Source organism: Pollicipes pollicipes, unplaced genomic scaffold, assembly GCF_011947565.3.
Source record: "Pollicipes pollicipes isolate AB1234 unplaced genomic scaffold, Ppol_2.1 Scaffold_6052;HRSCAF=7182_pilon_pilon_pilon, whole genome shotgun sequence".
Classification (NCBI taxonomy): domain Eukaryota; kingdom Metazoa; phylum Arthropoda; class Thecostraca; order Pollicipedomorpha; family Pollicipedidae; genus Pollicipes; species Pollicipes pollicipes.
Genome location: NW_023596805.1, coordinates 2857922 through 2930010, shown reverse-complemented (window position 1 = coordinate 2930010; position 72089 = coordinate 2857922). Strand labels below are relative to the sequence as shown.

At 48.2% G+C, this 72089-nt stretch overlaps 1 protein-coding gene and 1 pseudogene across 1 annotated transcript; one reads left to right on the top strand and one right to left on the bottom strand.

Moving 5' to 3' along the window:
* The first annotated feature begins 20635 nt into the window (after window positions 1-20635).
* Window positions 20636-27293, top strand: LOC119104692 (histone H3.3-like). The gene is made up of 2 exons (XM_037228410.1): window positions 20636-20674; window positions 26979-27293. The coding sequence occupies exons 1-2, from the start codon at window positions 20636-20638 to the stop codon at window positions 27291-27293; spliced, it is 354 nt and encodes a 117-aa protein (XP_037084305.1).
* A 323-nt stretch (window positions 27294-27616) lies between these two features.
* LOC119104691 (histone H1-like) lies at window positions 27617-46993 on the bottom strand (annotated as a pseudogene).
* Window positions 46994-72089: the final 25096 nt, after the last annotated feature.

Below are 72089 nucleotides of genomic sequence, written 5' to 3'. Positions count from 1 at the left end.
TCGGTCGTAGGACCGGTGCTGGTGGGTGGAAGTGTGACTCATCTGCCGCAGGCTATCTCTCCGGGAGCGGTGAGCACAGCACCGCCCACTAGCATATGAGTACCGGATGTGGTTGGTAAGGGCAGGAGACTTCTTGATTTTATTTGTTGGCTTACATCAAGATGATTTGGACTTCAAGGATTAGGTATTTGACGTCTACGTTAAATCGTTAGATGCAGCACAGTCCGGTACCTCTTCACTGTTGAAAACATGACGAATTGCTAGGGGCTCTCCTGTGGAAGAACTTGTAATGTTGATGTATGGGCTTTCATCATCATCACCATCATTATGCTTATTAAACAAGGCATGCAATAGGCAGCGAACACCAATCAGAAAAGCCTGGAAGCAGGAGCTCAAATCGAAGCACTGCCTGAAACAAACAAAAATAGATGCTAAACCGTGACCTCCTTCACGATACAGCCCGCTCAGCTATTCAATTCAGCTAGATGGTCGGCCACCCACGCCTCATCGGGGATACGATTGTCATTTTGTAAGGCGAGGGGATTACTGACAACAGTACAGGCCCATCAATCGTCTAGATTTGAACAGAAAATTTTGGAAATGGTAAGTCAATACCAAACAGTCGACGTCGCTGAGATCTGCGCCATGTAAAAGTTTATAGCTGGTATGAAGGTAACTAGTGTCTAAAACCGATATGTGACGTTGAGATATGCTGTCAAACATATGGCTTCTTTGCTCTACGTGCTTTTGGCGCGAGAGGACAAAATAACGAATGGTATCAATTTGGTGTCCACACTGGCACGCCGGCGAGTATTTTTTAACAGGAAATGAGTGAGAATTCAAGTGGGGCATGTCCACTCTAAGTCTCGCATGCAAAATGTCTTCTCACTTCGACCACACTGTGTAGTTATGGAGAGGATTGGGCAATCCCAATCGCTCGCAAATCTGTTTTGTAAAGACGAAGTGGGTGAGGTGTCGCGTGGTGTCGTGCGGTTCATTGCGTTGCTTACTAGCTCTTGGGAGAAATGATTTGTGGTATAATGGTGTGCGATTAGTGGTTGTAGAGTGCGTGCTTGCATTTCTGAGATCTCTTAGTGTTTTGAGCGCGGGTATTAGGCGTGATCGCTATGATATAGTTTCAGCTGAACAGGGGAACGGGTGTGCGTGGTGCGAGGCCGTTTAGTTTGTGATAGGGTGTCAGTCGGTGTATATGTCATCTCGTTGTCAGTCTGTTCCATCTTAACTGAGCTCGCAGTTTGTCGGATGGCGTTCTGAAGCAGTGTCCTAGAATTGTTGACTTTGGGTGTAAAGTAACACCCTATGAGGAGGAATTTTTCACTCATTTTCCCCATATTTTATGTGAATTTTTCACTCCCGCCTGACAGTGTCTCATTGCACATGCCAAACCCCTATTTTCCTTTCTGAGGTTTTCAGATGTCATCCAAAACCGAGCTCACTTGAAACCACCAAGCATAAATGAGGCTCCACAGAACCTGGACACCTATGGCTATGTCCTGCCTCACCTACATCTGAATCATGTCTATGTATGCACAGAGCGAGGGCACCAGGTACCTCCAAGCCCAAGAACCCCAGCGACTCCAGCCGCTTTCACACATTAAGTTTGGTTTGCTTACAAAATGCATTACAATCGGCAGCTGTGCGCCAAACGCAGGGTTTTCACGCATCCCCTATTTTTTCGTCTCTCACAACCACACCACGAAAGCAGAGCCTGGTACAAACACCAGCAAGGCCTGGTAGATAGTTTTATTCCACATTTTGATTTTTCCCCGAGGAAACTTGACTACTAAATCGCATCACTCCCGAAATGCAGGAGTGAAAGATTCAAAAATGTCTTCCAAATTAAATTTACAAGATGAATATCACCATTTGAGCACTTATTTTAACGGCTCTCAAGTTGAATCAGCTGATTAAAAATGTTGCCAGAAAGTATCAGTCTTTATATTCATTGAACTATATTTACTTTCCTTGGTATCATGCGAGTGTGATGCCACTTTATTCTTCCTTTCTTTTGGATTGCCATTGGAAGTACCATCTGTTGCTTAAAATGTTGACCAATTTCTCTGCAAGATTTTCCAACTGCAAACTTGTACACATTTCATTGATAAATTGGATTAATTCGCCAGCCGCCCAAACATGCTTGATATGCACCCAAGAGTGAACAATGGACAGGGAGTGAAAGTGACAAGTTGAAGCACGGAACTTATTTTTACCGTCATTTTTGCCCCGTTAAACCCTCGTTTAACCGTTTTCTTGGTTCATGGCTTTGCTCAATAATGATAAGTCTAAGACTTTCGAGTGTCTAACTCACCAGGTTACCTGACAAGGCCATCCTAATGCTGCCATACTGAGCTTTGGGGCAGACCTGACGCAGCTAATACAGAAGTGTTTGATGGCGAAATTCCACCCTGTGGAGATGTTTACCATGCACACCTCTTGCTTGTTTCGCATTTTAATCTGGTAGGTTGGTGGACATGATTGATATTTATATTTGGGGGGGTGAGTAGGATGACTCTGTCTGCCAGCACACCATGCAAAAGGTACTGACTTTTTGTCTTGGGGGAGCAGGAAGTAGCCAGTAAGCCTCCAGTAATACAAATGCAAGTTGAAACCAGCCAAAAATTAGCTATATCATGTTTTTATCACAAATACCGCTGTCAACAGATCGGCGAGTTGAGATGATGTACAACATATGGGCTACTCTAAGTTAGGTTAAGTTGGTTAAGTGCATGGCAAGTGGCAATAGGAATTGTACAAGAATCAGTCACTCACAACTGCTGCTGTGATACAAAAGGTTAGACAGGATGAGATGGAGTAAGGCCTGTTTACATTAGGCATAGTTAGGCTACTTCCATAGAATAAGCACTGGTATTTTGTATTAAACAGCGACAAAATGTTTGTTTTCACTGACCCCACCTTAACAAAAGCCAGAGGTATGTATATTGTGTTTGACGTGGTGATGGGCTGATGTGTAGGAGCCCAAGGTTTTGTTTTTGTTTAAGTGTTTTATGCTTGTTCAATTTTCTGTTGTTTTGTTATTTAATTCCTTTGCTTTGTTTTGTGTTAAAGTGCTGTGGGAGGTAAGTGCAAAGGACAGCATCAAATTATTGGTGTTAATAATTGTTTATGCTCATTACACTCATGAAATTACTATGCTTTAATGTACTTTGTTTCCCTTTAACGGCTTAAGATGTTGAAAACCAAAAAGTTTTGTCAGGTTTATGATATTACGTCCTTGCCAACTTGAAATAGATGTCTTTGCTGAAGCATCAGTCACGAGTTCATAAGTTCCATCTTTTGTGAATTGATTTTTTCACTCCTGGACGGCCTTTTTTGCGATTAAATTTTTCACTCCCCCCTAGTTCAAAAGCAATTCTAGCTCCCTGTTCTGAAGAGTGCCCCGGTCACCAGTCTCGCGGCTCTGTTTTGTAGTGTTGCAAGTCTGATCTGGTCCTGCACTGCGATGTGTCCGTCATAGATGGCGTCGCGGTACTCAAAAAAGGTCTAGCGTGCACTTTGTAGATTTGGTCGAGAATGGCCGTGGTATGTGCTGTGCTATCAGATCAGATGCAGTTGAGTATTTTGCTTCTTTTTGTGGCATGTTCTGTTAATGTGATTGTGAAAACGGCAATCTTTGGAAACTGTCATGCCAGGGTGTGTGTGTGTGTGTGGTGTTTGTGTGTGTGTGTGTGGTGTGTGTGTGTGTGTGTGTGTGTGTGTGTTGTGTGTGTGTGTGTGTGTGTGTGTGTGTGTGTTGTGTGTGTGTGTGTGTGGTGTGTGTGTGGTGTGGTGTGTGGTGTGTTGTGTGTGTGTGTGTGTGTGGGTGTGGGTGTGTGTGGTTGTGTGTGTGGGTGTGTGTGTGTGTGTTGTGTGTGGTGTGGGTGTGTGGGTGTGTGGTGTGTGTGGTGGGTGTGTGTGTGTGGTGGGTGTGTGTGTGTGTGTGTGGTGTGTGTGTGTGTGTGTGTGTGTGTGGGTGTGTGTGTGTGTGTGTGTGTGTGTGTGTGTGGTTGTGTGTGTGTGGTGTGTGTGTGTGTGTGTGTGTGTGGTGTGTGTGTGTGTGTGTGGTGTGTGTGTGTGTGTGTGTGTGTGTGTGGTGTGTGTGTGTGTGTGTGGTGGTGTGTGTGTGTGTGTGTGGTGTGTGTGTGTGTGGGTGGTGGGTGTGTGTGTGGTGTGGGTGTGTGTGTGTGTGTGTGTGTGTGTGTGGTGTGTGTGTGTGTGTGTGTGTGTGTGTGTGTGTGTGTGTGTGTGGGTGTGTGTGTGTGTGTGTGTGTTGTGGTGTGGTGGGTGTGGTGGGTGTGTGTGGGTGTGTGTGGGTGGTGTGTGTGTGTGGGTGTGTGTGTGTGGTGTGTGTGTGTGTGTGTGTGTGTGTGTGTGTGTGTGTGGTGTGTGTGGTGTGTGTGTGTGTGTGTGTGTGTGTGTGTGGGTGTGTGTGTGCTGGACTGGTGTTGGGTCACCTCCGAATGTAAGCACCTGGAATTGTACGATCGGATGGTAGATGTCAGTGCCCAAACAACTTCCTGGTGTGAGCCCCGATCCCAGAAATTCATTATTCAAAAGGTTGGGATGAAGTTTTAAAAATAAAGCTGATGACCAGTGTTTGCATTTTTATAAAATTTCCGTGGATTGCTTTGTGGTAATAAAGGTGATAGCCCATTCCCGACCAAATTTGTACACTTCGTGGACGTTGTGTCGGAGTGAACGTTCCGTCGCGCGCCAGTCAATCGTTGTGTGTGAGGCGTAGACAGAGGTGTGGTCAGCAAAGAAAACAACAATTTGAGTGCCGGACGATTGTGTCCGATTTGAGAGTCCGTCGAGACAGATGAGCGCTGGTAGAGACCCCAATAGGAAGGCCTGCAGGTAGCCTGCGTTTATGGTTTGAGTCTTGGAAAAGTGCAACGTATTCGTTCTCTTTCTGTCGTCCGTCTTGCAAGTATGATACAAGCCAGTCTAGAAGTCGTGTGATTCCAATAATTTGGTATTTGTACAATGGACTTTTATGCCATATCTTGTTAAAGTATTTAAAAATGTCAAGAAAGGTTGCCGTAAAGTTGCAACCTTCGTAAGCGATTTGTATTGGTTGTGCATCAATTATAACAGCTACCGTTGAGTACTGTGACTCCGCCGGGTACCCATTTGTTTGAGTGAAGGGAACGCTCGGTGAAATAATCGTGTAATCTTAAAGACTATTTTTTCTAAAAATTTGGGAGCTTCAAAAAAGTTTGCTGGTTGCTAGTAAGAATAGTCCGACGATGAGTCTTTGCTTTTAGATACTGGTTTGATGTCTGTTTCACCAAACTTACTAAAGAATATTTGGACACTCGTGATTTATCAAACACATTTGTACTAATGATTTGGAGGTGAGATGTGCAATTAGCTTGAGTAATTTTTTTAATGCATTCCACGGGACCCGTGGATTTGTGTGCAACCAGGGAGTAATCATTTTTAGGGCTTCTTGTCCAGAAATGGTGATGTTTTCTACGGTGGGTACCAGTGGTGCATTGATGGTGTTCCTTGGTTGTAGCAGGTGGAAATTTTCAATGTTTAGCGTGGATTGTGCGGCGAAGTGCTTGTTAAGTAATACCGTCGAAACTGAAAGACTGTCGAAGCCAGCAAGCAAACGATTCCACGATGGTGAATGCATGGCCTTTAGTATCAGCAGCACCACATGCTCCACGCTGCGTTGCACGACCGGTTCTGCTCACCTTTCATCGGATCCGTCACCTTACCAACAGCGGTCAGACCACCAGCTCTAGTGAGCCGGTTCATGAACTGGTCATCGGTCACTCGATGTCCTTCACTGGTGCCTAAGATCGATTCACGCGGTGCCTTGTACTCCTCGTGAGCAAAAGCTTGACATTATGTGTGTCACTGAGATTCGGCTATCAAGTCCTGTCACAGATAGAAAACTGGTGTTTCCTGGTTACAGACTGGTGCGCCGAGACCGCTCCGGTACAACCCGAGGCGGTAGTGGCCTATGCCAGGAAAAACCGCCATAAACGTCCTTCCAATTACAAGCAGGAGATGTCGACGAGTCGCTCTGGGTGTCGGTCTCGGGCGGCGTGCAGCGCTCTGTTATGTGGGCGTTATCTACCGTACACCGTCTCAGCCGGTGTCGGACGGTCTGGATAGCTTACACAGCCCACTGCGTGCTGCTTGAGCCCGGGAAAACCGATCTTCTGCCTTGGTGACACGAATAATTACCTGTGGCGTGTGGATGGCACTGATGCGAATCGTTATCGCATTTGTTTTGAGAGACCTAAGTCTGCTCCAACTCAAGGGCCCTCTGCACCTGGACCGACCAAGACCCTCTCAATTCAAGCATCACCAACATTCCTGACCTGGAGTCATCTATCCAGGGGATCCAGGTGTGGCGCGCAGGACTTTTTCGTATCACACGGCCTCACCCTGGAGCTGCCTGATGCCGACCATCACCGTCTCTCGCACCAGCAAGGAACTTCGCACCAGACTTGGCGATGTGGATGGCGCGTTGTGTCCTCTCACGACTAGATGCCTGATAACGTGCGAATGTGGTAGCATTGCTGTTATAATTCATTATTGCACTCATACTACTACTATAATCGTACCAAATCAAGCGATGAGTCACTTATTGGAATGATTCATCTATAAAGGAGCATAAACTGTCGACAATGTTATAACGCATGGAAGTAAGCGGCACTCGATGCATCAGAAAAGCCTGCCAACAGAACATCGAAAGCTCCACAATACCCAGAATTCGATGCTAGAAAAGTCGCACTTGTGTTCGGAAACGCATCATGCAGAGCCGTCCCCAAGTTACATGCAACCATCCCTGGTCGGATGCAAGAATGCTAATAAGGACAGCCTGACCTGAACTGGACATCGCAATTGCTACAAAAAATGAGGGTGGGTGGCGTACTCCTCCCCATGGGTGACAGGGATATTGTTCAGATGCGACAACATGGCATTGCCTGTTGCTTGCATCATGCTCATAATCAGACAATAGATGTTGGCCACTGTAGTTGTATTTTTCCAATATTCTACAGCATTTTAAAGCGCCGGAAAGGCCACAAAAACTACAACATCTTCAACGACTATCCCTAAAATGCCTAAGGGACACACTCACGTCATGCGCTACGTAAAACAATATAAAACACCAGGCAATAAACGTTTAAAATAATATAGCGAAGAACAGTCTGTCAAGCATACACAATATTATCCTCTAAATGGCCTCTTTCCAAATTATAGCGCCTTTCTTGTTACCTCAGTTTTTCTCAGGCTTCCAGCCATTTATACCACTCCGAGTCGATTTCCCCCAACAGAACGCGCATTAGGCATGTAATACTCATGTAGCCTTGAAGGCGAAAGGACACGTCCATACAACAAACCATCACATATAACATCTGCACCAAAGTGTGGCCCGCTGAGCTGCATTCATACGCCCTGCTGACTTCAGGTCACGTCAGGTCAGATCAGGTCAGGTCCGATCTTCAGCCCTCAACACCAGCCCATCAACCTCTACTTGTGTGTTTCTGGCATCCTCGGCCACTGGGTTGAAGGACATGCCGTAGCCGTGGCCACCGTTCCGGCCCTCCTGACGCCGCCGGTGACGTCTGGATGACCCTGACCCCTGTTCTCCGCGGGCCGTCTCTGTCCCCTCTGCCGCCGGCCCTGTCCGGACAGGTCAGACGACATTGAGTGTCCGTTGAAGTCGTCGCTGATGACGGCAGACAGGAGGTCCGTTTCATCTTCAGCGTCAGCGAAATCAGGCCAGTAGGTGCCGTCCTGACTCAGTCCCAGGAGACGTTTACCACCCTGGGCCTTCTCAGGCCAGTAGGTACCGTCTTGGCTCAGTCCCACGGGTCTTCTGACGGCCGCTGTGGCTGATGCCACGAGGAGAGTGAGACAGATTTGCAACACAAATGCGCAGGTCACTATCGGTGTGCGTGCCTGTTAAGTGTATTTGTATACCTTTTATAGTACGGCTCGTGTAATCTGGCACTCGTTGGTTATTGCTGTAATTCGGTTGCTCAAGGGAGATATCCAGACATGATATCAAAATTGGGATGTCTTTCCAGTGCCTAAACATCTAGACTGCCCTTGCGACAACGAATCCTGGCGAGCTATGTGAAGTTGTGTAAGTCGGTGATTATATTTCAGGCTACAGAGTCGGCAAAGCTCATTTTTACTGTTCAGTTACAACACCAGCCAAGTTAGCGGTGTTGTGACGTGGCGTGGCGATATCCCCCTTACTGACTTTGCGCGTTCAGATGCAAACACGGCACTCACAAGATTAGAAAAGCTCCGAAAGTTGCACCGCTTAAGCGTTTGCCACGCAGTCACGGTACAAAGCATCAGTCCAACGGCTTTTCGTCGCCCTCGTTTATGCCAGCCAGATAACTGACCTGGATCTTCATGATGACTTTCTCTCTGTAGACCAGTACACAAGGTCCGATGCTGCCGCTTCACTCACTCATCTGCCGGCCGGTGTCATGCGCTTTATACCGGCTGTCCTATGGTGAACTATGATCATCATCAGAATATCAGCGTTTGCCTCAGCTGATATCAGCCGCCACGTTTCACCGCTCGGCAGAGCATAGTCAGGCAGGTGTTTGGGGGGGAGTAACGCGAGTAATGTTTATATCCGGGCATATCCAGTTGTAGCTCCATCGAAGAATCTGAAGATCTATCTGAAGGTAATCTGTTTGACACCTGACATGTAAAGGCCCCAATCAAGTGGTGCCTTTCCAAGCGGCATGCAATTTGTTATGACCCCCCCCCCCCCCAGTGGCCGCTATTGACTGCGCCCGTGTTCACCGGTTACGCACGCGGTTCGGAAGTCAGACCGAAGTGGCTCATTGGCCTTGACCCAGACGTACTTTCCGTCATTGACCGGAAGCCGCAGATAACGTAAACCGCCGATCGGTCGAGGGACCGGTGTGATGGGGTGGAAGTGTGTTTGATCTGCCGCATGTTTTCTGTCCGGGAACGGTGGGCACAGCACCGCCCACTGGTAAATAAACACCGGATGTGGTTGGTAAGGGCCGGGTTGGTCCTTGAATGTTATGTGTTGGCTTACATCGAGAAGGTTTCGACTTCAGGGATTAAGCATCTTGCGTCTACGCTCAATCAGTGAATGCAATGCAGTCCAACACCTCCTCATTTTTGAACCGTGACGAAGTTACTAGGGGTCCCTCTGTGCAAGAAAAGTTCATGATAGCCCATTTGGCTCTTATCATCATCCTCACCGTCATTATCATCTTGTGTTTTAGGCGAATCAGGCAATAGACGGCGAACGTAAATCAGAAAGACGCAAAAGTAAGAGCTTATAGCGAAGAAGCTTGTCTGAAGGATACAAAAAGAAACGCTAACTGCGACCGCCGCCGTGTTACAGCTCGTTTAATTCGGCTGTATGGCCAGCCGCCACACACCTCACCGGGGATACCACGACCATATTGGAAGGTGAGGGGTGGGGGGATTACTAATAGCACTAAAAATCGATAGATCGTCTAGATTTCAGCAGAAAACGTTGAAAATGGTAAGTCACCACCATACCGTCGCTATCGCTGAGATCTGCGCCATGAGATAGAGTTTGTCGCTGATATAAAGGCAGCTTGTGTCTAAGAAGAATTGATGTGCAGCGTTTGAGATACGCTGTCAAACAGATCGCTTCTTTGCTCTACTATATATTTTGGCACGAGAAGACGAAATGACGATTGGTTTTGATTTGGTGCCCACGCTGCTGCGTCGGCGAGTTGCTTTCTGAACAAGAAATAAATGGGAATTGAAGCGGGATATGTCCATTCTTAGTCTGGCGCGCAAAATACGTCCTCTCTTTGGTCTTACTGTGTAGTAATGGGGAGAATCGGGCAATCCCAGTCGCTCGCAAGGCTTATTTTCAAAGGCGCAGGGGGTGAGGTGTCATGTGGTGTTGTGCGGCTCATTCCATTGCTTGCTAGTTTTTGGGGAAAATGATTTGTGACATGATGATGTGCAATTGGGGGTTGTAGTGTGCGTGTTTGCATTTCTAAGATCTCTGGTAGTGTCTTGAGCGCGGGTATTGGGCGTGATTGCCGTGATCTAGTTCGGTGTGCGATGTCCGGGCCGTTTAGTTTGTGACAGAGTGTCAGTCGGTGCATATGTCGCCTAGTTGTCGGTCTGGTTCCCTCCTGACACAGCTCGTGGTTGTCGGATGGCGTTCTGAAGAGTGCCCCGGTCACCAGTCTCGCGGCTCTGTTTGTAGTGTTTCAAGTCTGACGGCATCCTGTATCGTGATGTGTCCGTTGTGATGGCGTTGCAGTAGACAAAAAGAGGGTCTGGTGTACACTTGTACATTCGGGTCGAGAATGGGCCTTGGTGTGTGCTGTATTATCGGGTCCAGGGAGGAGTTGCGTGGTTTGTATATTTTGTGGCATGTTTTGTTAATGTGTTAGTGAACACGGAGCATTTTGGAAAACGTCATGTCAAGATGTGTGTGTGTGTGTGTGTGTGTGTGTGTGTGTGTGTGTGTGTGTGTGTGTGTGTGTGTGTGTGTGTGTGTGTGTGTGTGTGTGTGTGTGTGTATGTGTGTGTGTGTGTGTGTGTGTGTGTGTGTGTGTGTGTGTGTGTGTGTGTGTGTGTGTCGTGGGATTGATGTTGAGTTGCCTCCGAAAATAAACGCTGGCGACCGATACTCCCACTTGTATGAGAATGTCTGTCGCATTGTTTTTGTGGTATTTAATGGGATAGCCCATTCTCGACCATATTTGTGTATTTCGTCAAGGTCGTGTTGGATTGAACCTTCGGTCGTGCGTAAGCCAGTCCCCTGCGTGCGAGACGTAGAGAGAGAGGCGTTGTCAGCGAAGAAAAGAATATCATTCTGTGTCCGATTGAAGAGTCCGTCGAGACGAATGAGTGCTAGTAAAGGTCCTAGTACGGAGCCCCGCAGGCAGCCTGCGTTTATGGTTTCGGTCGTTGAAAACTGACACGTGTTCGCGCTCTCTCTCGTCTGTCTCGTTTGTATTGCCTAAGTCAGTCTAGAAGACGTCCTGTGATCCCAAAGCCATTTTTGCACTTGCGCAATAGACCTTTATTCATATGTCGTCAAGTATTTAGAAATGTCGAGATAGATTGCCGTAAAGTCACACCCTGTATCAAGAGATTTGTATTGGTTGTGCGTCAAGTACAACAGCTGCTGTTGAGTGTTTGGCTCTGCCGGTGCCCACTTTGTTTAAGGGAGGAGAATGCTCTGTGAAACGATCGTATATATGTTCATATACCATTCTCCAAAAAAATTAGATAGTACGGAAAGAATGCTTATTCGTCGACAGCAGGAGTAGTGTGACGGTGTGCCTTTTGGCTTTAAGTGCTGGTCTGATTGCGTGATTCATTTAGCTTATTGGGAAATATTTCTGACGCTAGTAATATATTAAACAGCTGTGCTGAATGTTTAAAGGTGGAACGTGAAATAAACTTTAGTAAGGTCACATGTATGCCGTCGGGTCTCGTGGATTCGTTGGCATCTAGGGGTTAGTTTTTTAGGACTTCTCGTTCAGAAACGGTAATGTTTGCTGAGGTGGGCACTGGCGGTGCATTGACGGTATTAATTGGTTTCAGTAGGTGAAAGTCTTTAATATTAGCATGGAATGTACAGCTAAGTGATTATTAAGTAATGGTGCTTTTTCATGGCCGCCATTCCTACATTTCTAACTACTTTTGTGCACTCTATCGCATAGCTAAGCAGACTAAATGAAAGCGCAACTAGACCAAACCAATTCCGGTTACCGCACGGCAACAACCGTGGCCAACGAACATCCTCGAGCCTCAAAGCATGTCTAAGCCAGCAAGCAACCGGTTCCACGACGGTGAATGCATCGCCTTCAGCACCAACAGGCAGTGCTCCACGCTGCCTTGCACGATCGGCTCGTCTCAACCCTTCATCAGACCCTTCACCTTACCAACAGCGGTCAGACTACCAGCTCTAGTGAGCCGGTACATGAACTGGTCATCAGTCACTCGAATGTCCGATCACTGGTACCTAAGATGGATTCACTCAGTGTCCCGCACTCTTCGCGAGCAAAAGCTTGGCATTATGTGTGTCACTGAGCTGTGGTCATCAAGTCTTGTCACGGATAGAAAACTGGTGTTTCCTGGTTATAGACAGGTGCGCCCAGACCGCTCCGGTACAACCCGAGGCGGTGGTGTTCTTATGTCAGGAAAACCTCGTCATGGACGTCTTTCCAATTACAAGCACAGGAGGTGCCCACGAGTTGCTCCGGGTGCCGGTCCTGGGCGACGGGCAGCGTTTTGTTAGTGTGAGCGTCATCTGCCGTCTACCGTCTCAGCCGGTGTCGGACGGTCTGGATAGCTTATGTAGCCAACTACGTGCTGCTGTGAGCCTGGGCAAACCGACCTCCTGTCTAGGTGACATCAATATTGACCTGTTACGTGCGGACGGTACTGGTGCGGGTCGTTATAACTCTGTTCTGAACAATCTCAGTCTGCTCCAACTCATCAAGAACCCTCTGCACCTGAACCCGACCGAGACTCTCTTAGATCACATAATCACCAACATTCCTGATCTGGAGTCATCTATCCACTTGGTTCAGGTGTGGCACGCAGGACTTTTTCGTATCTCGCGGCCTCACCCTGGAGCTGCCTGCTGCCGACCATCACCGTCTCTCGCACCAGCAAGGAACTTCGCACCAGACTTGGCGATGTGGATGGCGCCATTGTGTCATCTCACGACGTGATGGTTGATAACGTGCGAGTGTAGTCGTATTATTATCATAATTGATCACTGCATGCATACTACTTTTGTAATGGTATTGAATCAAACGATAAACCATTTGTTAAAATGATTCGTGAATAAAATGAGTATGAGCTATCGATATTGTTATAACGCATGAAATAAGTGACACTCGATGCATCGGAAAAGCTAGTCAACAGCAGAATATAGAAAGCCTCATAATACCCAGAATTCGATGCTAGAAAAGTTTGACTTGTCCCCGTAAACGTTTCATGCAGAGTCATATCCAACTTCTGTGCAACCATCCCATGGTCGGATGCAAGAGTGTTAAGAAGGTCAGCCTGACCTAAACCAAACATTATAATTTGCTACAGAAAGTGAGGGTGGGTACTTCACTCCATGGATTCCTGGGAAGTTATGCAGACGGGACAAAATGGCATCGCTTGTTGCTTGCATCATGCGCATAATAAGACATTCGATGTCTCTCGTTTTATTTTATTTACCCAATATTTTCCCTCATTTCATTGCGTGGGATAAGAACAAAAGCTACAAAATTATCAAGGAGTATCCCTTAAAATGCCTGAGGAACATCCTCATGTTGTGCGCTATGTAAAACAATATAAAAATGATGTAATAACTCTTCGAAACAAATACATAGAAAAACAGCCTGCCTAGCACAGATCAGGATTCGTATCTAAACAACCTAGTTCCAAAGTATAACGTATGTTGTTGTTCATCAGGTTTCTTCTCAAGCCTCTAGCCCCAGACACCACTCCGAGTCAATTTCCCCCAGGGCGCGCATCAGGCATGTAGGACTCATGAAACCTTGAAGGTGAAAGGACACGTCATATACAGCACGACAGATGATGTACACACAACATATACATCATATATAACGTCAACGCCGAGCTGTAGCCCGCTGAGTTGCAATGATATGCCCTAATGACCTCGGGTCACGTCAGGTCAGATCAGGTTGGGTCCGATCTTCAGCCCTCAACTCCAGTCTATCAGATCTTCTACTCCCGGGTCTTGGCATCTTCGGCTGCCGGGTTGAAGCACCTGCCGCAGCCGTGGCCGCCGTTCCGGCCCTCCTGACGCCGCCGGTGACGTCTGGATGACCCTGACCCCTGTCCTCCGCGGGCCGTCTCTGTCCCGCTCTGTCGCTGGCCCTGTCCGGACAGGTCAGACGACCCCGAGTGTCCGTTGAAGTTGTCGCTGATAACGGCAGACGGGGGGTCCGTTTCCTCTTCAGCGTCAACGAAATCAGTCCAGTAGGTGCCGTCCTGACTCAGTCCCAGGAGAAGTTTACTACCTTCGGCCTTCTCAGGCCAGTAGGTACCGTCTTGGCTTAGTCCCAAGGGACGTTTTACCACCCTGAGCCTTCTCAGGCCAGTAGGTGGCGTCTTGGCTCAGCCCCAAGAGACGCTTACCACCCTGAGCCTTTTCAGGCCAGTAGGTGCCGTCCTGACTCAGTCCCAAAAGACGTTTACCACCATGGGACTTCTGGGTCTTCTCAGGCCAGTAGGTGCCGTCTTGGCTCAGTCCCAGGAGACGTTTACCACCCTGGGCCTTCCCAGGCCAGTAGGTGGCGTCTTGGCTCAGCCCCAAGAGACGCTTACCACCCTGAGCCTTCTCAGGCCAGTAGGTGCCATCCTGACTCAGTCCCAAGAGACGATTACCACCCTGGGCCTTTTGGGTCTTCTCAGGCCAGTAGGTGCCGTCTTGGCTCAGTCCCAGGAGACGTTTACCACCCTGGGCCTTCTCAGGCCAGTAAGTGGCGTCTTGGCTCAGCCCCAAGAGACGCTTACCACCCTGAGCCTTCTGAGGCCAGTAGGTGCCATCCTGACTCAGTCCCAAGAGACGTTTACCACCCTGGGCCTTTTGGGTCTTCTCAGGCCAGTAGGTGCCGTCTTGGCTCAGTCCCAGGAGACGTTTACCACCCTGGGCTTTCTCAGGCCAGTAGGTGGCGTCTTGGCTCAGCCCCAAGAGACGCTTACCACCCTGAGCCTTTTCAGGCCAGTAGGTGCCGTCCTGACTCAGTCCCAAAAGACGTTTACCACCATGGGACTTCTGGGTCTTCTCAGGCCAGTAGGTGCCGTCTTGGCTCAGTCCCAGGAGACGTTTACCACCCTGGGCTTTCTCAGGCCAGTAGGTACCATCTTGGCTCAGTCCCAGGAGACGTTTACCATCCTGAGCCTTCTCAGGCCAGTAGGTGCCGTCTTGGCTCAGTCCCACGGGTCTTCTAAAGGCTGCTGTGGCTGATGCCACGAGGAAAGTGAGACAGATCTGCAACACAAATGCGGAGGTCACTATCAGTGTGCTTGTTCTTGAAGTGTATTTGTAGACCTTTGACAGTCACGGTTCGTCTATTTTGACGCTCATTGACTTCAATGACTTCGTCATTGTTGTAACTCAGCTGTTCAGAGAGATATCCAAACACAGAGCAGAAATTTTGATGACTTTCCAGTACCTGAACATCTAGACCACACTGACGATAGCGAGCCACAGCGATCTATGCAAAATATTACGGTCGATGATCATATTTCACGCTAAAACATCAGAAAACTCAGTTTTGTTGCTCGGTTAGAACACCAGCCAAGTTGGTGCATTCTGCGCGGCATAAAAAACACGACGATATTCTTCTTCCTAACTTAAGTTATTCACATGCAAAAATAGCACTCATCAGCTTACAGCAGCTCCGAAAGTTCCACCACTTAAAAGTTTGGGACGAAGTCACAGTGCAGAGCACCGGACCAATGGCTCTTTATCACCCTGGTTTATCCCAGCCAGATAACTGACCTGGATCTTCATGATGACTTTCTCTCTGTAGACCGGTACACAATGTCCAATGCTGCCGCTTCACTCATGCTCTGCCGGCCGGTGTCATGCGCTTTATACCGGCTGTCCTATCGTGAACTGTGATCATCATCAGATTATCAGCGCTTGCGTCAGCTGATATCATCCGCCCTGTTTCGCGCCGCTCGGCAGAGCATAGTCAGGCAGGTGTTTGGGTGGGAGTAACGCGATTAATGTTAATATCCGAGCATATTCAGCCGTAACTTTATCCAATATCCGATGATCTATCTGAAGGTAATCTGTTTGACACCTGATATGTAAAAGCCCCAATCAAGGGGTGCCTTTTCAAACAGCATGCAATTTGTTATGACCCCCTGTGACCGCTCCTGACTGCGCCCGTGTTCACCGTTGCGCACGAGGTCCGGAAGTCAGGCCGTAGCGGCGCGTTGGCACTTGTACTTCCGTCATTGACCGAACGCCACAGATAGAACGCCACTAATCGGTCGGAGGACCGGTGCTGATGGGTGGAAGTGTGACTCATCTGCTGCATGCTATCTGTCCGAGAACGGTGAGCACAGCACCGCCCACTGGTGCATAAGTACCGGATGCGATTAGTAAGGGCAAGAGGCTCCTTGATTTTATTTGTTGCCTTACGACATCAAGATGATTTGGTCTTCAGGGATTAGGTATTTGACGTCTGCGCTAAATTAGTAAATGCAGCGCAGTCCGGTATCTCTTCATTGTTGAAAACATGACGAAGTTGTTAGAGGTTCTCCTGTGGAAGAACATGTAATATTAATGTAGGTGGCCCTCATCATCATCACCATCATCATGCTTATTAAACAAGGCATGCAATAGGAAGCAAACATCAGTCAAAAAGGCGTGAAAGCAATGGCTCAACTCGAAGCACTGCCTGCAAAAAACAAAAGAAATGCTAAACTGTGACCTCCATGATACCGCTGGCTCAGCTGTTAAATTCGGCTGGATGGCCGGTTACCCACGCCTCACCGGGGATACGAGAGTCATATTGTAAGGCGAGGGGATTACTGACATCACTGCACGTTGATAAACCGTCCAGAGCTGCGCATAAAATTTCATGAGCGGTGAACCACCACTAAACCGTCGCCTTCGCTGAGATCTGCGCCATGTAGTGGGCTTTGTAGCTGGTAATCAGGTAACTTGTGTTTAAAATCGATGTGTGACTTTTGAGATATGCTGTCAAACAGATCGCTTCTTTTCCCTTTGTACTGTTGGCACGGCGATGTGTCCGTTGTAGATAGCGTCGTGGTAGTAAAAAAACGGTGATGCACACTTTGTAGATTTGGTCGAGAATGGGCGCGCTTAGGCGTGCGCTGTGCCATCGGATACAGAGGGCTCAGCGTGTGAATTATTTTGTGGCATGTTTTGTTGTTACGCAGCCCTGCGGGCAGCCTGCGTTTATGGTTTGAGTCGTCGAAAAGTGTCACGTATGCGTATTCACTGTCGTCTGTCTTGTAAGCGTAACTGAAGTTAGTCTAAACGTCGTCCTGTGATTCCAGTCATTTTTTCTCTTGTACAATAGACTTTCATGACCCGTCTCGTCAAAGTATTGAGAAGTGTTGAGATAGATTCCTGTAGAGTCACACCCTGTGTCAGGCCATTTGTATAGATTGTGCGTCGAGTATCACAGCTGCTGTTGAGTGCTGTCGCTCTGCAGGTACCCACTTTGACGAGAATGCTCGGTGAAATGATTGCATGTATTTTATAGACTCTTTTTTCGAAAACATTTGAGAGCGCCGAAAGAATGCTAGTTGGTCGTCGGCAGGAAAAGTCCGATGGCGAGCTTTTGTTTTTAAACACTGGTTTAATGTGTGCTCTTTTAACTTATTAGTAAATGTTCCTGACGTTAATGATTTATCAAACAGCTGTGTTTGTGGTTTGAACATGAGAAGTGCTATCAGCTTGGTGCGCACAGGCTGTGCATTGATGGTTGTATTCGGAGGGAGCTTTTAATGTTTGGCGTGGTTTGTACGGAGAAGTGGTTGTCAAGTAATGTTGCCTGTTCGTAGTCGTCCAGTCATACATTTCTAACTACTCTTGTGTACTCAGTCGAACAGCTACACAGACTAAATGAAAAGCGTAACTAGACCAAACCGATTCCGGTCATCGCACGGCAACAACCGTAGCCAACGAACATCGCCGGACGTCAGAGCATGTCTAAGCCAGCAAGCAACTGATCCCACGACGGTGAATGCATCGCCTTCAGCACCAACAGGCCATACTCCACGCTGCCTTTCACGACCGGTTTGGCTTGCCCTTTATCGGACCCGTCACCTTATCACCAGCAGTCAAACTGCCAACTCCAGTGAGTCGGTACGTAAGCTGTTCATCGGTTACTCGAATGTCCTATCACTCGTACCTAAGATAGATTCACCCAGTGCTTCGTACTCTTCGTGAGCAAAATCTTGACATTATATGTGTCACTGAGATGTAGCCGTCAAGTTCTGTCACGGATAGAAAACTGGTGCTCCCTGGCTACAAACTGGTGAGCAGAGACCACCCCGGTACAACCCCATGCGGTGGTGTCCCCATGTCAGCAAAACCTCGCCATGCACGTTCTCCCAATCACAAGCACAGGAGGTGCCCACGAGTCGCTCTGGATGTTGATGTCGGGCGGTGGACATCGCTCTGTAAGTGTGGGCGTTATCTACCGTACACGGTCTCAGCCGGTGTCGGACGGTCTGGATAGCTTATATAGCCAACTACGTGTTGCTGTGAGCCCGAGAAAACCGATCTTCTGCCTGGATGACATAAATATTGACCTGTTACGTGCGGATGGTACTGGTGCGGGTCGTTATAGCTCTGTTTTGAGCGACATCAGTCTGCTCAAACTCGCCAAGAACCCTCTGCACCTGGACCCGATCGGGACTCTCTTAGCTCACATTATCATTAACGTTCCTGACCTGGGGTCATCTATCCAGGTGATCCAGATGTGGCGCGCAGGACTTTTTCGTATCATACGGCCTCACCCTGGAGCCGCCTGCTGCCGACCATCACCGTCTCTCGGACCAGCAAGGAGCTTTGCACCAGACTTGGCGATGTGGATGGTGCGGTTGTATTATCTTACGACGAGATGTTTCGTGACGTACGAATATGTCAGCATTGTTGTATTTTACTATTGCACTCATGCTGCCATCATAATTGAACCGAATCAAAGACTAAGCCACCTGTTGGAATTTTTCGCGAAAAAGTGAGTACAAACTATCTATAATATTATAACGTACGGAAATCAGTGCCACTCGATGCATTACCACGGCGTGGGCTCACAATTCCCAGAATTCGATGCTGGGAAAGTTGGACTTGTGCTCAGAAACGTTCTATACAGAAATATTCCCAAGTTACATGCAACCATCCCTGGTCGGACGCAAGAGTGCTAAGAAGGTCGGTCTGCCCAGAACTGATCATCGTAATTTCCTATAGAAAGTGAGGGTGGATGGCGTATTTCACCCCGTGGAAGCCTAGAAAGTTGTGCAGATGGGACAAAATTCATCGCTAATTGCTGGTATCGTGTTCATTTTCAGACATTAAGAGCTGACTGTTGTATTTGTATATATCCATTATCTTTTGCCATGTCATTGAGCCGCATGCGTGTAAAACTTTCATTGTCATCAACGAACATCCCTTAAAATACCTGATGAACATGCTGATGGTGTGCGCTTTGTAAAACATTGCAAAAAAGCATGAAAATAGCACTTCAGAAATATAGAAAACAGTTTGTCAAGCACAGATTGATCTTCACATCCAAACGGCCTTTTTCCGCATGAAAAGGGTTTTCTTGGTACACCAGGTTTCTTTTCAAGCCTCCAGTCCCACATACCACTCCGAGCCAATCTCCCCCAGAGCGCGCATCAGGCATGTAGGACTCATGTAACCTTGAAGGTGAAAGGACACGTCATATACGACACGATATATAATATACACACAGCATATACATCATGTACAACATCTGCGCCGAAGTGTAGCCCATTGAGCTGCGTTGGTACGCCCTGCTGACCTCAGATCACCTCAGGTCAGATCAGGTCAGGTCAGATTAGGTCGGGCCAGATCTTCTGCGCTCAACACCAGCCCATCAGATCTTCTACTCCCGGGTCTTGGCATCTTCGGCTGCCGGGTTGAAGGACCTGCCGTAGCCGTGGCCACCGTTCCGGCCCTCCTGACGCTGTCGGTGACGTCTGGATGACCCTGACCCCTGTCCTCCGCGGGCCGTCTCTGTCCCGCTCTGGCGCCGGCCCTGTCCGGACAGGTCAGACGACCCCAAGTGTCCGTTGAAGTTGTCGCTGATAACGGCAGACAGGGGGTCCGTTTCCTCTTCAGCGTCAACGAAATCAGGCCAGTAGGTACCGTCCTGACTCAGACCCAGGAGAAGTTTACCATCGTGGACCTTCTCAGGCCAGTAGGTGCCGTCTTGACTCAGACCCGGGAGGCGTTTACCACCCTGGGCCTTCTGGGCCTTCTCAGGCCAGTAGGTACCGTCTCGACTCAGACCCAGGAGACGTTTACCACCCTGGGCCTTCTCAGGCCAGTAAGTGCCGTCTTGGCTGAGTCCCAGGAGACGTTTACCACCCTGGGCCTTCTCAGGCCAGTAAGTGCCGTCTTGGCTGAGTCCCAGGAGACGTTTACCACCCTGGGCCTTCTCAGGCCAGTAAGTGCCGTCTTGGCTGAGTCCCAGGAGACGTTTACCACCCTGGGCCTTCTCAGGCCAGTAGGTGCCGTCCTGACTCAGTCCCAGGAGACGTTTACCACCCTGGGCCTTCTCAGGCCAGTAGGTACCGTCTTGGCTCAGTCCCACGGGTCTTCTGACGGCCGCTGTGGCTGATGCCACGAGGAGAGTGAGACAGATCTGCAACACAAATGCGCAGGTCACTATCGGTGTGCGTGCCTGTTAAGTGTATTTGTATACCTTTTATAGTGCGGCTCGTGTAATCTGGCACTCGTTGGTTATTGCTGTAATTCCATTGTTCAGGGGGGAAATCCAGACAGGTATCGAAATTTGGATTTCTTTCCAGTGTCTTAACATCTAGACCACCCTTACGACAACGAGTCATTGCAAGCTATGTGAAGTTGTGTAATTCGGTGATTATGTTTCAGGCTACAGAGTCGGCAAAACTCATTTTTACTGTTCAGTTACAACACCAGCCAAGTTAGCGGTGTTGTGACGTGGCGTGGCCATATCCCCTTACTGACTTTGCGCGTTCAGATGCAAACACGGCACTGACAAGATTAGAAAAGCTCCGAAAGTTGCACCACTTAAACGTTTGCCACGCAGTCACGGTACAAAGCATCAGTCCAACGGCTTTTCGTCGCCCTCGTTTATGCCAGCCAGATAACTGACCTGGATCTTCATGATGACTTTCTCTCTGTAGACCGGTACACAATGTCCAATGCTGCCGCTTCACTCATGCTCTGCCGGCCGGTGCCACGCGCTTTATACCGACTGTCCTATCGTGAACTGTGATCATCTTCAGATTATCAGCGCTTGCGTCAGCTGATATCAGCCGCCATGTTTCGCCGCTCGGCAGAGCATAGTCAAGCAGGTGTTTGGGTGGGAGTAACGCGATTAATGTTGACATCCAAGCGTATTCAGCCGTAACTTTATCCAATATCCAAGGATCTATCAGAAGGTGATCTGTTTGACACCTGATATGTAAAGGCCTCAATCAAGTGGTGCCTTTTCAAACAGTATGCAATTTGTTATGACCGCCCCCCCCCCCCCCCCCCCCCCCCCCCAGTGGCCGCTATTGACTGCGCCCGTGTTCATCGGTTACGCACGCGGTTCAGAAGTCAGACCGAAGTGGCTCATTGGCCCTTGACCCAGACGTACTTCCGTCACTGACCGGAAGACGCAGATAACGTACACCGCTGATCGGTCGGAGGGCCGGTGTGATGGGTGGAAGTGTGACTGATCTACCGTAGGCTATCTGTCCGAGAACGGTGACCAAAGCGTCGCCCAACAAAAGCTGGATATGATAAGTAAGGGCAGGAGGCTCACTGATTTTATGCGTTGACTTACGTCAAGAAGATTTTGACTTCAGGGATTAAGTACCCTGCGTCTACGCTCAATCAGTGAATGCAATGTAGTCCGGCACCTCTTCAGATTTAATAACGTCACGGAATTATAAGGGGTCCCTCTTTGGAAGAAAATGTATTATCAATGTGTGTGGTCATTGTCATCATCATCGTCATGTTTATTAAAGAAGACATGCAGTAGAAAGCCAACGTAAATCAGAAAGACCAAAAAGCAAGAGCTTAAATCGAAGCACCTTGTCTGAAACAAACAAACAGAAATGCTTCGCCGCAACCGCCGCCACGGCACAGCTAGCTCAGCTCTTTCATTCGGCTGGATGGTCAGCCAAAAAAAGCCTCACCGGGAATGCCGCGGTCATATGGTGAAGTGAGGGGAATACTAACAATATTCAATGTCAATAAATCGTCACGATTTGAGCACACAATTTTGGAAATGGTAAGGCATCATCAAGCCGTCCCCGCCAATTTTGGAAATGTTATGGCATCACCAAGCCGTTCCCGCCAATTTTGGAAAAGGTAAGGCATCACCAAGCCGTTCCCTCCGCTGAGATCTGCGCCATGCAATAGAGCTTATAGCTGATGGTAAGGTAACGTGTGTCTAAAATGGATATGTAACGTTTGCGACATGCTGTCAAACAGATCGTTCCTTTGCTCCATGTATTTTTGGAGCAAGAGGGCGAAATCACGAATGGCTTCATAGTGGTGTCCACACTGGCACACCGGCGAGGCTTTTTGAACAAGAAGTAAATGAGAATTCAAGCGAAACATGTCCATTCTCAGCATGGCATGCAAAATATTCCCTTTATTTTTCATCACACTTTGCAGCAATGGAGTGCATCGGGCGATCCCAACTACTCGCAAAGCTGTTTTGAAAGCGGAGTGGGTGAGGTGTCATGTGGTGTCGTGCGGTTTATTCCATTGCTTGCTTGCTGTAGGGAAAATGATTTGTGGTACAATGGTGTGCGACTGGTGGTTTGCAGTGTGCGTGCTTGCATTTCTAAGATCTCTGTTAGCGTCTTTTGCGCTGGTATCGGGCATGATCGCTGTGATGCAGCCGGTGTACGTTGCAGAAAATCTACAGGACCGTTTAGTTTGTGATAGTGCGTCAGTCCGTGCATATGTCGCCTCGTTGTCAGTCCATGCCATCCTAACTCAGTTCGTGGTTTGTCGGATGGCGTTCTGAAGAGTGCCCCGGTCACCAGTCTCGCAGTCTGTTTAGTAGTGTTTCAAGTCTGATTGCATCCTGTACTGTGATGTGTCCGTCGCAGATGGCGTTGCAGTACTCAAAAAGAGGTTTGACGTACACTTGGTACATTTGTACGAGAATGGGCCTTGGTGTGTGCTGTATTATCGGATACAGGGGGCTGCGTGGTTTGAATATTTTGCGGCATGTTTTGGTGATGTGTTGGTGCAAACGGAGATCTTTGGAAAACGTCATGTCAAGGTGTGTGTGTGGGGGGGGGGGGGGGGGGGGGGTCGAATGTAAGCGCTGGTGACTGATGCTCCTGCTTATATGAGAATGTCTGTTCGATTGTTTTTGTTACATTAAATGTGATGGCCCCTTGTCGACCATATTTGTGTATTTCGTCAAGGTCGTGTCGGTCGTGCGTAAATCAGTCCTGGTGTGTGAGAGGTATAGAAAGAGGTGTCGTCAGCGAAGAAAAGAACATCATTCTGTGTCCGACTGAAGAGTCCGTCGAGGAGAATGGGTGCTAGTAGAGGCCCTAGTACGGAGCCCCGCAGGCAGCCTGCGTTTATGGTTTCGGTCTTGAAAACTGACACGTGTTCGTACTCTCCGTCGTCTGTCTTGGTAGTATGGCCTAAGCCAGTCTAAAAGTCGTCCAGTGATTGCAAAGCTATATTTGCACTTGTGCAATAGACCATTACTCCATATGTTGTCAAAGTATTTAGAAATGTCGGAATAGATTGACGTAAAGTCGCGTCCTGTGTCAAGCGACTTGTATATACTGTGCGTCAAAAAAGGGAGCCTTGTCCGATTGTTGTCTGAGAAAGGGGAATGCCGGTGAAATGATCGAATATATTTTTACAGACTATTTTTCGTAAACTTTTGAAGGTGCCAAAATGATGTCTATTGGCCAATAGCAGGAATAATCGGATGGTGAGCCATTGCTTTTAAGTATAGCTTTGATGTCTTTCTCTTTCAACTTACTGAGAAATATTTCTGACGTTAATGATTTATTAAACAACTGTGCTAATGGTTTGGAGGTGAGAAGTGCAATTAGCGTCAGCAATTTGACATGAATTCCGTCGAGGCCCGTGGATTTGTTTGGATCCAGGGAGTTAATGATTTGTAGGACTTCTTGTCCCGAAATGGTGACGTTTCCTAAGGTGGGTACCAGCGGTGCATTGATGGTGTTGGTCGGTTGCAGCGCTTGGAAGTCTGCATTGTTTGGCGTGGATTGAACGGCGAAGTGGTTGTTAAGTAATGTTTCTTTTTCGTAACTGCCATTCCTACATTTCTAACTACATTCGTGTACTCTGTCATACTGTTACGCAGACTAATCGAAAAACGTAACTAGACCAAACCGATTCCGCTTACCGCACGGCAGCGACCGTAGCCAACGAACATCCTCGAGCCTCAAAGCATGTCTAAGCCAGCAAGCAACCGATTCCACGATGGTGAATGCATCGCCTTTAGTATCAGCAGCACCACATGCTCCACGCTGCGTTGCACGACCGGTTCTGCTCGCCTTTCATCGGATCCGTCACCTTGCCAACAGCGGTCAGACTACCAGCTCTAGTGGGCCGGTTCATGAACTGGTCATCGGTCACTCGAATGTCCTTCACTGGTGCCTAAGATCGATTCACGCGGTGCCTCGTACTCCTCGTGAGCAAAAGCTTGGCATTATGTGTGTCACTGAGATTCGGCTATCAAGTCCTGTCACAGATAGAAAATTGGTGTTTCCTGGTTACAGACTGGTGCGCCGAGACCGCTCCGGTACAACCCGAGGCGGTGGTGTGCCTATGCCAGGAAAACGGCGCCATAAACGTCCTTCCAATTACAAGCACAGGAGATGTCGACGAGTCGCTCTGGGTGTCGGTCTCGGGCGGCGTGCAGCGCTCTGTTATTGTGGGCGTTATCTACCGTCCACCGTATCAGCCGGTGTCGGACGGTCTGGATAGCTTACACAGCCCACTGCGTGCTGCTGTGAGCCCGGGAAAACCGATCTTCTGCCTTGGTGAAACGAATAATTGACCTGTGGCGTGTGGATGGCACTGATGCGAATCGTTATCGCTTTGTTTTGAGCGACCTAAGTCTGCTCCAACTCATCAAGGGCCCTCTGCACCTGGACCCGACCAAGACCCTCTCAATTCACAGCATCACCAACATTCCTGACCTGGAGTCATCTATCCAGGGGATCCAGGTGTGCCACGCAGGGCTTTTTCGTATCATACGGCCTCACCCTGGAGCCGCCTGCTGCCGACCATCACCGTCTCTCGCACCAGCAAGGAACTTCGCACCAGACTTGGCGATCTAGATGGTGCCGTTGTGTTGTCTTACGACGTGATGGTTGATAACGTGCGAATGTGCCAGCATTGTTGTCGTATTTTATTAGTGCACTCGTGTTGCAATTACAATTATACCGGATCAAAGAATAAGCCATTTATCGGAATTATTCGTGAATAAAATGATTATGAACTATCAATACTGTTATAACGTACCGAAGTGAATGGCACTCGATGCATTAAGACGGCTTGTTAACAACATAATATAGAAATGGTCAAAATGAGCAGAATTCGACGCTAAGAAAGTCGGACTTGTACTCAGAAGCATTCTATACAAAAATGTCCCCAAGTTACATGCAACCATCCACGGTCGGATGCAGGAGTGCTAAGAAGGTCGGCTTGACCTGAACTGGACATGGTAATCTCCTACAGAAAGGGAGGGTGGGTGACGTACATCACTCCATGGAAGCTTGCGAAGTTGTGCAGGTGGGACGAAATGTATCCTTAGATGCTGTTATCGTGTTCATAATCAGACATTACATGCTGACCGTTGTATTTGTATATATCCATTATCTTTTGCCATTTCAGTGCGCCGGACGCGTATAAAACTTACATTGTCACCAACGAACATCCCTTAAAATACCTGATGAACATGCTGACGATGTGCGCTATGTAAAACATTGCAAAAAACATCAAAATAGCACTTCAGAAATATAGAAAACAGTTTGTCAAGCACAGATTGATCTTCACATCCAAACGGCCTTTTTCCGCATGAAAAGGGTTTTCTTGGTACACCAGGTTTCTTTTCAAGCCTCCAGTCCCACATACCACTCCGAGCCAATCTCCCCCAGAGCGCGCATTAGGCATGTAATACTCATGCAGCCTTGAGGGCGAAAGGACGCGTCCATACAACAAAGACATCACATATAGCACATGCACCAAAATGTAGCCCGCTGAGTTGCAATGACACGCCCTGCTGACCTCAGGTCACGTCAGGTCAGATCAGGTCAGGTCCAATCTTCAGCCCTCAACACCAGCCCATCAGACCTCTACTTCTGTGCTCTGGCATCCCCGGCCACCGGGTTGAAGGACCTGCCGTAGCCGTGGCCACCGTTCCGCCCCTCCTGACGCCGCCGGTGACGTCTGGATAACCCTGACCCCTGTCCTTCGCGGGCCTTCTCTGTCCCGCTCTGTCGCCGGCCCTGTCCGGACAGGTCAGACGACCCCGAGCGTCCGTTGAAGTTGTCGCTCATGACGGCAGACAGGAGGTCCGTTTCGTCTTCAGCGTCAGCAAAATCAGGCCAGTAGGTACCGTCCTGACTCAGTCCCAAGAGACGTTTACCACCCTGGGGCTTCTCAGGCCAGTAGATACCGTCTTGACTCAGTCCCAGGAGACGTTTACCATCCTGGGCATTTTCAGACCAGTAGGTACCGTCCTGACTCAGTCCTAGGGGACGTTTACCACCCTGGGCTTTCTCAGGCCAGTAGGTGCCGTCTTGACTCAGTCCCAGGAGACGTTTACCACCCCGGGCCTTCTCAGGCCAGTATGTGCCGTCTTGGTTCAGTCCCAGGAGGCCTTTACCGACCTGGACCTTCTCAGGCCAGTAGGTGCCGTCTTGACTCAGTCCCAGGAGACGTTTACCACCCCGGGCCTTCTCAGGCCAGTATGTGCCGTCTTGGTTCAGTCTCAGGAGGCCTTTACCGACCTGGGCCTTCTCAGGCCAGTAGGTGCCGTCTTGACTCAAACCCACGGGCCTTCTGACAGCTGCTGTGGCTGATGCCGCGAGGAGAGCGAGACAGATCTGGAAAAAAATGCGAAGGTCGCTTTTAGTGTGCGTGCTCGTGAAGTGTATTTGTAGATCTTTGACAGTTACAGTTTATCTATTTTTACGCTCATTCGTCATTGTTGTAACTCAGTGGTTCAAGAGAGATGTCCGGCGTCAAGAAGCTTCACCGCTACCGTCCGGGCACGGTGGCTCTTCGCGAGATCCGTCACTACCAGAAGAGCACGAAGCTGCTCATTCGCAAGCTGCCGTTCCAGCGCCTGGTGCGCAAGATTGCGCAGGACTTCAAGACGGACCTGCGCTTCCAGAGCAGCGCTGTCATGGCTCTGCAGGAGGCCAGCGAGGCGTACCTGGTCGGTCTGTTCGAGGACACGAATCTGTGCGCCATCCACGCCAAGCGGATGACCATCATGCCCAAGGACATCCAGCTGGCGCGTCGCATTCGTGGCGAGCGTGCTTAAGCGCTAAGGGCGAAATCATCAACAGGTCCTTATCAGGACCAGAGACAATGGCGTGGAGTACGAGCTTGGGTGTGACACGAACGGACGACGAGGAGCTGTTCCAAATGTGAGAGCAATTAGCGCGCTCTGCCGGACGCTGTCAAACTGAAGGCCTCTTTGCCATCCGGGCAGAAACAGGCCAAAGTCCTCACCCATGACGGCATGTCAGTCCGGTTATGCGTGACAGTCAGTCTGCGACCTGATAATGTAAGAGCGAGTTACGTGGCTCTGATAAGAGCCATTGCAGCACCCCGACGGGCGGAGGTGATGGCACGCACACCAGCCTATTTCTTGGCGGCCTTCTTGGCCGGCGACTTTTTTTGCTTGGGCGCCTTGGGCTTCTTGGCCGGCGACTTGGCTTTTTTGGCCTTGGTGGGCTTGGCCTTCTTAGCCTTGGCCGGTAACTTGGTGGCCTTCTTCTTATCAGCCGGCTTTTTGGCGGCCTTTTTTGGGCGTCTTCTTGGCCTTGGCCGGTCCGGCGGACTTCTTTTTGGGCGGCTTGGTCGGCTTCTTGGCGGCCTTGTCCTTCGTGGCGGCCGACAGCTTGAACGAGCCGCTGGCACCCTTGCCCTTGGTCTGCACAAGCGCAACGCTGGTCACGCCGGACTTAAGAACGCGCTTGATGAAAAGTGCCAGCTTCTCGGCGTCCACCTTGTGGTTGGCGGCGATGTATTGTTTGATGGCGATCAGCGACGACCCGCCGCGTTCCTTGAGGCCCTTAATGGCGCCGCGCACCATCTCGCTGGTAGGCGGATGAACGCGCTTGGCCCGAGGCACCTTGGCCTTGGCCGCCTTGGCGGCGGGGCGACGGCTGGTGCGGCGGACGTCTCAGTCATGGCGGAATACAGAATGCCGGCTGCACGCGCAGAGTGCTGGGCACACGCCAGCCACTGCACCGTACCGCGCGACCGTCTAGCCGTGACGTCACGGCGCCCCGTGAGCGCGCCAGAAATATGGCTAGCACTCATCTGCGAACGCGCGTCGGCAGCCTCTCTCTCGGGTAATCACAGCACGCACCATGGCGCTGGGTGGCGGCGGCGATTTACTCTCGGCCAGTGTCCGAACCGGCCGCTGGAAGCACTCGGCGCGCGTCCGCGCGCGACGTCCGGTCGACGCCGTCGAGCGGTCGCCGGCTGGCCTCGTGCCGCCGTGCACTTTCGCAGAGCCATGCCGCACGTGCACCGTGAAACGGTCCACACCCAGCGCCGACAGATGCCGGACACAATCATGCTACGACCGGCGAGCCGTTCACCGACGGCCTGCGCAGCACCAAGCAGTGTGTGACCCAAGCGCAAGACAACGACTCGCTTCCAGCCGTTTGGCGCCCACCACGCACAAGCCGCATAGTGCCCAGCGTTTGTTGAGTGCCAACGTAGCGTTGTGTCTGTTCACCTGCCGGCCTGTTGCGTCGCCGCTGTGATTTGACGCGTGAACTTTGCACGCAGAGCAGTCAAATCGGCGGCGTGTTCGCCGCGCATGTTGTCATATTGTCCATGGCTGAGATGACGTCTCAGCGATGAGCACGCGTTGATAAGCTATTCCGCTTGATGAGCGACAATCGGGGCGAGGCTGAACTTGTCGCGCCATTAGCCACTCGACTCTCGGCTGCTGCTGTCGCCTTCTGAATAGGCAGCGCTTTTTTGTTCTGCGCCAACGCAGTCTTGGGCGTGTTCGCAGCGCACGCCGAGTGTGCTGTGGACGTCGCGTTGAACCTCTGCCGGACGCGCAGACACTTTTAAGTGTGTTCCATCACCAAGAGGTGCCCACCAGCGATGAGACCGTGCTCCCATTCTAACGGGCACTCGTGGTACATATGGGACCTATCAGGGTCGCCCACTTCGGCCCATGTTGGCATGTCATGTGCAACCACCTGGATCCCACATGGGAAACCAGTGTCCTAGAATTGCCGACTTTGGGTGTAAAGCAACACCCTATGAGGAGAAATTTTTCACTCATTTTCCCCATATTTCATGTAAATTTTTCACTCCTGCCTGACATTGTTTAATCGTACATGCCAAACCCCTATTTCCCTTTCTGAGGTTTTCAGATGTCATCCAAAACCGAGCTCACTTGAAACCACCAAGCATAAACGAGGCTCCACAGAACGTGGACACCTATGGCTATGCCCTGCCTCACCAACATCTGAATCATGTCTATGTACGCACCGATCAAGGGCGCCAGGTACCTCCAAGCCCAAGAACCCCATGATTGATGCTTCAGCAAACAAAGACAACTCATAAGTTCTCAAAGAGCTCATAAGTTTCATCATTTGTAAATTGATCTTTTTCACTCCTGCACGGTCTTTTTGCGATGGAATTTTTCACTACCACCCTAGTTCAAAAGCGATTCTAGCTCCCTGTGGGAAACCCACCCGTGGCCCATACAGGGCCAAACTGGAGCCGGCATGGAGCCCACCTGGACTGCCCAGTTAAGACACATTTCGGTTGCATGTGAGCATGTCATGGGAAACCAGGTGGGTATCACATGGCCAGCCCACCTGGGGTCCACATGGAGCCTAACTGTATGCAACATGGGCTCACTTGGTCTACACAGTTGAGACCACGTGGGCATGTTCAGCTGGGGCCCACATGGGTATGTCCAACTAGGACACATACAGCCTGCTCAGATGGGGCCTATATAGCTAAACCAGATGAGGCCTCTTTAACCATCATAGTTGGGCCTCAGTTAGGCTTCACAGGTCTGCCATGTCAAATTCCGTCTCATTGGTGGACCGTCGTAGTTCCAGGAAGACCGCTCTATACCACCAATTACAAGCCAGGTCAAAGATCATTTAACAGTATTTGTCCGAAGTTGCCTTGAAAACGGAGCTGTTACACAACACATATACTTTTGTGTTGTTACGCCCGAAGCAATAATCACTCAGAAATTCAACGGACGTCTCTCCCACCGAAACCATTTTTATGTTACCTATTCCGTTTCGTTTCGTTTCGCGTGTGGTGTGTTGTGCAGGATGCAACCTGAAAATGGCGATATTCAGTACTTCAGATCACTGCTCCATGGCCTGAGTGTCGATGATTGATGATGGCACAGATTTTGGTACTGACAGACCTGATTTTACGTTAAAGGGAATGTTCCACATTTGGGGATATTGAGATAAGTATCAGATCTGTTGGAAAAAGCTTACTTGTAACTATTGGTAAGCTTTTAAGGTTTAAAAACGACCATAAGTAGCAAAATTTCAAAGCTTGAAAAATTGCGCCCCATTACGTCATTGTTTGGTGGTGTCATGGAATGGTTTAGTGACGACAGCAATACCTGGCAGCATCCGGCAGCCAGACTCAAAGAATACTTCGGAACGCACGAAACCTGACGCCAACCGGCCGTTCTCGTCGCGGGCGCCGTGTTGGGTGGCGGATTGGTGACTGACTTGTTAATGGATTTTTTGTCTTGGTACTGGTCGTAAAAGATGGTTTGGTTGGTTGTTTGACATAGTAGCGATCGCCATCTTTTCAGGCAGATTAGTAATATTAAAGCACGATATGCTGTGAAGACTGTCATATAACGTCATGAATGCCTTACCGAAACCTGCCAAGGACTGTTCAGGATGTCATTACCGTATTGTTGACTTATCCTTGCCTGCAGTGCTGCAGTCCTCACATTGATATCTTGTGATGTGCACAGTAGTTGCTTTCTTTATTAGTGGTGAGTGGAAATACAGTCCCATGCAAAAAATAACAATGGATCTGTAACATTGCTATCAATAGATTGTCAAAGCATTGCTAGTACTATGGTAAAGATGGTCAACTTGAGCTACCAATTTCTTGCTCTGGATTATTTATGCAATTACTTGCAAACCCTGATATAACCATTGTGGTGCAGCAGCATACTTGCTGGTGATAGACCTTTGGCGTTGTTAAATCAGTTGTTACCAGTCATTCATAAATTATAGGCTGTTATATCATGGTCTTGACATAGAGTAGTCAACCAATGTTGGTTAATTGTGTAATGGCAGGGGTCAACAGTGTCATTGTGACACTATCTCAGTGCTGCACTGTGGTATGACATACTGAATAATGACATGGTTTTTGTACTGCAACCCCTGCTGCCTTCGTGATGAATTTTATCATGAAAAAATACGTCAAGCGTGCATTCCTGTATTAACTCCGCATCTGACATATAACTGACCGAAAACACATGATGCAATATACAAATCACTTCCAGTAAAGCACACAACCAATAAGTGATATCACTTGCTCAGCATGCTTTGGGAATCCACAAAACATAGGTGACAAAGATGCGAACACGTCTTCTGCTTCCACGGCCATGCACCATGCTGCAGACATCGGGCTGCTTCACTCAGAAATATTGTTCGCACAAGCAATAACGCATGTATAGCAAGAAAACACTGCCTGTAGTGAAATGACACTGCAAACCTGCTGGCCTTGCACAATGCTAAAGACATAACAACTGAATGTGGTCATGGCTAGACGGGCGAAATGCAGGGAAGTGATAAGCCGCCAGTGCACACAAGGCCTATTATAAAAATACTATTAAGTGTTATCCAAGAAACCAACAGCCATACTTCCCTCCTTTCTCAGCACCCAGCATCTCACACATGTTGCAGTGACTATGATATTGATGACCCGCAAGTAATGCTTGCCTGCATACAAAACTTGTTAAGATAGCAGTATACTCATTCCTAAGACTACAGCACCATATTTTCAGACTTCTTTTAAGTGAAAGACAATTTTGCGAAGCTGTATCATGCGAGCTTATATCAGGTGCTTTAATGAGCCGTACTGACCTGTCCCTCTTGCCTAAATGAATGGTTAATACAATGACAGGCAATGGATTGATTATATACTGTGAAACCTCAATAGGTTCAAGATGTTGGCAAGATCATAATAAAGTAGCAAATTGTCTTTGAACACCCCTGCAGTATGGGTGCTAGCGTTTCTTTCAGTTTGCCGACGTCGCTTGCTTGTCATGTTCAAACACAAACCTAAAGATCGATACAGGTATCACTGTGTCACATTTTGTTGGAAGTCATTAGATTTAAGGAATGCCAACAATATTTATTTCTCTCAGAAATAAAAAACCTCGCAAGCACACTCTCCACCACATAAAAATCAATACAAGCCACTGGCACGCACCACCAGTGATCACACCCATTTCAAGCGCCTGATTCACACTCTAATAGAAAAGAAGAGTGATCCCACACTTGCACAATCCGCGGGACTTTGAAATTGCAGGTTTTCCCGCGATTTCCGCACAGGTTTTCGGTTATAACACCGCATTTTACCGTGAGCTCCCTTCAAAGCAAAGTTCCAACGGGAGTTCATGGTAATGCAAGTAAGTTTGTACCTGTACACACAATTTTGGTTGTTCAAAATTTAAACTTATCCTACAATATTTGTGCAATATTCAGTAAAATATACATATAAAATTACTGTAATATTTCCTTAATTATATAATACTTTGCTAGCCCATAGCCCGTGCGAAGTTCTTTGCTCCGGTACACAAGGCGCCAGCTGAGCTGTCCAAGAAATGCATTAGTAGAAGGAGAAACGCCAGCAGGAAAAAGACAGATTTGACGTAGCGTCTTCTTTTTATGACATTCGGAAGAACGCCGTTCTTTTTCGGTGTTCTTATTTTTGGCAAGGAGTGGCGTACTCTTTGGATAACATTGACCTATGGCATAAAAATAAGGAAAATGCTGCGTTGGCGATGAGTGCCGCACAACCCGCAAAATGCTGACGCTTAAGTTTGCGACACACACACACACACACACACACACACACACACACACACACACACACACACACACACACACACACGCACACACATACACGCACACACAAATATATATATATATATATATATATATATATATATATATATATATATTACCACTTTATTGCTACTAAGCTCCAGGTCGAAATCACGGCTTAGTTGTAGTAGTTTCTGATTACGCCATAACAGTATGACCTCGCAGGCAAAGCTTGCCAGTTGTACGCTGCTGTTGCGGGCAACAATAAAGTTGGAAACCTGATATCAATCATCACCAAGACAACGATTCTGGACAAAAATGTGCATGGAAAGAGAACTTGTGCGTTAAGCAAATTCATACACCGTTTATAATCAACGAATGTGCGTAGTGCGCACGATGCGAAGTGTGTATGTTAAGAGAGCGTGTACGGAAGCTATTATCAAAGACTCATATAATATATATAATATGCTATATAATTTATCATATATAGTATAATACAAAATGTGTCTCTAATAATCTGAAGCATGTTAATGCTGGCAACACTAACTTGCTTGACAAAACACGTATGCCAAGGTTCCTAAGCATCAATGATGCGGCACCGATTGTTTGTATGCAAGGCACATCTATGACGACGTTTCGGAAAAAAGGAAATCACCCGACTATCAAACTATTCACCACCTCCCGATGTCGCCCGAATGCTGTGCTTGAGGGATGGATTCATCTCTTAGTAATAGAATAAAGTTTGCCTGTTTTTAGCTATCCGGTGTTGAATTCAAACATAGTTATATAAATGTTCGTCGGCGTCAAACAAAATCCTGGTGAAAACCCTAGAGGTGAAAAATGTTAGGCACGAGAAGGAACTTGGCAACGATAAAGAACTGTGCATTTCTGGACCTAGTATCACACAACTCAAGACGAAGCTGTTCTGTTTTTACCGTCCTTCACCGTCACCCAATAACTTTCAGATTCCGGCCCATTTTATTTTTCGAAGCGTGAAGCAGGCGTTTATGTTCTTAAACACGCTATCCACGATATGCTGTAGCTTTTGTGTTCTGGTGTCCATTTTACATTGTGTGACCACGTTAGGGGTTTCATGGAAGCTCAAGTAGCGCATATCTTTCGCGTTAGCATGATACACGCCATGTGACATGCAAATATAGCATATAATGGCATTAGTGAACCCGCGCCCGGGTGGCCGGTCGGATACCCTTCGCTCGGGTGGGGGTCAATTTGATCCCCCACCCTGAGATCTTGGGAACTAAGAAAGGTAAGGACACCAAATTTACAGGGTATCTTGACCTGTATGTGAGCTCACTTAGATCAAGGTTTGAGCCTCCCAGGCTACGAATTTCGAGTGGAACATGGTGAAACAATGTAAAACTTCGGGTTGGTTTCCAAAGGTCTTCTAGAACCTAGATAACTGTTCTAAGCAAAGCGTCACCACGTCATTTTAGGTCAGTGACCTTACTTGAACTTTCAAAGGTCATGGTGGCTGCTTAGGTCGTGGTGGTCGGGGTGACTGAAAATCATGGTCATGGGGGCAAAGGTCATAGTGACTGAAAACCATACGAGACTGTTTTGAGTTTTGCATTTGAATAAGCCACAAAGATTAAGCTAAGCGGTCTATTCCTAAAAAAGCCATGTTGATCAGGGTGATTTCAGGTCAGTTGCCTATTTTGACCTTCAAGAAGTTCGTTGAAGGTGTACAATGAGGCTCCTGTTATCAATAAATTTGAAATGGGCATCAGAAACTAACCCATACAGCAATCTCTAGAGTAATAAAACAGGTTGGTTTTGATCTTGGTCTTGCCCCATACCTGATCCTACGACAAAAAGAAGTTTGTTCAAATGTGGTGTTGCCTAAGAAAGCGTCTCAAAAATATATGACTTTATGGCACTCCGTTGTTGGATCAGTTTGAACGATTCCCTAAAAATTACCTTCTTTAGAACCATGGCCTGACCTTGACCTGACATAGGCCATAAACCTTATCAGGTGCATCGAAGTGTTTAATGCCAGGCGATTCGATATGCAATTGTCTACAGCTATGCAAAATTTGGCGCGACTACGCCACGCTGTTCGGAAACCATTTTGAAAAAGCCTCGGGGGGGGGGGTCAATTTGACACCTCCACCTCAGCGTGTGTTAAAATACACTTTTCCTTTTTTCGGCGATGTCGTCAGTATTTCCGTTAGACGCACTGTAACCCTGGTAACTGTTTGACCTGAACGTGGTCATGCTTTTTTATCGAAAACAAAGACATATTTTTTGACGTCAGAGACGAGACTGACCTTCACCAACTGCAGGCCATTATGCAAAGACAATTGTCATTACGATTTGCAACTTCGTACTTCGACTACATATTCAGATAAGACAGTAATGTTGGCCTTGTTCCTCGGAAAAAAACACAAGAATAGAGACACAGTTGGGTTCATATTTCCGCAACATGCTTTTCTCCAGATAATAGCTGAAGGAATTCACTTCTGCTGTTGTTTCTAGGGAGGCATGTTGCCCGAAACATCAACCTAATTTTGTCTCTATTCTCCTCGTTTTCCCGATGAATAACGCTAATACTACTGTCTCATCTATGTGACTAAGGCCCCTCGCTAATGCACCGAACAACTTACGGAGATGTTCGGATGTACAATATGTTATCTAATGTTTCACCAGTTATTATATCTCGTAGAGCATGCCTCGTACTTTGCCATATTCGCATGTTACCCGCCCGACCATCTGACACACACACACACACACACACACACACACACACACACACACACACACACACACACACACACACACACACACACACACACACACACACACACACACACACACACACACACACACACACACACACACACACACACACACACACACACACACACACACACACACACACACACACACACACACACACACACACACACACACACACACACACACACACACACACACACACACACACACACACACACACACACACACACACACACACACACACACACACACACACACACACACACATACACACACACACACACACACACACACACACACGCACACACACACACACGCACGCACGCACGCACACACACACACACACACACACACACACACACACACACACACACACACACACACACACACACACACACACACACACACACACACACACTGTCTTAACAACTTGTGTATGCAGGCAAGCATTGCTCGTGAGTTATCATTGTCCGGGGTCGACGGCTTCATGACTTCCTTGCATTTCGCCCATCGAACCATAACCACATGCACTTGCCATGTCTGCAACATTGTGGAAGGTCAGCAGGTTCACAGTGACATTTTACTGTATGTGATATTTTTTTGTTATGAATTGGTTATTACTTGCACGAAAAGCATTTTTGAGTAAAGCAGTCTGATGGCTACAGCATGTTGCATGACTGTGGAAGCAGAAGATGTGTTTGCACTTTGTCATCTACGTTTTGTGGAGTCCCAAAACAGACTAAACAAGTGATGTCACTTATTGGTTGTGTGCTGTGATGAAAGTGAGTTATACCTTGTATCATGTGTTGTTGATCACTCCTATGCCAGCTGCGGAGGTAATACAAGAAGACATGCTTGCCCCATCTCTTCATGATGAAAGTTATTATGAAAGCAGCAGTGATCACATTACAAAATTATCATTGTTCATTATACCATGCCACAATATAGCACTGAGGTAGTCCACAATGACACTATTGACCCGTGCCGTTACACTAGATGCTACATTAGTTGCCTACTCTATGTCAAGCCTATGAGGTAGCGGCTTACCAAACTCAAGTGTTTATACTTTTAGGACACAGTTTTTTCTTGTTCATGATTTAAATTTGTCCTACAATATTTGCTGAATATTTAGTAAGAGAGAGAGAGAGAGAGAGAGAGAGAGAGAGAGAGAGAGAGAGAGAGAGAGAGAGAGAGAGAGAGAGAGAGAGAGAGAGAGAGAGAGAGAGAGAGAGAGAGAGAGAGAGAGAGGGAGAGAGAGAGAGAGAGAGAGAGAGAGAGAGAGAGAGAGAGAGAGAGAGAGAGAGAGATATATATATATATATATATATATAAATACTGCAATATTTTCCTAATTCTATAATGCTTTGCTAAGCGATAAACCTGTACAAGGACACCGGAGGGAGTTTCGTTGGCGACAAGTGCCGCACAACCCGAAATTGTTCACAGTTACGTTAGCGACAGGCATTCAGCACCGAAATCTTGCTAGCAGGCAGGTCAGGTCACCTTCCGCGGATTGTATCACACGTGCCGCATCATCACTCTTGCGAATGTAGGGGCGGCCATACTGTTTTGACCATAAGCAGAAAACAGTCTGTAATATGACGGCAATCGTACGGCGTTTCTATGACGACATCAATGCTAAGGTGACTTTAAAGTAGTCTCCCAATAAACTTGTTCGCACTTTTGCCGGCGCTTAACTCAGGAACCAGAAAATCTTGGTTCTCAAAGAGGGCACGGCCATGAACTGCATCAAAATGTCCTCAAGATGGCTTTTTCAGTTCAAACCCCCATGTAAACGTGGAACATTCCCTTTAATTAAGAACCCTGTTACACTGGCACCTGATAGGTGAACAACATTGCTAACGAACACACACAGTGGTTGTTTTGGCTTGTGCTTGAAATAATTTTTGGTGAGACCGTAACCTGGCCAAAATGTTATCGCAACTCTGTCGTCTCAGTCAGCAATGCACCATGATAACGCAAAAATAGTCATGTCCCTCGATCGAGGATTAACACTTGTGCTTGATAGTTATCCAAAAATGGCGTTGTGTGATCATGATGGAGCAGGCCGTGCTCGGGTTATAAAATGTATTATTCCCATTCGTAATTTTATACACATCTGGTTGGCTGGCACGGATTGCACATGCCGGTGAGGTATCGACCGGAAAGATGGATGACCATCAAATATAGATGTTGCACTTGTACCGGATAGGTGAAGAACAATGGTTACGAATATACACGGTGAATTTCTTGGCGTGCACCTGTAAGGCTTTCTGCCCGGTGAGAGCAATCTGAGCAAACCGTCAGTGGCCGGCTGTGGCGATTGTCGGGAATGCACCGGCATCGTACAAAAAAGCGGCATATCCTTCGATCTCAGATGTAATTTGGCGTTTATAGTGTTCATTCAAGGGTATTTTTCGAGCACGGCCACACCCACTGTGCACGCATATTTTCAAAATTATGAAGTGAAAGACAATTTTGCAAAACTCTATCATGCAAGCTTATACAAAGCGCGTGCATTGACGGGCTGTGCTGACGTGTTCCTACCGCCTAAATAAATTGCTAGTATAATGGCATGCAATGGATTAATTACATGCTGTTATATCTCACTAGGTTCCAAATGTTGGCAAAATCATATTGAAGTGGCAAATTACCTTTGAAAACCTCTGCGGCATGGGTGCTCGTGTTTCTTCTAGTTTACCGTTGCCGCATTAAACTTCTCATAGGTGCATGCCGAGCCATCCATTGTGCGCATTTGCTAGCAATATCGTTCCTCAATTATTATTAATTATTATTCATGTCACTACATTGTATTTTTATATATAATGTGATGTGTTCTTATTCAATTATTCTTCAGATTTTAGGTACGACAACAACAGCGTCCTTTGATGACGGCATTTATTTTTTCTGGTCGGTACCCCAAGAGCGTTCGAACTCCTTGCTGGCGAACTGGCTGTTCCAAGAAGTACGGAATGTCATAAAAAGCACTTCCTGTAATCCACTGTTTATAAACGTCGGCAATGTTTTCCGGCGGTGAGGTGCCAGGGCAACAGCGCTCATCGGTGACGTCATTGATTTTGGATCTGTTTGCATTTCATTGATTTTGCATTTTTGCATTTGTGCATTTCGGAGGCAGGTTCAGCCATGTTTATTCTGCATCCTCTCCTTCTTACCTCCATTTCCCTCACGCATTTTGCAAAACTGCATCCCCGCAGCCCTACATGTACCGATAACATGGTTCTACAAGCACATGAAACAATATCACTTTTGGTTTTGTGACGCCATCGCACAATCAGCTGGAAGCGTTGGCGACCTTCATTAACTTGGCATAGTCACTGCCGGTGCAGAACTCACACTTCCATACAAGCTCCCAATCGTTTAGAGCAAAACCCATAAAATATTGATATCAACAGATGCAAACAACATTTTTAAACGCCTCTCGCACCTTTATTTAGCTTCTTTATATGCAATATGATGCAACTATTACCGTTTTATCTCGCGCCTGCCCACCGATCAGCGCGCTAAGCCTGGGGTGCAGTGGAAATGCGAGAGGCCTACACCAGCGATACTCGGCATCTGATCTCAAAGCCGCCCGTACTCTCAGCAGCAGAAACCCCCGGATGAATCTTAAACATGTGTCGCTTCAACGACCTCCGTCTACCTCTAAGGTTACAGCTAAAGTATCCACAAAAACAGCCCTCCTGGATCGGTGAGGCTTTTTAACATTATTACCTTAAAAAACTGACGTTCAGATACGTTTTCTAGCCAGTCAGCTTCTCACGACATCAACGCAAGCAACAGCAGCCCACAGTCTTGCACTGAACCCAACGCATTACCTTGTGGCGAGCAATAAAATCCACCTGCCTCAAATGACACGTCACTTTAAAACGCTGCGTGGCAAACTACGTCCGTCGAGAGATGCTGTGGCCGAGAACGATTCTTATGACTAGCAGTAAGTCTAGTTGTTTGGTATTTTATTCTGTTTAGTATTTGAAGTGAATCTTCGCTGAAAAAAAAAAATGGGAAAAAGCACTGATCTGAGGGGCATGGGAAAAGCACTGCGTCGCCATTCATCTGTGCGTCAGCACTGATATAGTAAAGTTCCTAGTATATTTCTGGCAACTGCTAAAAACTATCCTGATTAAAGCTACGTTTGGCAGCATCTTATGGCTCAACTTGATCATACAGCGAAACGTCAGCCTTTCGTCTTGTGCTCACGCTTCAAGCGTTAGCGACGACAGACCAGTACTGAGCTTTAAGTTTCGTGGAGCAAAGATAATCTGTTATGATATGGTCTTGTCCGCTGAAATTTGTTTCCATTTTCAGAACGTTGTCACCAATTGGTTTGCAAAGGTATAAGTCTTTGTCACCGATCATATCCAGTAAATCCGAGGCTTTTCTCACCCCTGCCGTCACCGGGCAAAATTATTTGTATGTGCGCGCGGCGTAATCCATTATGCATCTTCGTTAGCACTGGCTTTCAGCCAGTGGATGGTAATACAGCAGCGTTCTTTCATGACGTCATTGCGCTCGATGATGCTAACGTGTGCACTTTGTACTGCGTACTTGCCCTTTCTAGAATTACGCAAGGCAATACAAAATATTTTTAGTTAACAGGCACCGCAGGTATGGCCTTACTCAAACATTGTCGATGTGGGAGCACTTTGAAAGGACAAAATGTGTTACCGATCGAAATACATGAGGTCCTTTGCGTTACAACGGTGGCCACAAGCTGGCCGGTAGTGTGCTGGCTAGATTACCGTCACCGAGCCAAATTCGTTAGGTGTGCAGATGTCAAACTCCGCTGGGTATATTCGTTAGCACTTTTCTTCAGGTATCAGGGGCCAGTGCAACAGCGTTCTTTGATGACGTCGTTGATTGTTCCAGGTCGATGACCTAATGGCGTGGGCACTTCGTACTGGCGAGCCCGGTGGTTTCTATAATTACGAAAAAAATACAAAATACATTGATGTGTGCACGACAGGTGTGTCCGTGCTCAAACAAGGTCGTTGTGAGAGGACTATCAAACGTAATTATACATCCCCAATCGGATCACATGTCATTTTTGGGCGTCACGTATTGCTTCCTGTGGCGATAGCACGCCGTAGCGTGTTGGCCAGATTACCGTCACCGGGCAAAACTGCTTACAAGTTCACACCAGCACAACCACTGTGTGTGTTTGTTAGCCCTCTTTTTCAGCTATCATGTGCCAGCGCAATAGCGTTATTAAATGGCATCACTGATTTTTTTCTGCCGATGCACCATCGGCGTGTGCACTCCGTGATGTCAAACCGGCTGCTACTAGAAATACGGAAGGAAAAAAACATACATTTATGCGTCTATGGCGGATGTGACTGTCCTCAAACAATGTCGTGGGAGCGCTATCAAACGATAAAATAAGTCACTGATCGAAAGATATGACGTTTTGTGCGTAATGACGGTGTATTGCTAACTGTGGTCACAGCTGGCCACTAGCGCTTTGGGCAGATTACCCTCACTGGGCAAAAATGCTCGCAGGTGCATACAACGCAATCAACTGTGTACCTCCGTCAGCCACCAGGAGCTAGTGCAATGGCGTTCCTTTTGACGACACTGATTTTCTTCCGTCCGTGTCCAAACTGTGTGTGCACCCAGTGCCGGCGAACCACCTGTTTACAGAATTACGTAAGTCAATAAAAAATACTTTGACGTTTGCACGGCGGGTGTGACAGTGCACGAACAACGCCATTGCGGGAGCACTATCACACGCAAAAATGAATCCCAGATCGGACGACATGACAATTTTTGCGTTATCGCGGTGTTTTTCCGGCCGTCTACATAACTAGTCAATAACGTGTGACCAGCCTCGGTCGCCAAGGAAAAATTACTGATAGGCGCACGCCAAGACAACCACAGTGTATTCGTAGCCATTGTTATTCAGCTTTCAAATGCCAGTGCAAGAGCAGTTTTTGATGAAGTCATTGTTTTTTCCGGTCGGTGCCCCAGCGGAGTGTGCCTTCTATGCTTAAGGACGGGTTGTGTTTAGAATTACGAAATGCAATGAGAAATACTGTGCATGCCGGGTGTCGCCGTACGCAGAAATGTCGTTTTTGAAGGATATCAAGTTTTACTGTAAAACCGCCACTCGGAAGATAGGACCTGCTTTCGCTACAACAGCGCATTCTTGACCGTGGCTGGAGACAGCCGTTGGCAGATTGGCCAGATTATGGTCGCACGGTAAAATTACTGTCAGGCGCTCGTCAAGACAACCACTGTGCATTTTTGTTGCCACTGCTCTGCGGCTAACCAAATGCTATCGCAACAGCGTTCTTTGATGACCATATTAATTTTTCCCCTCGATGTGCCATTGCGTGTGTACTCCACGTTGGCGAGCCAGCTGTTCTAACGTTACGGGTTGCAATAAAACATACTTTGATGCGTGCACGGCGGATGTGGCCGTGATCACACAATGCCATTCTGGGAGGACTAATAAACGTTAAACATTCTCGATTAGATGCTTGTTCTTTTGCTTCGTTGTGACGGTGAGGTGACGGTAATGTGGCCACAGCTGGTCGGTACCGTTCTTGCCAGACTACGATCGCCCGGCAAAAATGCTGATAGGTGCACGACAAGCAATCCAGTGTACGTCTTTGTGAGCAGTTCTTAAGCTGTCACGTGCCAAGGGAACACATTTATTTGATGACGTCATTATTTGTACTTGGCCGATGCCCCAACGGCCTGTGTACCTGTGCTGTGAACCGGCTGTATCTGGAAATACGGAACGCAACAAAAAGGCATTTGATGCGTGCGCGGCGGGTGTGACCGCGCATAAACAACATGCCGTGGAAGCACTATCAAACGACGAAATGAATCGCAGATTGGAAGACATGTTTTTTTCCGCAATCACGGTGCAAGCTAGCCAACAAGCTGGCCTAAAGTGTGTTAGCCAGATTGCTCTCACCAGAAAATATTGCTTATAGGCCCACGCAACGCAATCCCCTGAGTATATTCCCTAACACTGTTCATCACCTATCAGGTGCCAGTGTAACAGTGTTCTTATCATGACGTCAATTATTTTTCCCGGTAATGCTTCAATGGCTTTTTCAGTCCGTGCTGGCGAGCCTGTTGCTTCCAGATCTACGGAAGGTAATGACAAATACTTTGATGCGTGCTTGGCGCATGTGACCGTTTTCAAACAATACCTTTGCTGGAGGAATTTCAAACTTCAATACAAATATCCAGTCGCACAATATGACATGTTTTGCGTTATGACTGTACATTTCCGAATGTGGCGACAGCGTGCGAGTGGCAGCCTGGCCAGATTACGGGAGTCCCACAAAATTAGATACAATCGCACGCCAAAACAACCACTGTTCATATTCGTTAGCTTTGTTGATAAGCTCTCAGGTGCCAGTGCACTTTAATTCCTTCATCTTTTTTCCCGGTCGATGCCGCCACGTCTTGCGTACTCCGTGCTCGCAAACCGGCCTTTTCTAGAATAATGGAACGCAATAAAAATCATTTTATGCGTACACGTCGGGTGTGGTCGCGCTCAAACCATGGTCTTGGGCGAGCACTATCATACGCAAAACAATGTGCAAATTTCAACTGTTGGTTTACATATCTGAATACAGCACGACAAAACGAATCAGATGACGTAAAAAACGGCAAATGGCCAGAAATGAACATATGGGGTTTTACCTTTGGACGGCATCATTGCCTTCGGTAGTCCTAGAAACAGCCCATTTGCCATGACGGAGCGCACACGCCGTTGGGAAACCGATCGCGAAAAAATCGATGCCTTCATCAAAGAGCATTGCTGCACTAGTGCCTGTTAGCTGGAGAACAGTGCTAACGGATTGACACAAAGGTGTATCTATAAGCATTTTATTCATATGCATTTGGCGTGCACCTATGTTTATGTTTGGCATAGATATTTGGGCTGCACCTATAATCATTTTATAGCGTAAACGCTACAAAATATGCATATGTGCACCTAAAAACATATAAAAACAGTAAGCCCAGTGACGGTAATCTGGCCAAAACGCTACTGGACAGATGTGACCATAGCCGGCGATGAGACGTCATAACACAAAAACGGCATGTCCTCCGATTATTGATTCATTTTGGCATTTGGTAGTCCTCCGACGACATTGTTGCAGGACCATCACACACGCTGTGCACGCATACAAGTATTTTTCACTGCCTTTCGTATTTCCAAAATCAGCTTTGCCAACAAGGAGTGCACACGCCGTTTCCGCACTGGTCGGGAAAAATCAATGGCGTCATTGAATAACGCTGTTGCAGTGGCATTTGATAAGTCAAAGCCAGTGCTAACAAATATACACCGTGCATTGCGTTGCGTGCACCTATAAGCAGTGCTGCCTGGTCATGGTAATGTGGCCAACACGCTGTCGGCCAGCTGTGGGTTTTGTGCCAATGCACAGTCATGGCTCAAAAAACGTCATGCCCTCCGATTGCTGGGTTCTTTTGCGTCTTATAGTGCTACTATAAGGACGTTGCTTGAGCCCGGTCACATCCCACACGCACATGCAACAGAATTTCTATTGCATTTCGTAATTCTTGAAACAGCCTTTTCCCAGCACGGCGCGCACACGCCGTTGGGGCATCAACCGGGAAAAACCAATGTCATCATCGAGGAACGCTGTTACACAGGCACCTGCGAGCCGAAGAACATTGCCAACGAATACACAGAGTTAGTAAAAAGCCGTCAGCTTGAAAGCAATTTTGCCGGGCGACCGGATTCTGGCGAACACGCTAACCAGCCCTGGTCACAGTCGGCAATGCCTTGTTATTGCGAAAAAGTGGAGAAGCGTCTGATCGGGGATTTGTGTTGGCATTAGATAGCGTTCATTCAGCTTCATTGTTTAAGAACGGTCACACCCGCCACGCAGGCATCAAAGTATTTTTTATTGCCACGCATGCAAGTATGTTATATTGCTTTCCGTAACTGCAGAATAGCCGGATGGTCAGCACCTAGTGCATACGCCGTTGGGATATCGACCGGCAAATATGAATGACATCATACAATAAATCTGGTAAATTTCCGCCTGATAGCTGTAGAACAGTGCTAACACAAATACACAGTGGTTATTTTTCCGTTTGCCTATAGTAATATTACCGGGCCAACGTGGTCTCGCCTGCACGCTACCGGCCGGCTCCGACCCACTCGGCGGTGCACCGTCGTAACCTCAAAACGTCATGTCGTGTGACAAGCTATTTGCACTGGCGTTGGAGAGGGCTCCTACACTGAGATCGTTTGAGTATGGTCGCACCGGCTGCGAACGCACCAAAGTATTTTATATTGCATTCGGTAACTCCAGAAACACCCTGCTCGTCAGATCTAAGGGTATACGCCTTTCGGGCTTCCACCGGCAAATATCAATGACGTCATGGAAAACAGCGCTTGCACTGGCACATGATAGCTGTGGAACGGCGCTAAAGAAAATGCACAGTGGTTATTTCACTTTATCTCACCTATGAGACATTTTCCCGGCCGCGGTAACCTGGCCAGCGCGCCACCGACCGTCTCCGGCCACAGTCGGCACAGCACCGTCTCGTCTCAGCATCGTCTTAACGCATAAATGTCATTTCGTCCGGTCAGTAATTTATATTGGCGTCTCATAGTGCCTCCACTTTAACCTTCTTTGAGCAAGGTGGTGTCGTCTGCGCTATCATGAAATTAGTTTATATTACTTTCGATAATTCATGTACTAACCGTCTCACTAGAGCTTAGTAGATACGCCTTTAGAGTATGGTCCGGCAAAATATCAATGGCTTCATCAGAGACAGCGGTTCCACTGGCACCCGCTACCTGTGGAACAGTGATAGCAAAAATACACAGTGGTTATTTTTATGTGCGCCTGCACGTTACATTGCCGACCACTGTAGTCTAACTAGTACGTTACCGGCCGGCTCTGGCGCCAGTCGGCAATGCACCGTCATAACGAAAAACCTCATGTCGTCTCATTAGCTATTTATATTGGTGTCATATAGCGCTCCTACACTGAGGTGGTTCGAGCATGGTCACGTCCGCTACGCACGCATATAAGTATGTCATATTACCTTCCGTTACTCCAGAAATATCCACTCGTCAACACTAAGTATAAACGAAAAATGTTAATGGCATCATGACAGAGAATGCTCGCGCTGGTACCTGGTAGCTGTAGAACGGTGATAATCAACACGCGCCCGGGCGGCGGGCTAGATACCCTTCACTCGGGGGGGGGGGGGGGGGGGGGGGAGGGGGCAGGTCAATTTGACCCTTTCCCCGGAGATCCCGGGAACTAAGAAAGCTAGAGGCACCAACTTTACAGGGCGTGTTGACCTGGACGTGAACTCCCTTTGGTCGAAGTTTGGGGTTCCTAGATCATGACCTCTGAGCGTGTCTCCCTCGGTGACGTCAGCGCGCGTCATACCACAGGCCGCGCGGCCGCCGTCTCCCCGAGGTCAACCCGCTGCCTCTGCTGTCGGAAGTCTCTCGTCACTCAAATGGGCACGAGCTCGCGCTACAACGCCGGTCAGATCTAGCGCTTCTGCGCGAGAACCGGCGCGGATCACCTGGCGTGCACCCTCCGGGAGCCGACGACAAACGTGCACGCCAGCGCGAGGTCCGGCTCACCGCCGAAGAACATCACCAGCCGCTTCAAGTGTACCACACAAATACATGCAGACTCATCTGGCTGGATCCGCCGGTTGGAGAATGCGTCATACGCCGCGTACTGGTCCAGCGCAAACGACGCAAACAGGGCTTTCTTCACGTCGTCCTGCAAGTCACGAGCCTATGCCGGCAACTGAGCCCATGCGGCAAAAGCCCCGCCGGTCAGACGCAGGGGAAGCACTGTGCTAATGGCGGTGCTGTGATGCTCACACAGGAGTTTGGTCTGCGTCCACCACTCCACAACGTTGGCCGCGCCGTCATACTCGAAAGACGCGCACGTCAAACAAGGCACCACCACGTCCGCGGACACCGGGTCAGCCTCTTCACCGGGCATAGCTGGGCCGAAACACCTTGTAATCGCAAGAAGGTGATGCAAAAGTCCTTACCTATATTATCACAATCTGAGGCAGCAACGAAGTAACATCAGTCACAGAGCGCCGCAACATCCCCCCCCCCCCCTCCCCTCCGCGGCACTCCGCACTCAATTCCTCTCACCGACGCAGCGGCGAGCATAGCGGCGAGTCTTTAGAAGCCTTGAGCGAGCCGAAAACTTCCCGCTACAGCGCAAGTGCGTTTTATCGCTGGGCACTCACGTTGTACGCGTCCACGAAACAATGATTGATGCAAGGCATTCTATCTTGCCTTCCGTGACTCCAGAAATAACTGGCTCGTCATCAGTTGTACACACGTTGGTTCACCAAATGGCATATACAAATGACGTGAGTAAAAAATAGACTAATCTTGTACCTGATAGCTGTCGAACATTGCTAAGAAAAATGCACGGTCGTTACCTTTGCGTCCGCTTATAAGTAATTCTGCCGGGGCACCGTGATTCAATCAGCACGCACCGGCCGGCTCTGGCCACAGTCGGCGATGAACCAGCATAGCGCGAAAGCGTCATGTCGCTTAATCAGCAATTTATATTTGCGTACGATAGTGCTCCCACAGCGATATTGTTGGAGAGTGGTCTTCTCTGACGCGTAAGCACAGAAGTATTTTTTGCTACCTTCCGTAATTCCAGAAATACTCCGCTTGTCAGCGATGGGTATATGCGCCGTTGGGGTATTAACCGAAAAATATCAATGACGCCGTCATAAACAGCAGTTCCAACGTCACCTGATGGCTGTAAAACGGTACTAACGAAAATGTACGGTTGTTAACATCCCGTGCGCGTGCAAGGTATTTTTCCGGGCCACCGCAATCTCGCAACACGCTAACCCCCATCCTGTGATCTGGACCTAAGTAGCAATGCCCTATGCACACAGGTTACTGTGTATGATGATTCACTCATGAACAAAGCATGTTCCTTGCACCGAACCACGGGAGCGGCGGACGGAGCCATTCGCTGACGCCACACCGGTGACGCCGGCAGTCGACCTGCCCAGGCCCGCCCTCCCGTCCAATGCGCCGCAAGCCTAGTGCTAAATTATCTCAGCCACTGGGAGGCTGCTCAGTCGCTGAGAGTTGCAGCTGCTCTTCTCTGTAGGACTGCTTGAGACCTGCTCCTGGCCGCCTGGAAGCAGTATGTTCGCCAGCACGCTGGCACGGCAATCAGAGGCTTCCGTCAAAGACAACTGGTTCTGCACCAGAATCGTCATGCTTGGGAAAGGAGGTAGTGTTGTGCTATATGGTTTTGTATTGTTCAACTCGTACTTCACGTACAACTCTGCCAAAATTGACACCGATCTTACCTTGCCTCGGTTATCGGTAATTACACAGAATGAACATGGCAAAGACAAACCTAGTTTATCTGTTGCATTTCTCTGAGCACTTTCAGGGACAAATATTAGCAAACAATGTTTTGGAACCGTGAAACAAGGAAAAAATGGTAGTCTTCTCTTTGAAACTGGGGATAGCGTTGTTTGTCCAGAGTTTACTGCTTGATTCTTCATTTCAGACATTTTTGACAAGCACACCTATTGTTCATTGAGGACTGCTTTTGTTGCCGTTAGCCGCAGGCCATGCATTGCAGGGGCACATAGCGAGGCCTAAAGCGACCAAAACTCACGGTTTAATGGGTGAGTGGATCGGAAAGCAGCCGGTCAAAAAATAACCTATCGAGACAATACCGCATTTCCGTATAGACAACTGGCAGCTACTATGCTCCAATCTTTCTAATGACAGCGATAAGCTTGTTAGAACTGTCACGCCAAAATAAATACAACACCCAACGTTTTTCAAGTGTTTCCCTTGATTATCTCCATAAATGGCACCATTACTAGTTTTATTTCGTTGTTATTGCGACCGCAGGGAGACATAACTAAAGTCAGCTTCCACCCTAGTGCTCCACTTAAGTAGCATTACTCCGAAAGAGCGCATGTGTAATGTATTTCTGTACTGCTATGCGACGTAACTGCTCTCATTATTGTCAACCTCGATAAATGACTAAACGTAGGATCAGTTCTTTCAGTACCAAAATCTGTGTGCATGACTAACCACCACACTTAGGATGTGGAGCGGCGTTCAGGTTCAGGCTGCCATCCTGCGCAACGCCCCGCGCACGAAACGAAACAGAACGAAATATGTGGCAGGGACATGGGTTTGGCGGGATAGACTGCGACGACGGCAAGAAATGTCGCGCTAACAACGGCAGCAATGGCAACGCATAGCATCGGTTGAATGGTTTAGCGGTCATCGCCTCGGGCATAGTAACAGAAAAGGGCATGTTTTGTGCAACACTGCTGTTGCTGAGGTGAATTCGGACAAACACTGGCGACTTAACCTTGACTAGGCTTTTAATGAATGATATGAGGCAGTCTGCTTGGAATTACGGCGGTCTATCAATCACGAAAGGGCACGTTGGTGAAACTTAACTGAGGCCCAACTGGGATTATTACAAAAGTCCCATCTGGGCTAGCTATGTGGGTCCCATCTGGGCTGGTTATATGGGTCCCAGCTGGACATAACCATGCCACGCTGGGATGTGACCAGTTCATCGATGCTCTTGATGATGACATGCAATTGAGCGTGAGATAGTCAAACCCAACTTCTATGCATGGCGCACTGGCTCATGCACAGGAATATGAATCCATACGCCGAGGATCGAGAGCCTTTTGTTCGTTGCAACCACTTGACGCGGGGTTCCGGGCGAGGCAGGCGAACACCAACTAAGATGGGAAACCAACGTCGGGGACTTCCCGGCAGGATGCCATAGCTCAGCATATTCTTCATCGATTGGATACGCTTGAGGCGGGACGGAGCGCTGGACGCATGGAGTCTCCCCGCTCCGCACAACAGCCTAGATGATGCTGGAACTGTGGGCGTACTTGACAGCTGCAAAGAGCGTGCACGAGACAATACATGATGAATTGGTAGACCCATGTTTTCTTGGTTTGGATTCTCTGTTAGCACACGACGCAACTATCCATGTTGAAAAACCGCTCATGGCGTTGGATGGTGTGAATGATCCTCTCACGCTTGGGGACAGCACTGGCGACTCTCAGCCTTTCCGGGCAAAGCTTCAGAGAGCAGTTCGGATCCCAGCTGGACGTGATATGCTAGTCACCTGTAAAAGCGATGACAGCTCTCTACACCAAGTCATGGTGGAGGCAAGTCCAATGCTGAAAACGGGTCTTACCATCAACAGATGTGTGGTAGACGGAGGCAATACGTGCCCAATTTCAGTGGCGACCTACACAAACAGACACATCAGACCGAAGGCAGGCGAGATTATTGGCAACTGCCAACCTGTAGAGATTGTCGAACGTCCATCAAGCAGAAAGGCGTAGATGCAGAGTACCCAACCAGACATTCTACCCCAGCACCTAGAAGGGTTGTTTGTTCGATGCAGTGCTCATCTGTCAGAAAGACAAAAGCAAGATATAGAGGATTTACTGCTAGAATAGAAAGACATCTCTTCCTGTGGTGATCATGACCTCGGAAGCACTGACGTCTCCGTCCATAAGAAAGGCCCAGTCCTGGAGGTGTGGTTTGGTTATACAACCCGGTTAGGAAAAAAGATGTCTGGCCAAAACTGACATCGGACCGGGAAGGACCGTACCAGGTATTGGAAAGATTGTCCGGCGTTACGTACAGGATACAAAAGATCATGGAAAAAATAGAACTGTCCACTTCAACAGACTCTGGAAAGACATGCCAGCAGCCACTCCTACCTGGAAAACATCACCTGGCAATGAGGGACAAGAAGTGCCAGTGAATATTAACCATGCACCCATCTCGGATTCCGATCCTTTCCTGAGTAGGTCAAGACCAGTCCGGAATCGCCACCCTCCGGATCGATATAGCGTTCATTCTTCTGTTCAGTAGTCTCGTAGTGACTAGTGATCGAATCTATTTTGCCTGAATGCTTTTTCTGATTTCCAGAGGTTTCGAGATGGAACCCTCAGCAGATGTTCTCGTCCTCGACATCGATGATGACGACTGGGGAGGTCTCAGCCCGTCGACGTAGTCTGCAAGTCCCCGTGAATGATCAGTGGTCGTTGATAGATGTGACGACTGGCAGGACCGCCTGATCCTCGGCGATTCAATCTGCCGAGACGCGCCGTTCGGAGTGGAGGCACCAGATCTGTCTTTTAACCTGGCAGGGGGAGGCAATACCTGGCGCCGACAGGCGGGTCGAATAGAGGCTGATCTATGCAAGTGGCGGGAGGCCACCGAGGCAATCGGAGGTGACTTTGGCGAGGTCGTCCTCTTCTTTTCTGGAGACGACGCTTACCCGAGACACGACGATAATGACGTCCCGCCGATCACCTCAGGGATCACCACCGTCCATCCACATATATAGAACATGCTGGCGGCGATGATGAACGTCACTGATCGTGTGACCGTGCTCGGGCCGCTGCCGCGGATTCACTTCGACCTCGGCAGCGCCTGGGAGCATACACCGGCGTACCACCTTGAGCGACACCTCAAGCACACGCTGCCGGACGGGGTGGTGTTGAGGAAGCTTGAAATCCACCTCATCATCAAAAACCGGCGACATTTCGTGACGGAGTCGACGGAAGTGTGGCACGAGCGGGACGGGATCCATATATCCCGCCTGGGATGGGACCGACTGGATAACTGGACTTCAGAGTGGATAAAATACCCTCAATGAGGAAGTGCGACGATGACAGTGTTGCGTCTATTAGTATTTTCTGAGGACATGATTTTTTACGGAGGAGGTAGTGCCCTGTACTTAATTAATGCCCCTTTATCCCGACGATGTTACTGGTCCTGGTGACCTTGTGGGTTAGGGCATCTGCGTTGAGAGCGCGTACGCATTTCGTGTTGGGTTCGAATCCCGAGGGCGGCGGTGTTTCTTTCGTAAGGAGACTTCCTATTTTCACGTCTGTTCTCGAAGTTAGGTGGTCAGGTGACCCGTCCAATCACAGGCCGGAGAATAGGTCACGCCTGGGGTCGGCGTCGGCAGCGGGTCAGTGGTAGTCCGGGCGGCGCCGGGGAAGATAAGTCATCTCTCGTTGATATTCGTGGCGCAGCTGGCTCCTCTCCCTCCGCTCCCTTTGACTTCGACTCCGGTCCTTCTACCCTCCGCTGTCGTTGACATGCACGTCAGCATGCCCTCGTCAACATTGCTATTCACGATGTTGACACCTCTTTAGTAGCCGTTGCTGTCACCGACGACCGCTACCACCCATGAGGATTATAGCCGCCGTATACTCTAACCGAATATGTTCTACCGACGTGGGAAATTTGGATAACTTCATGCGCATATGCTCCTGCGATTAGTATGTCCTATTTTGGTTAAAAAGGCCCCTTTTGGTGTCCGAATAATGACAAATAGTTGACCTGGAACATCTTAGGTCTACTAAAGATTAAATCGAGCCAACCAAACGTAGCTATATATATATATATATATATATATATATATATATATATATATATCGTATCTTGGTTTTATTTCCCTTGCCTCATGTGAAGTCTGGCTCAATGACTTCTGACTTACGCGGCTACGGCCATTGGTTACCTTGGCCGATCAGCTAATCGTTCGCGCCATTTTCATTCGCGCCAGCCTATCTGTTGTCAAACGCATGAAGTTCGGCGCGTGGATGAAAATGTTCTAATGACATGCATAATTGGTCGGACGGGGACGTTTCCTGCTTCGAGTTTCCCAAGCGTCGTAGTCGTCCAGCACTGGACCCCAGACAGATCACGACTTGTCACATGGGGGCTGGTTTTCGGAGGCGGGCTTGGTGTGAGACGGAACAAGGAACAAGTAAATATAGAAGTATGCGTACGACATAACACATGCAGAAGGGATATCACCATCAACCACATATTTCTAAGCATTACATGATGTCAATTCACACATTCGTACTCTAATTCTGGTTACACATATCTCCCGTTATATAACTCCGTTCACAACTAGGCAAGATATTACAGAGGCTAGAAAAATGTGAAAAAACACAACTACACGGTTTGCTGTTATCTTAACCGATGCATGCATCAGAGAAAACCTGCCTCCGCCTGAAATGGCGGAAAAATCAAGTTAAATTGCAGAACCTGCCGCTGCCCTACTGCCTACTGGTCACGTATCCGCTAAATACCGACCATAACATGATGCTCCAATATTTGTCTCTGTGTTCCTATATGCGATCGGCTATTTGTCCCCTAACGCCTACACTTGCGTCTCCCGTTTCAAGAGCATTTGTAGCACGCCACACACAATGGGGCTTGCCGTAAGCGCACTGTGTGCTCTTACATTCACTATCAAAGACCTAGCGAAACGATGAAAGTAGTTGAACATATGGAAAACTGTTCTGATCGCATCCAAATTACATACCCGTATCTTTGTCAAATTTCCCTCGATCTTACGCGTTCACTGCTGTTCATCTTACAAGGTAACAGCAATCGGTTGCCTTGGTCGATCATCTTATCCTTCGCGCTATTTTTATTTGCGCCGACCTGCCTGTCACCAGGCGCGTAAGAACAGTCTGGCGCGTCAATAAAAATGTTCTAGTTGTTCGGACGGGGAAAGTTTCACGAGCATGAAAACCTTTCGGCGCCAGCCCACGAACAGAGTACAACTTGTTGCGAGGGACTTGGTCTCGTGGGTCAGCGTGAGGTTAAGCTAGGAGCAAGCAAGTATGAAAGGAAGGAAACATTATTTTCCTGTTTTGCCCGCTACGGTTTCAGTTATTACAAGATTAGAAATATCGTTTCACGAAAAATCGTTGCCGATACCCAACGCAGCCATAGCATGACATTTAACCCTCGCCATGATAGGTGGCGATTATGGCACGTGTTTTGATACCAAAACGTGTTGCTACATTTTCTGGTTTCGGAGCAGCGGCAGTTTGTGGCGGGCGCTCTACGGCGATCTACGGCTGGCTCGGGCGGCGGGCGGCAAGAGAATTGGACTACAGAATGTACTCGGAATTAAACAAGACACTCGCCAGGCTAAGTGTCCGGTCACTGGATGTCTTGTTCTCCTAAACATAAAGTAAAGCTACAAAGTGCGGTTTTCTGGAAAATTCGACCTTTGACCTGTCAACAACATAAAAACTAGTACCAACCGTGGGATCGTGTGCAGAGCAAAATACTGGTGTTCTCGGCAAGCTCTATCTGTGTAAGCTTGGAAACGCCGGGGAGGGTCGCATCAACCCCCTCTCCCCCTACCAGTCCGAGTTATGCAAGACGGCGAATCAGGACGATGGTTTAGACATGCAGCGAGCACAGGTACTTAAACATACGTACAACGCACATACAGAAGGGATATTACTATCAATCACACATTTCCTGAGCGTAACATTATATGAATCCAGACCTTTGCATTCCGATCTGTGGATGCCAAAGCTCTCCCGTTTTGTCACTCCGGTCATAATTCGGCCAGGTATTCCGAACGCTTGACAATGTTTACAAGAAACAGAAAATTGCACGACACCCTGTCATCTCCACCAAAAGAGGCATCTGAATAACGTGTCGCCGTCAATCACGAAAACATACATGATGCATGTCAGCATTTGGCGTCGTAGTATTTTTGAGATATAATTATTTTTGAAGTTGCATTCGCATTGTCCTGCGCTGGGACTGTTGTTAATGAACGGGAACACGCACTGAAGCTAATTTTCGATAACAAATCCGATCGACTTAACCTACAATGGCCCTTTGTCTTGGTCGATTCTGGACCACTACCTGGCGCGGAATCTGATGCATGACTTAACCGTATGCCCATTGATTAGCAAAATTCACTATGCATATAAGTTCGTTGCATATATATATATATATATATATATATATATATATATATATATATATATATGTATGTATGTATGTTGGAATATTCTGGCAGAATTCTTTTTTTGATGCATGTTTGATTGAAAATAACTGCTGACTCAGCATTGACGAGCTTGTTGATGCATCGTTCTAGTTTCAGGGCCTTGGACTTTGCGTCATCGCTTAGTTTAAAGATGGTTTGCACAAAAATACTCATACATTCATCACTCCTTTCATTCCAACGTTTCGAGACCTTATCTCATCGTCGGAGAAGACTAAATTGCACAAGAAATAAGTTTTGAGTTTTAAAGGATGAAAAATTGTGCACTACTGTTGGAAAAAAACATCTTTTGGTACGGAGAACATAAATGAAGCAACACTAATTGAAATAAGACGGAATCCTATTTTAATTTTCATACATGTAAGAAACACTCATAATGGGAACATCACAAAGACACAGTGGGAACGCTATTATCACAATCACAACAGAAGTGCTCACCGCCCACCACCTAGTAATTCAAGAGTTCTGCAAGAATTGGTCTGTTTAAGGCCGGAGAGAGTTCGTTAATGAATATGCTTCCCCAAATTTGAAGGCGTCTTCTGTCACTGCACGCCCGTAACATGTCAGTGCTGTCTGTCATTTGTTGTCGTGTCACATTGGTGTGACCACAACCACACTCTCACGACGCCTGACAATGCACTCACGTGACGGGACACTGGACTAGATGCGACAGGAACACGACAGGACATTGGGAAGTTGGAATGCACATCCTGTAGCCTTATGGAGAGCGTTGTCAGGGTGGATACAGGGTCGGCCTGCCCTTATGGGGGTAGTGAGTGGTGAACCCCGGTGGCTTAAATACGGCACGTGCCATTGCAGTTCAAGATGTCTGGATTTTCCTGTAAAATGACCGATTTCTGGCAAGTTTTGTCATTTTTGCCAGTCAAAAAGTCGAAGCCCACATATCTCAGCTCCGATGTAGCCTGAAGAAGATGAAGTATGGCTGTCCAAACCCTAGGCAGGACAAGTCTGGAATTTGGGATTGGGATTAAGAAGAAAGCGCACAGATTTATCGCGGTGGAGGACATGCTGGATTCTGCTCTCGTCGGGCTAGATGTTCGTCACAACCTGGGTGCTGTGGTTGACTGTGGGAGAGAGCCGTCGGGCCAGATGTTCGTCACAACCTGGGTGCTGTGATTGACTGTGGGGGAGAAGAGGTAGTGCTTTATAGCCTGAGGTTACCATGGGACAAGAGTATTAGAACGTCAACCCCCGTCACATGTTCAGGACGCTCAGAGACCTTCATGAGGGTGTACCGAGTTGGCCTCATCAGACCCATGCGGTTTGAACTGGAGGAAGTTGAGGGTGTGCAGATCACTCCTGCTTTGCACATGTCAGGCTCAGGTGTCCCTGTGCGTTTGATCAACCAGAGAGACGAGAGTGTGGTCATTCTGGCAGGCACAAAGCTAGGAGGATGTGATCCAGTGGAGGTGACTGTCACGGCTGGAACTGGTGTGGGCGGCACATCATTTTCGGTGAAGGTGTCTGCCGCAGCTGGAGATCGTGGGGGGGGGGGGGGGGCACACCATCTTCACCAAGGCTGCCTGAAGTGAAGTGCCAAGACAAGACCAAGGTGGAGCAGCTGCTTCAAGAGTACAGCGACATCTTCTCCCAGAGTGACGAGGATATCGGAAGTTACACTGGTAAACATACTTAAGTCATCAGTACAGGAGAGGCTAGACCAGTCCGTCAGAGAGCCTATCGAACGCCCATTCATCTGAGGGATAGACTAAGGGAGGAACTCCGAAAGATGGAGGAACAGGGTGTCATTGAACTCTCTTCTTTACCATGGGCATCGCCAGTTCTTCTAATCAGGAGGAAGAATGAAAAGATACGTTTCTGCTGTGACTACAGGTCTGTAAACAAGCTCATCAAAGATGACTCGCACCCCCTACCCCGACTTGAGGACCTTTTGCAAGCTACACAGGGTTCAAGGTTTTTCACAATCCTTGATCAGAAGTCTGCGTACTGGGCTATCCCTGTGGAAAAACAGTCAAGGGAGGTAACAGGCTTCCTCACCGAGTTTGGGCTACATCAATGGAGCAGACAGCCTTTTGGGCTGAAGACCAGTCCTGGAGTATTTCAGAGGGTGATGGAAAATCTGTTGGGTGGCATGAACTGGCACAGGGCTGTTGTCTACCTGGATGATGCGATTTTGTTTTCAAGGACGCTGGAAGAGCACCTGGAGAGCCTACGTGAGCTGCTGCAGAAGTCCCGCCAGAGCGGCGTGAAGTTAAGTCCCGAGAAGTGTTGTGTAGCTGCTTCAAAGGTGATCTTCATGAGCCATCACCTGGATGCTGATGGTATACGTCCTGCAAAAGAAAAGGTAGAGGCCATCCGCAGTTGGCCTGCTCCAACAAGTCCCCGAACTCTTCGTCAGTTCCTCGGCTTTTTGGGCTACTATCAGCAGTATATCCCAGAGTACAGCAAGAAAGTAGCAGTGCTGACAGACCTACTGCAGAAGACGACATCTTACCAGCGGATCGAAGAGTGCCAAAAGAGCTTCCAGAACTTGAAGAATGACATCATGAAGTGCAGAGAGGAGATGCAGGAGACATCCCAGATGCAGAGGAGTTCATCCTGACCACCGATGGCAGCGGCACGGGTTGGGGTGCCGAACTGACGCAAGTCCAAGGAGTTGTAGCAAGTCCAAGGAGTTGAGTTGTAGTTGTAGTCTAGTTTAAGGAGAGGGGGATGTAACATAACTCAGCTGAACAGTTCCAGCGGGCGGGGGAGTTGTGTGATCAGCTGAGCAGTTCCGGCGGGCACAGGGAGTGCGAGCACCGCTGGGGGTTAGCGGGTGGCGGCCGGAGGGTGCGGGTGTGGTGAGAGTTGCTGAGATTGGGGATTGGCTGGTGTTTGGAATAACGACAAGAGATTTGCGAAGACGGACTTTGACTTTTTGAACGAGTGAAAACCAGGACGAACGCGAGCACATCACATATGTGAACCGCATCATTGACTGCTGTACAGAATAATTTGGAGCTAGTACCTGCAAATTTGCGCATTTATGTGCTGCGTTGTTTTGCGGCATGTTAACTTAAACCGCTTGCCATCTGTTCTGCGCGCCTTCGGCTCCCGCGTGGGCGCCCAGCTCGAATGCTGGTTGCGCCATGGCCCCTGAGCTGTGACCTGATTACTGCGATCGATGGCAATTCATTAAGAGATTTCTGACTGTGTGCATCACGTCTCCCTGAAAAAAGAATCTGCGTGTCTCTTCGTTTATGTGCTGTTTTGTCGTTTCTGCGAAATTTTGGCTTGAAGCCAGTCTTATGAAGAGCGTTTTCACGTAATGGTGTTGCCATCATGACGTCACCATGGTGGTAATAATACTAAATATCGGCGATACGTACCAAGGCCCTGGCGTTACGGTGTTACCAGTTGAACTAGGGTATCGAACAGTACCCATATTTGCGGTGCTGTGCATCCGTCAGACCGGAACAGCCACATTTTCAGTGCAGATTTTCGCCCAGTTCAGAAGAAGCTGGCACATTTTCTCAGCGGTATATTTGACTCACGAAACACATACGTAAGAACATGCAAAGACACGGGAGCTCGCCAGCTCGCAGCCACCACGTCGACGCTAACGGTAAACCACTGGTAAGCCAACAGCGCATCAATATCACACGAGGTCACGGCACTGTCACCAAGCACCCGTCGCCGCCAGACTTGTTCACAGTCGCTTCGGCGTCTTCTTCGCGGTCTTTGCGAAGAACACACACCGCAGAGCGGCGACCTTCTTGAGGTCTAACGGCTTCGGCTCGATCTTGATAGCGCATTTTCGCCTTGCAGAAGCTTGTCGGTCAGGCATCTGCTTGCGCTGCGCCTTGGCCCGCTGAGCGGCGTCTGAAATATTGACAGAAAATCGTCAGCATGCTTGCGAGACCCACGGAGCAAATTTGCTGATTGGAGTTGAACAACAGCTGACCTTTATTATGGCAAAATATATAAAACCACACACCAATTTACTTGTTCGTGTATTGACCAAGGCACATGCCTGTTTAGGTTTTGTGCCGCTACAAGATGTAGCTTCATACATATGAGCAGGGTAAGTTTAAAAAACTTGATTTTCGGGAAAAATTAACATTTTACTGGCAACATTTTTACGGGGCTAGTTGCTCACCTGGCATCATAACACTTGTTACCAATTGCGTACTATCGCTGAGAACAATGCACTGGTATTTGCCGCTGTCATATCATTGTCAATTTGAGAACAGCAAGGAGTCGTTTCAACACCTCACCTCTCCGCCCAGATCAGTTCACGTTATGAAAAACGGCGAATGAGGGCGATGGTTAGACCTAATTTCTGCACATTTTTCCGACTACTTCCATTGTATCTCACCACAGCGGTACTGAGCGAAAGCATATTTCCGATCGTTGGTGGGGACGTAGGGACATTCCCAAATGCAAACCACCAAACAACACCCAAAATCCAGAGTAGAACTGACCTCGACTGGCTTTGATGAGCCTGTTGGGTTGCCGGACCTCCGGCGCTGTGACGGCTGGGCGCTGCTGGTCTTCAGGAGCTGCCGTATTCTCACGGCGCAAGTCGGCCTCCTGGAATCAGCGACCGCAGTCGGCGGATCACGTCACCAGCTCACCTGCAAGGTGGTATGCGATTCTGGTGTACGCATGCTGCTCGTTGGACACGTAATAGCGCCTCGGTTTGGGGCACAAACATGGCTTTGGTTCGGAGGCGAATATGTTTTGGCCGCGTCTGGCCAGGCCGCGTGACAAGTCAAACAATCATCACATGTATTTACCAAGGCTTGGGCTGCAGCAAATAGATACCTACAAGTGGTTACAGACTTGCTTTGCTAAGCGAGGTAGTTGACTCCTCGAAAACGCATGCGAAGACCATTTGTGTTTTGTGGGCGGACTGTACTTATTTTATTTTGGGGTGCATTCAACATTATTTATAATATTTCCAGGCCGATCCGACCTTCGCGAGCATGTGGATGGAAAATGGAAAACAAAATTCATTTGCGAGCCAATTTTTCGTGCAGAATCATGGATGTATCACTCACATACTCTGACAGAGATCGGTCGTTGCCCGCCCCCGCCCCCCCCCCCCCCCTCCCGCTTTATGTGCGCGTGCTTGGCTACATGTCTCGAATAACACGCCGGCCATGGCTGGCATACCGTGAAAACCGAGAGATGTCTGGAGTGAAGTCTAGCGATGTCCAGATCACCCATACCATGACGGAGATCGGTCGCCGCTGCCCCCCCCCCCCCCCCGCCCCCCGCGTCCCCCCCGAGACACGCCGACCATGGCTGGCTTACCGTGAGGAACCGGGAGAAGTCTGGCGTAAAGTCTAGTGATGTCCAGCTGATGCGCCCAGACCGCATTTCGAACATCCTCACACGTGGGTCGTTGCTTGCAGCGCCCTGAAAGAGGGAAATTGAAAATATTTGCACAACGTCTTCGCCGGGGGTGAAACGCTGCAAACTTGAACTTGGGCGTGCGGCTTTTTGCGCTAGCTGTGTGTTTATCGAGTAGTATGTTTCGCACAGCATACGCATATATGTATATATATATATATATGTATATATATATATATATATATATATATATATATATATATATATATATATATATATGCATTATTTATCAGCTTCATGGTAGCAAATACCACTATTCATAGTGCAAACATTTTGAACGAACTGTTCTCATTCGCTCATAGTTACACATTGTAAGAATCGTTTAACTGTAGCGAACCATAGTCATGGATATGCTGGTGATTTGTGCATCGAATCGTAACCGACGTTTGCGCGCAAGCACATTCCGATGACACAGTCGTGAGGGCGACGCGTCAGACGCGAAAATGACCATGACGGCTGGGCATCGGGTGGCGAACTGGGCGATGTTGCACATGCGTTAATTTCTTGGCGCGGAAGATGCACAGAACACAACAAGGTCTTGAGTGGAGTGTTTCAATGATACTCTCAATAGGAACGCGTCTTGCGCGATAGGCGTTGTTACTCGCCACCAGCCATAGTGTACTACAAGGGAAAACATCGCGTCGCTGATAAGTGTGCTCAAAGCCGGATAGTGTTGTTATGCTCATGTGTCTTAAAAACGGAAATATGAAGTTCTAATAGCACATTATGATTTGGTAGAGAATAATGCTAAATTATTTCACTGAACGAACCGGAATGTCAGTGAGAGCTGTGGTCATCGCTTTGCTAATGCACTGCAAGCAGGCTGCACCAGACCAAAGCGATTTGAAAGGGTCTTGGGCTCTGGATCCTTATCTGAATGGATCTAGAGAACAGAAAAGTGCGTGCTTTAGCAATGTAGCAGCCCCAGACCAATTGCCTTTTAAACTGTCACTGAACCAATCCAACGTATCACTATCGCCATTGATGCTAATAAATAGTTTTTGCGCAAAGTTTTTAGAACGTTGTTGGCCCTAAACGCTCTACGAATTTTTCCCACGGGTGTTTGGACTCTGTCGATGTGATATCTAATTAAGATCCCTAGATATACTTAGATTGGTTTGATTAGGCGCAGTATATTTGCTGTGCGCTAGCGAAGTGATGAGCACGGTTTTCGCCATCGTTCTAGTTCATTCGGTAACACTCAAGTTCAGCTTGTTTGTATATATATATATATATATATATATATATATATATATATACGTGTTGCCGAAATTACTGACGCGTTTTCCCTGAGGAAAAAGGATTGCGATGCAAAACATACAAGCCATGCAAGACGCACGTCACTTAACTTACTTCCATAAATCCGTCGGTGTGAAAGTCCATTCTCTGCAGGTCGTCCATATCTTGGCGTTGGCACTGACACAAACGTTAGGCAATGGTCCTTCCGGTATGGCGTGAACAGCACAACTGACCGTCTGCCCCCTTTCGAACCCCTTCCGCTCATTTGCTGCCTCCTGGTGTTAGTGACGCAAAATGGTTGTCAAAAGTGGCACCATGGGCTCAAGAATACCTGCCAGGAGATGGCCCTTGGAAAATCCCAAACCTGGTGACAAGGTGCGAACACGGCGGTATGGTACACAATGGCGGGGATTAGTAATTGAGTGAAGGGTCCGGTAAGGTGTTTCCCAGTTTCAAAGGGATTAGGCGTCTGCCGATTGCCTTATCGACATAATGACCACCCCAGAGCCGAGAAGGCGCTGGCGTTAGGAAAGCCAAGTGAGTGCTAATGCAGAGGAGTGTAGATGTTCAATGATAACTGAACGACGCATGCTTCATTTTCGTGTGTTTGTATCCAGAGCAGCCTGTCTTCACGTGATTGTCTTCACCTGATCCTTTGGTATACCCCGTTCACGTTAAATAAGACAGCGGTAATAGCCTTACTCCTCGTAGAAAAGCCACGAGAATGGAAATAGATGGCGTTGGTATTTCGGCACCATCCCTTTATCGAAACGAACAGCGGAAGTAAATAAATTTACTAAGGTTAAGGTCAGGCTGACTTCGGTTAGGGCAAGTTGAGGCTGGTCTTGATACCAACGCACCAGAATAAAGCATGTATCGTTGAGTTCTTCTTGAACATCAACACTTCTCTGCATGGGCACCCATTTACCTTTCATAAAGCAGCCGTTATTTTAGTAAATATCTTTAGATAAATAAATGTATTTTTTATTTGTTTTGATAAAGGCCTGTTGCCGCAATATCAGCGCATCTATATCTCCATTCCCCGGTTTTTCTATGAAGAATAAATCTGTAGTGAATTTTCCTATCCATGTGCGTAATGTTCCACACAAATGCACTTAAAAACTCCTGTTCACATCAGTTGAATTAAAAATCCAATGTCGTCAGACCAATTATCCGCAATGTTCGCATTTTGATCTGCTGTTGCTGATATATAGACAAATTACATTTTGCAGATCGATAGATTGCCATGATCTAAATCGATGCAAGTCTTACACAAACGATTGCGTTAACTTATCACGAAATACATCCCTCACGGCCCAAACATGAAATTATGCCAATATGTTTAGATGTTTTGTCATGCGACACCGTAAGAGCAATTTAAACCGCCGCCCGTATTCACTGTGTTTCACAACGCGGACTGATAGATGGTCGATGCGAAACCTACTCTCTGCCGTTTCCAAACTAAAAAGATGCAATCTCACGACAAAGTGACTGTAGATTGCTCTCAATGAGTCTTGCGATTTGCAAACTGCTTTATGTTGCTAGGTCAATAATTGGCCGTATTAGGCCAGGTCAAAGGTACATTGCCCTAAAAACGAATTTTTCCATTGACCATGGTCATATATACGAGACCATACCCGGTAGTGACGCGAAACTTAAACAGGCGTGTTGCTTGTTAAATTCTTAGTGCAGTGGTGTTAAGTTTTATGTGCTTTGAGCCTATATGCATGATGTAGGACTTCGTTAATATTACAGTATCTGCTCACCGCGCGCAGTCCGCGAGATCATCTATTGCTGCCTGTCGTTCGCACCGGCCTTGGATCCACGTTCAGAGACCCTAAAAAACCGTGATCGCTCAGAAACCAGATATATTAAGAACACGTTTTCGGCTCAAACACGCCTGACGGTTGTCCCAGAGGCTACCAAAAAGGTTATCTCTATTGCACGGCATGACGGAGAGGTGCTTGTCAGAAAACCTGAGAGTACCCATTCCCTATCAGGGCGAGGGCTAAATTCCTTCAACGTGAAGCCACCTCATCTTATCTCAAACTAGTTTTTTTACTTAACTATATAGTGCCCCAGGAGAAGTGCGTCTAAGCGCTTCTAAATCACAAACAGAACAGTCAATAAAGGAGAGCAACTTTTGCTGAGCTGTGTATGTCAGTGTACCGCTTTAACACGCGCTGGTGTGGGGAGTCAAATTACCCCCCCCCCCCCCCCGAAGGTTCCCGCAATGATTTCCGAACGGTGCGGCGTAGCTGCGCCAAGTTTTGGCATAGCTGTAGATAATTGAATAGCGGATCGTTTAACCTAGAAAATTTAGATTAACCTTCTAAGGTCGCTGACTTACGCAGGTCAAAGTCAGGCCATGGTTTCGCCGAGGGCAATTTCTAGGGAATCGTCCAATCTGATGCAATAACGGAGAATTTGACGAAGCCATACATCTCTAAGATGCTTTCTTAGGCACCACAAATATTGAAAGAGCAAATTACGTTGACCTAAGGTCATGTATGAAGGTCAGACCGAGGTCAAAACCAACCTGTTTTGTTGCTGTAAGGCTTGCTGTATGGGATAGCTTCTGGTGCTCATTTCGAATTTATTGACAGCAGGAAACGCATTATACATCTTCCATTGACTTTTTAGAGGTCAAACCAGGTCATTGATCTAAGATGTCCCGGGTCGACATTTTGTTTTAGGAACATACTGCCTAGCGTAATCTTTGTCGCTTATTCATATGCAAAACTCAGAGCAGTTTTGTATTATTTTAGTCACCATGACCTTCAAAATGTCAAACAAGGTCACTGACCTCAAATGGGCTTGTGACCTTTTGCTTAGAAACAGTTGCCTAGATTCTGAAGTCACTTTAATGACCAACCTGGAATTTGGCTTTTGTTTGACCTTATTTGACCTAAAGGCCACGATCCAGAAGGCTCAAACTTTAACTATAAGTGAGCTCACGTGCAGGTCAAGGCACCCCGTAAAGTTGGTGTCTCTAGCTTTCTTAGTTCCCGAGATCTCAGGGGTCAAATTGGCCCCTACACCCGAGCGAAGGGTATCTAGCTGGCCACCCGGGCGCGTGTTAAAAGAAGCACCATGGCGTCTTGTATCCCCGATAAGTTGTGTCCCGTTATTGTTTGTAATTACGTCTCATTTCAAGCTTCCGATTTCCTTAATTCCACTCTAAGACACAAATCGTCATCCGACTCGCCTTTACAGCAGCTCTGAATGCACCGGACCAGCCAAGCGTTGAATACGACCTTGCGCCGACCGCCGGTGGAATACAGGAGACGGATGTTAGGAAGTACACGCCACATCGTTTCGCATACTTCGCCGGCGCATGCATTTTCGAAAAATAAACATTGCTGTTCGTGATAACGTGTGAAGCAGAAGCACACCCATGCTTGGTAACGCATCAACATTCGGCTCTTCCGGGACGGTTTTGGTGCCTCAGCCTTGCCATGCTCCCATTTGTCGCGCAGCAGACGCGATTTCGGCTGTATGGTTTCGGAAGTGCATACAGTACACAAATAAACTTAGGAAGCATTGCCTGCTAACTAGTAAGGTCCAAATGCTTGGAGAATTTGAGCAGTTTGAAACCACAAACGCTGACAGGTACTGGTCTGCCTTTTCATAGGGAAATAATGGGAGCATATGGCTTAGATGCTGACTGACGGTGGCCAGTCAGCCGTAATCGCCATAATCAATATCATTTGTCGTATATTGCGAGTATTGGTGTCACTTTTATAGCTACGATAAAACGTAACACCCTGTACATCACAGGTCGTACGCCCAGCCACCCGCCGTAGTCGCATTACCAGCGCAAATAGCCTCTACATCGAACCTCTCGAGCGCGTACAGCATCGTCTCCACCAGCTCCGTCCGAGTGTCGTAGTCGACGCGGTGCACCAAGGCACAGCACGCCGTCTGGCACGCATCCACGGTGAGCTGACTGTTGACGCAGTGACGCGACCAGGGGCGGCGGCGCACGCCGGCCGCCTCCGCTACCACGCCCGTGAGGAAGACGTCCTCCAGGTGGTGATAGCGGGTGCGCAGCGCCACGCGCAGCAGCGTCACTAGCGCGTCGCCCGACACCATGTAGCCGTTGCCGATGACGTACGGTGGGTAGGCAGGCCATGGCCACTCCCGCGCGCTGCTGTACCACAAGCGGTCCTCGCGCTCCGGCAGCAGCGAGATGCCTAACCTGCCGTAGACGACGTCGCCCGCCGGCAGCGCCGCGGCCTCGGCCGCCAGTCGGCGCACGTTCACAAGCACGTCGTCGTCTGTCTTGACGACGAAGCGGGCGCGCGGGCAGAGCGAAGCCAGTGCGTCCAGCATGCTGACCGTCTTAAGCGACAGGTGGAAGTAGTGCTCGGTGAAGTTCGACTGGATAATGTCGCTGAAGCGCTCGGCCTCAACGTCGATGTCACGCTGGCGGGCGGCCAAGGTCTCGTTGGTCTCGACGCGCTCCCCCGGCGCCGGCGCCGCCGCCGGCTCGAAGTCGTCGTCTCTGAAGTCGTTCAGCGCGCGGCCGACGGCGGCGTCCCGGCCCAGCACAAACACGAGCCGGAGGCCGGAGTCGGCGGCCGAGGCGCCGTACAGCCGCCGGAAGAGCGCCCGCCGCCGGCCCGCCGCCGGCTGTGACGTCACGGCCAGGACGGCCAGCGCGACCGGCCGGCGCGCCTCGCACAGGCCGGACGGCAGGTGCAGGAACTCAGAGCGGTAGACGTCACCCGTCAGGGGCACGCGCGGGTCCATCGTCGGCGGCTCGGTCGGCTCGGAACGGGTGGCGCCCGCGGCTCTCCCAGGCGTCGTAGCTGGCGGCAGGGTGACAAACGCGTCACGAACTATTCACTCCACGGCCCACGTAGGTGCTATTCACTGACTAAGAGGAGCGGGGGGGGGGGGAGGATTGGGAAATATTTACCAATTGCGTAAGAAGTCGGTGGCTTCGCGATTGTTCCGTGTCGGCTGAGGCCCTTTCCAAATTAGTCCATCGTCGCAGTAGTTTGTTTCTGCAAGCGCTAATCTAGATTAAAGCTGGCCTGATGTACATCAGTTCAAAGCCGGCCTGACCCATTTATCACCATCCTCAATTTTTACGGCATGACGGCACCATAGGCTTGCAACGCAAGAAACTCCTTTGACAATAAATGTACCGTGATTTTAACCTGCATGAAATATATACAAATGTATTAACTTGAACAGACTAGTTTCAGGCACCAGCCTCAAGGGAAGTGGGTTCGTATAGTGCCGTTTGAAAACAATTTTGAGTTTTTCCAGTGACATTTTAGCATTTTGATAAACTGTGTAGTTACATCTCTGGTATATGTTCATCGTCATTATTCTTTAGTGTGCTTATAATCTCAACATTTCTACACGAAATGTCAGAGGCAAGAGCCAGGCATCCGATGGGGTATTTTTCCCTCTCACATCCCCTTCTCACCTCTATTCCATGCGTCTAATGGCACTCTCCCCTTGCTCTCGCGCCGCCAGTGCCAGTCACCCCCACGTCAGATGTACCAGACACCCCTGTCTAGCATCGGTCTGGCCGGTGCCCATCATTGTTCTAACCTGCGCTCACCAGACCAGCATTGGCCTGACCGGTGTCCATCATCGGTCTGACCTGTGATCACCTGACCAGCATCGGTCTGACCTGCGCTCACCTGACCATCATCGGTCTGACCGGTGTCCATCATCGGTCTGACCTGTGATCACCTGACCAGTATCTGCCTGACCTGTTCTCACCTGACCATCATCGGTCTGACCTGTGATCACCTGACCAGTATCTGACTGACCTGTGCTCACCTGACCAGCATCGGTCTGACCTGCGCTCACCTGACCTGTATCTGTCTGACCTGCTCTCACCTGACCAGTATCTATCTGAACTGTGCTCACCTGCCAGCGCCGATGAGCACACCTTGCAACACTCGTGATCCGGCTGATGCTCCATGATCGTCTCGAAGCACAGCAAAAAAGGGCATTCGTTTACCGAACAGCCGATGGTTGCCTCCGCCTCCGTCTGAGCAATAACGGAAAGGCTGTTCATGGTTCCATACGTGGCGAGTGTCGGATGTCTGCACGCACCGTCTGCCTGACTGATGGCCAGCTACCAAGCGCTCACGTTTCGTTGGAACAGGCCGGGATGTCGGAGGCGAACGAACATCGAGCATGCCATTCGAATTCTGAGCAGTTGGTTACCCCACCCCCAAATCAAAATTCACTGAAAATCTGCCGAAGGGTGCTTTGCTAATTTGCACGTATTGCCAACCTTTACCCCAAACTTACTTTACTAAACGTACTTAACCTAGTCTTACTTTACCCTTAAACACTTACTAGAAGCCAATACTATTCATGCATCGCAGTTGAGAGAACGCCACAGGTAGAGATCGCGGTGCGCCTCTCTCCCTCTCTCTCTCTTATTCTCTTCCTTTCTCTCCCTCCTCTCTCCTCTATCTCTCTCTCTCTCTCTCTCTCTCTTCTTTCTCCTCTCTCTCTCTTCTCTCTCTATCCTCTCCTCTTCTCTCTCTCTCTCTCCTCTCTCTCTCTCCTTCTCTTCTTCTACTCTCTCTCTCTCTCCCCTCTTCTCTACTTCTTCTCCTCCTCTCCTCTCTCTATCTCTCTCTCTCTCTCTCTCTCTCTCTCTCTCTCTCTCTCTCTCTCTCTCTCTCTCTCTCTCTCTCTCTCTCTCTCTCTCTCTCTCTCTCTCTCTTCTCTCTCTCCTCTCTCTCTCTCTCTCTCCTCTCTCTCTCTCTCTCTCTCTCTCTCTTCTCTCTCTCTCTCTCTCTCTCTCTCTCTCTCTCTCTCTCTCTCTCTCTCTCTCTCTCCTCTCTCTCCTCCTCTCTCTCTCCTCTCTCTCTCTCTCTCCTCTCTCTCTCTCTCTCTCTATCTCTCTCTCTTCTCTCCTCTCTCTCTCTCTCTCTCTCTCTCTCTCTCTCTCTCCTCTCTCTCTCTCTCTCTCTCTCTCTCTCTCTCTCTCTCTCTCTCTCTTCTCTCTCTCTCTCTCTCTCTCTCTCTCTCTCTCTCTATCTCTTCTCTCTCTCTCTCTCTCTCTCTCTCCTCTCTCTTCTCTCTCTCTCTCTCTCCTCTCTCTCTCCTCTCTCTCTCTCTCTCTCTCTCTCTCTCTCTCTCTCTCTCTCTCTCTCTCTCTCTCTCTCTCTCTCTCTCTCTCTCTCTCCCTCTCTCTCTCCTCTCTCTCTCTCTCTCTCTCTCTCTCTACGCCGTGAAAAACCGGTTCGGTTCTGACTTAAACGCGGTGACTTCTGAGGGGAAGAGCGTAGTCCTTCCAAATATGACGGCAGATACAGTGGAACTCTCATAGTTGGCTACACGTTCTACCACAGCATTACGGAAAAGCCGACGGAATAGCTACAGCGTTCAGAAAAGAAATTTTGAGCAAAAGAGGTTTCGCCACCGTTTGCTCACCTTTCCAACATGTCTTACTTGATGCGTTCCAAATATTTGAGTCAGGCCAACCCAATCCATGTATCCTAGATATACAAGCCCACCAAATGCCTTCCTGTGCCGAATGCCAACTACTCCAAAGATTTCGTCCAACCAACAGATGGGGACCCACCGAGTTGACGTGGCACGTGCAAACGGAGCATCGTCGCGGTCGTCCCTGTTCGTCGTGATCAGAAGCCCAGGAGAAAACCTCTCCAAGCTCATAGCGTTTGCCTTCTACAGGGCATCCCACGTCTGCGCTGAGCTCAGCTGAAATGCAGGATACAGGGCGTCATCAGGGACACGCTGTCGGTGATGTGGCTTGATGCACGTCAGCGTTAAGTCGAGCCATCGCCACTGCTCGTCCGGTTTTTGTGTCTGTCAGCAAGTATGTTTTTGTTTCTGTCAGCAGGTATGATCAGTCGTTTACTCCCTTCCGATGTGTGTTTCCGCTCGCTAGGTTTCTGGAGGCGGCTCCAGAGGCAGCAGATTACGTCGAGTGCCCCGTTCCACTAGCCGTTGGCTACTGTTGCGTTGAAACGAGGAATTCGCGTCGCGTTGCCTTTGGACTAGAACTACTCATGAGCACTTTTTGCATAGAATGCCCATTGATCCGAACCTCAAAAACGAAAGCATACTGAGTTTAGCAAACGAAAGCCACTATATTTCGGATTACAACCATCGAATGGTAACCAGCAAATCATTCGATGCATGAAACGCACAACAAATGTGTATGCAATCGATGTTTTACTTTAAGCATTGGTTTGAATGTTTTTCACATTGATGGCGCTTTTGTGATGGATGCTGTGTGCACTGTGTTTGTTGTGTTGATTGACCATTTGTCGTGTGACGGAGGGAGTAAACGACTGACCAAACCTGTTGACAGCCCAACCTTTAAGCCGAATCACCCACTCCAAGACCTTCACCAGTCGATGCGGCATAGTCGATATCCTGTCCTTGCAGAAAATGGCGACATTAGGTAGGGCCAAAGACATCCAGTGCGATCGAAACCACCAGAAATTATTTTGCAGACGGTCTCAGCACCTAGCCCATGGGACCGATCAGCACGCGCTTACAAATCAACGCCATGGTCGATGACCTTTCCTGCTCAAGAAGATGGTGATCTGTGCTCGGGCCAAGGTTGACAAAAAAGCCCGAGACCGACACAAATAAGATGAACGACAATTCAATGCTCCAAGCCGATGAGAGCGATCAGCATGAAACATTTACCAATCAATATATCATGGTCGATCACGTGTACTGTCCACAAAATAATGACCTTGAGTCAGCACAAAGGTCACCGAAATCTCCAAATCGACAACTCACTCTGCAGACAACCATATGCTCCAAGTTCCTAGAACCTATCACCGCAAAACCGGCTCCAGTCGATGCACCATAGTGGACATCCAATCCTTGCCGTAAGTTGGTGACCGTGGGCCAGATCAAGGGTCACAAAAAGGTTATCATGTTCTGGAAAGCATAGGTTCTCGACCACGGCACATAGATTGGTGAAGGTCTCGTTTTGATCCATCTCATGAGCTTGGAGTATGAGCTCGTCTGCAGCCAATTTTGGTGGTCTAGGGCGCTTTTTGTGACCGCTGACCTGACCCAAGGTCACCATCTTCCGGTAAGGATAGATTTTCTACCTTAGCACACCGACTGGTGAATATTTTTTTGGTGATCTTTCCTGTAAGCTCAGAGCATAGGGATGTCTGCAAAATTATTTTGCCGGTTGGTGACGTTTTCGGTCAAATTTTACCTGCACCAAGGTTATCATGTTTTGGAAAGAACAGGTTATCAACTAAGCGTTATTGAATGGTAAGCTCGGTGTTTATCGACCGTATAGGCTCGGAACAACAGGATATTAACGGGTGCCGTCGGCCGTTTGGTCGTTCCCGTGGTCGGAAGAACTAATGATGGTGAAGAAAAAATGAATAACTATTATTTGCGTTACTCAATCAGCATCGGTTAATGGGAAAGACAGCACCAGACTGCACAGTGGCTACGTACCTAAAAAAGCAGGACATACCGAAAGCAAATACAAAATCAAATATCATTGAATATGATAGCACTTAAGCAAACAGATAACTATGTCATGTTCTGTCCTTGTCATGTAAATATAACTCCCCTAGCTGAGATACCCGTAAGCGCTAAATATCTGCAGGTTGTTTGCAGACTGATTTGTTTCGGGTTGGACATTTCTGATGACGTTTGGCCTCACTCAAGGCCACCATGTTCTGGAGAGCGTAGCAAATCGAGCAAGCGTTATGCTACCAAAATCACTTAATATTCTGGTATACTTTTTAGTTCACGGGGGTCGTATAGGATCAGGCATACCATCTGACATACAACCGGTGCACCATACGCATGAAACAAGTCCTTTCTCAAGCAAACCCGGTCTTCCTATATTAATCTGCCACTGATATAAATGTGAGCCTCCTAAGCGGAAACTATTGACGAAATATCGCTCAGCGCACAGACCATGCATCGTTTGGCTCATAACTGGACTTCAACACATTCATTTAACAAATGCGAGAGTTTCCATTCCGTATTAGCTCGTGCGCGTGGTATTATATATCACTAAATGCTGGGATATCCCTTTTGCATTGAAACGTGCATATGGTTAACATTGATTTTAATGTTTGATTCAAGAAAACGTAGATCCAGTAACCGTGAGCAAATCATTTTTTGCTCACCGGCCAAAATGTTTCGGGAAGTGTTTTATAAATTCATGCGCGCAACGTAATTTGGACGAAAGCATAACTGAAATTTGTGGAGATTGTTTCGAACCGTAGGTGTTTCTATGGAAACATAGCAGCCACTCACAGAAGCGCGTGCTAATAAATGTGTCTGAGGCAGAATGGTGCATTTCCGGAAGTTTGATGCTGATAACGATGACGGTTGAAGATGGCAGGTCCCATTATAACTAGACTAAACCAACTCTCAAATTTTCTTATCGTAGCATTCTTCTCCGATCTTTTCCTGCTGTAGCCCAAGCATGGTAGGCTGACTTTAGGTTTATTTCCAGTTTCCGACACACAACAGCATTTGGTAGCATGCATTCCAATGATTGTTGAACTGCTTTTGCTCGAATAAGTTTACAAGATATTTGGCTGCCTCTTGTCAAGAGCTTGATTGCGCGCGAGCAGTACAAAAATGCATTCATTTATCCCATCATGCCCGTAGCTTTATCCTATCCGTGTGGCTTTATTCCATCAAGACCGCATAGACAAGGGTGATGCCTAGGTAACTATGTGCCATAAACGTGCTTAGTTAAATATGCTTATGGCACATAAACATGTTTCATATTAA

Bases quoted from the DNA above. Each gene is read 5' to 3' on its own strand.
- LOC119104692 (XM_037228410.1), top strand. From the start codon at position 20,636: ATGTTTCAGGCTACAGAGTCGGCAAAACTCATTTTTACT. The intron at 20,675-26,978 runs GTTCAGTTACAA...GGTTCAAGAGAG, and splicing joins CGGCAAAACTCATTTTTACT to ATGTCCGGCGTCAAGAAGCT.